Genomic DNA, 70,339 nt, shown 5'->3' with positions numbered 1-70,339 from the left:
TTGCGGAGCACAGGCTCTGGACGCGCAGGCTCAGCGGCCATGGCTCACGGGCCTAGCCGCTCCGCGGCATGTGGGATCTTCCCGGGCCGGGGCACGAACCCGTGTCCCCTGCATTGGCAGGCGGACTCTCAACCACTGCGCCACCAGGGAAGCCCGCCTACTTCTTAATTGGATTATCTGTTTTGGGAGGTTGGAGTTCTTCATTTATTCTGGGTATTAAAGTATCAGAAATGATCTGCAAATATTTTCTCTCAGCCCATGGGTCACCTCTTCACTCTTTATTGTGTCCTTTGAATTCTAAATTTTGATTTAATTCATTTTTGCTTTCATTATAGCCAAGAAATCATTAATAAATCCCACGTTACAAAATTTTTCCCTTACGTTTTCTTCTAAGAGTTTTGCAGTTTAAGCTCTTAGGATGTTTAGATCTTTGATCCATTTTGAGTTACTTGTTTATGGTGTAGTGTAAGGTAAGTTTCTAACTTCATTCATTTGCATGTGGATATCCAGTTTTCCCATCACCATGTGTTGAGACTGTTCTTTCTCCATTAAATGGTTCTGACACCCTTATCAAAAATTACTTGACGGGCTTCCCTGGTGGCGCAGTGGTTGAGAGTCCGCCTGACAATGCAGGGGACACGGGTTCGTGCCCCAGTCTGGGAAGATCCCACATGTTGTGGAGCGGCTGGGCCTGTGAGCCATGGCCGCTTAGCCTGTGCGTCCAGAGCTTGTGCTCCGCAACGGGAGAGGCTACAACAGTGAGAGGCCCGTGTACCGCAAAAAAAAAAAAAAAAAAAAATTACTTGACCATATATGTGAAGGTTTATTTCTGGGCTCTCTATTTCCTTGGTCTATAAGTCTATCTTTAGGCCAGTATCTCACTGTTTTCATTACTGTGGCTTTGTAATAAGCTTTGAAATCAGGAAATGTGAGACCTCCAACTTTGTTTTTCAAGATTGTTTTGGCTGTTCGGGGTCCCTCAAGATTCCATATGAATTTTATGATGGATTTTTTTCTACCTCTACAAAAAATAGCATTGAGATTTTGATAGGGATTGCATGAAATCTATACATTAATTTGGGTAATATTAATATTACAGTATTAAAGTCCAATCCATGAACATGGGATGTCTTTCTGCATATTGGTGTCCTTAATATCTTTTAGCAGCATCTTCTCAGTATATTGATTTATTCCTATATATTTTATTTTTGATGCTATTGTAAATGGAATTAACTTCCTTTTTCAGATCATTGTTTAGTGTATAGAAATACAACTGATTTGGGGGGTTTGTATCCTGAAACTTTACTAAACTCATTTGTTCTAATATGTTTGTGTGGAATCTTTAGGGTTTTCTACATATAAGATGATGTTTGCTAGTATAAATTTACTACTTCCAATCTGGATACCTTTTATTTATTTTTCTTCCCTAATTGCTCTAGGATTTCCAGCACACTGTTAAATGGAAGTGGCAAAAGAAAGCATCCTTGTGGTAGTCCTGATCTTAAAGGAAAAGCATTTAGTCTTTCACAATTATGATGCTAGTTGTAAACTTTCATATATGGCCTTTATTATTTTAAGTTTCCTTTTATTTCTGGTTTCTTAGTGTTTTATTCATGAAAGGGTATTGAATTTTGTCAAGTTCTGCATCAATTGAAAAGTTCATGTGATTTCCCATGCCCCTTTTCATTCTGTTAATGTACCATATTTTCATATACTGAACCATCTTTGAACTCCATGAATAAATCCCACTTGGTCATGGTGTGTACTCCTTTAATGTGCTGTTGAATTGTTTGCTAGTATTTTGTTAAGCATTTTTATATCAACATTTGTCATTAATATTGGTCTGTAGTTTTGTTTTCTTGTAGTGTCTTTATATGTTTTTGGTGTCAGGGTAATGCTGGCCTCATAGAATGAGTTTGAACATATTTCCTCCTCTTCAGTTTTTCGGAGAGTTTGAGAAGTATCGCTGTTAATACTTTAAGTGTCCATTAGAACTCACAAGTAAAGCTGTCTGATCCTGGGCTTTGCTTTGGGAGTTTTTTGATTACTGACTCAATCTGCTTACAAGTTGTAGGTCTGTTCAGATTTTCTATTCATGATTTGGTTTGGGTGGTTATTTCCAGGAATTTATCTGTTTCATTTATGTATCAAAAATGGAATAACCTAATTGTTCATAATCTTACAACTAATTTTACAGAATAAAAATTAGAATGTTTCCTCTTTCATTTATGATTTTAAGTCTTCTCCTTTGCTTAGTCAATCTAGTTAAACGTTCGTTGATCTTGATTGTTTTAAAGAACCAACTCTTAGTTTTGCTTGTTCTATTTCATTTATCTCTAATATTTCCTTCCTTGTGCTAACTTTAGGTTTAGTTTTTACTACTTTTTATAGTTTCTTAAGGTGAAAAAGTTAGGTTGTTTTAAAATCTTTTAAGTGTTTATAGCTATAAATTATCCTCATAGTATTCCTTTCACAGCACCTCATAAGTTTTGGAATTTTGTATTTTCATTTGCCTCAAGATATTTTCTAACTTCCCTTGTGATTTCTTCTTTGATCCATTAAGATCATGTTGTCTAATTTCCATGTATCTGTGGATTTTCAAGTTTTCCTTTTGCTGTTTTCTAGTTTCATTCCATTGGATAAGAAAAGATACTTTGATTTCAACCCTTTTTATTAATCATTGTTTTGTGGTCTTACAGTCTAACATGGATGTTTCATGTGAACTTGAGAAAAATGTGTGTTCTTTTGTTGGGTGGAGTGTTTTGTATATATGTCTGTTAGGAACAATTGGGCTATACTGTTCAAGTTCTATTTCCTTATTGGTTGTCTTTCCATAGTACTGAAAGTGAGATACTGAAGTCTTATATTATTTTAGAGCTGTATTTCTCCCTTCAGTTCTGTCAACATTTACTTCACATTTAAGAGCTGATGTTTGATGCATATATTTATAATTTTTAGTGAATTGACCTTTTATCATTATATAATATGTCCTTTGTTTCTTGTAACAGGCTTTCACTTAGTTTCTTTTGTCTAATATTGCTATAGCCATCTCTGCTCTTTTGTTCCTATGTGCATGGAATATCTTTTTTCATCCTTTCACTTTGAACCCACTCACCTTAAATAGTCTGCAAGTTATTTCTCCAGCAAAAAAATGGGTTTACTTGGGATCAGCAAAGAATTGCAGTTTAGGATCTGTGACCATGGCATGCTATGTGCAAGTCCAGCACAAGGAGAGAACGCTTTTATAGAGGGGGAAAAGGAAGTTTAGAAGGGCTATAGTAAACAGAGTCCATTGGAGGAATTGAGAGTTTAAAGTAGAGTGGCTTTTCATTGATGAAATTGTGATGGTCTCTCATTGGCTGAGATCTTGCCAGGCAAGAAGTCTTTCGTTTTCCTGTCAGGTTCAGTTGTCATAGAGCACAAGAGCTCCCCCTTTTGGCCTCAAAACTCTATTTTAATTGAGTTTTTTGTTTGTTAATTTTTACATTACACGTGTCCTTAGATCTGAAGTGAGCCTGAGGTTCCATATATCAGGAGCTTGGAAGTTACCACTCTGTCTTAACAAGTGAAAAACTGAGCAGAATGAAAAATCAACAGTCCTTCTAGAATCCATAAGAGAGGGTAAGACACAGGGCACACTGCTACCCCCAAGATTGGAGAGACAGAAAGGAGAAAACAGGTAGTCATGATTTACCAGGGCCAAGACTCTGAAGCAGAAACTGTGGGAAACCAGCGCTGGGTAGGAAAGCCTGAACTATGATTGACAAATTGCTAGAGGCTTAATGTGGATAACTCCATTAAAAACTTCAGGGTACACAGTATTGAGATTTACCTCTAGGTGTTCAACCAGGTTCCACAGTAAATATTGAATTCTCACAGAGGGAAGGAGGAGAACCATCATTTTGAAATATACCAGATCCCTCTATTCTTAACAAGGCCTGCCCCCAGGGAAAGCTAGTGTTTTTGTTGTTTTTTTTTTTAAATTTTTGTTGGAGTATAGTTGGTCTACAGTGTTGTTAGTTTCAGGTGTACAGCAAAGTGATTCAGTTATGCATATACATATATTCATTCTTTTTAAAATTATTTTCTCATAGGTTATCACAGAATATTGAGTAGAGTTCCCTGTGCTATACAGTAGGTCCTTGTTGATTATCTATCTTATATATAGTAGTGAGTGTGTACTTATCCCAAGCTTCTGAGTTATCCCTCCCCCACCCACCGCCTTTCTCCTTTGGTAACCATAAGTTTGTTTTCAATATCTGTAAGTCTGTTTCTGTTTTGTAAGGAAGTCCATTTGTTTTTTTTTAAATTAGATTCTACATATGAGTGATAGTATATTTCTCTTTCTCTGTCTTACTTCACTTAGTATGATAATCTCTAGGCCCATCCATGTTGCTGCAAATGGCATTATTTCATTCTTTTTTATGGCTGAGTCATATTCTATTGTCTATATGAACCACATCTTCTTTATCCATTCCTCTGTCAATGGACATTTAGGTTGCTTCCATGTTTTGTTATTGTAAATAGTGCTGCAGTGAACACTGGGGTTCATATATTCTTTCGGATTGGTTTTCTCTGGATACATGCCCAGGAGTGCGACTGCTGGTTCATATGGTAGTTCTATTTTTAGTTTTTTAAGGAACCTCTATACTGTTTTCCATAGTGGTTGTACCAGTTTACATTCCCGCCAACAGTGCTAGAGGGTTCTCTTTTCTCCACATCCTCTCCAGCATTTACTGTTTGTAGACATTTTGATGATAGGAGACTAGTTAACTAGAACCCAGCCTGCTGGTGTATTATCAGAGCCTAACTGACCTGAGGAAGGGAAATACCCAACTCCAGCCCACTCTAGCCAACCTTGTCCACCTCCAGGTGGAGAAAAACTCTGAAACATTTGGGAAATGCAGTCAAGAGGTTTGCTAAAATTGGAGACCTGATCATAGGATTACAGAATGTCACCACCCTCTGCCCCCACATCTCACCACCACATTACTAAAGACCTATGTACAGCAGTGCCTTTTACCTAGTACACTATCATATCTGGTTATCAAGAAAAAAGTGATTTCACAATACATATAAATATTGAACCATTACTTTGTACATGTGAAACTAACAATGTTATGTCAATTATAACTCAAAAAAAGGCATACCAAAGGCAAAAGAACATAATTTGAAGAGACAAAGTATTAGAACTAGACATGGCAGTGATGTTGGAAATATCAGACTGGAAATTTAAAACAACTATGATTAATATGTTAAGTGTTCCATTAGGATAAAGTAGACAGCATGTAAGAACAAATGGCAATGTAGTTAGAGATAGAAATCCTAAGAAAACAAAAATGCTATACATAAAAATCAAAACACTAATAGAAATGAAGAATGTCTTTGGGTTTAATAGACTAGATAGACATGGCAAAGGAAAGAATCTCTGAACTAGAGAATATCTCAGTAGAATTCTCAAGCCAAAAAAGTAAAAACAGACAAATACAAAAACTGTATTTGTATGTATAATGAGAGTATTAGAAGAAAAAGGAACAGATGAAATATTTGAAGCAGTAGTGACTGAGAACATACCCCAAGTTAATGTCAGACACCAAACCACAGATCCAGGAAGCTCAGAACAAGCAGGATGAATGCTCCCACTAAAAACCTACACCTAGGCATAGTATTTATAAATCACAGAAAATCAAACATAAAGAAGAAAATTCTGGGCTTCCCTGGTGGCGCAGTGGTTGAGAGTCTGCCTGCTGATGCAGTCATGACATTCTTTCATTCCAGAATTTTGTCCAGGAATATATAGGCTTCTGATACCCCTGGATGACCCTCAGTAATATTGATGGATTCCGAAAATAGGTGGATGGGACAGACTAGGAGACCAAATTTAAGAACTGGAGTCCAGGGGCTTCCCTGGTGGCACAGTGGTTGAGCGTCCGCCTGCCGATGTAGGGGACACGGGTTCGCGCCCCGGTCCGGGAAGATTCCCCATGCCGCGGAGTGGCTGGGCCCGTGAGCCATGGCCACTGAGCCTGCACGTCCGGAGCCTGTGCTCTGCAATGGGAGGGGCCACAACGGTGAGAGGCCCGCGTACCGCAAAAAAAAAAACTGGAGTCCAGGCCAGCTAGTTGATGAGTACTGGCTGGGCAGAGGTGAGGACTGTGTCCACATCCACCCAATGGCAAGTGACATAACCTCTGCCAGAGGCTGTATCACAGCTCTGAGGCTGACCTGGGCAAGGCCAGCTAGGAGGGTTGCTGAGCTGCTCCCTGTAGTTCACTCAGCTGTGGAAATGGCAGGGAGCGGGGAGGCTGACTCCTCTCCACAGACCTGTAACAAGACCTCCGTAGGAGAGGAATCAGCTCTGGCAGATTGGAAGCAGGGCCGTCATTAAATACTTTTCTCCTTAACTTCAAAAAGATAAGAGTTCCTACGTTTTTTCAGCTTTATGAAGGTATATCTCACATATAAAATTGTAACTAGAGAAGAAAAACATAGGTCAGAAATTTGCATCTGCATAGAAAGGGAAGAGCACCAAAGAAGGAGTAAGTGAAGGTAAAATTGTGTCTTTTGTAGACCACATATAGTTGCATCCTATGTTTTTATTCTTCCAATCTGTCTCTTGATCAAGTAGTTTAATCCATTACATTTAAATTACTGATAGGGAAGGACTTACTCTTGACATTCCTTTGTTTCCTGTATGTCTTATAGCTTTTTGTCGTCCATTTTCTTCTTACTCCCTGCCTTTGTGTTTAGTTGAATTTACTTCTGTAGTGACACGTTCTGATTCCCTTCTCATTTCTTTTCATGTATATTCTATAAATATTTTTTGTGGCTACTAGGGGAATTACATCAGATATCCTAAACTATAACAACTTATTTTAAACTGATAACTTCAATTAAATACAAACTACTCCTTTATAGTTTTACCTCCCACACTTCGTCTTTTTTGTTGTTTGTTGCATATTTTATTGAAGTATAGTTAATTTACAATATACTAGTGTCAGGTGTACAACGTAGTGATTCAGTATTTTTATAGATGATACTCCCTTTAAAATTGCTACAAAACAATGGCTGTATTCACCCATGCTGTACAATATATCCTTGTTGATCTATTTTTTACATAGCTGTTTGTATCTCCTAATCCCTTACTCCATCTTGTCCCTTCCCCCTTTTCTCTCCTCACTGGTAACCACTAGTTTGTTCTTTATATCTGAATCTATTTCTGTTTTATTATATATATATTCACTTGTTTTATTTTTTTAGATTCCACATGTAAGTGATAATACAGAGAATTTGTCTTTCTCTGACTTATTTCACTAAGCATAATACTCTAGGTCCATCTGCATTGTTGCAAATGGCAGAATTTCATTATTTATGGCTGAGATATTCCATTGTATGTGTGCGTATATATCTACCCAGATATAGATATATATCACATCTTCTGTATTCATTCATCTGTTGATGGGCACTTAGGTTGCTTCCATATCTTGGGTATTATAAATAATGCTGCTATGAACATTGAGTTGAATGTATCTTTTTGAATTAGTATTTTAGTTTTCTTTGGATATATACCCAGGAGTGGAATTGCTGGATCATATGGTGGTTCTATTTTTAGTTTTCTTTGAGGAACCGCCATACTGTTTTCCATAGAGACTACGTCAATTTATAGTCCCACCAGCAGTGCACTAGGGTTCCCTTTCCTCCACATCCTTACCAACATTTGTTATTTGTAGACTTTTTGATGATAGCCATTGTGACAGGTGTGAGGTGATATCTCATGGTTTTGATCTACATTTCTGATTAGTGATATTGAACATCTTTTTCATGTGCCTGTTGGCCATCTGTATATTTTCTTTGGAAAAATGTCTACTCAGGTCTTCTGCCCATTTATTTTTTATTTATTTATTTATGTATTTTTGCGGTACGCGGGCCTCTCACTGTTGTGGCCTCTCCCGTTGTGGAGCACAGGCTCAGGACGCGCAGGCTCAGCGGCCATGGCTCACGGGCCTAGCCACTCCGCGGCATGTGGGATCTTCCCAGACCGGGGCACCAACCCGTGTCCCCTGCATCGGCAGGCGGACTCTCAACCACCGCGCCACCAGGGAAGCCCTTCTGCCCATTTATTAATCAAGTTTTTGATATCGTATGAGCCATTTATATATTTGGATAGTAACCCCTTGTTCACATCATTTGCAAATATTTTCTCCCATACAGTAGGTTGTCTTTTTGTCAATGGTTTCCTTTGCTATGCAAAAGCTTTTAAGTTTAATTAGGTCCCATTTGTTTATTTTTGCTTTTATTCTTTTGTGTTAGGAGACAGATCCAAAAAAATATTGCTGTGATTTATGTCAGAGTGTCCTGTGTTCTGTTCTAGTTTTATGGTTTCAGGTCTTACATTTAGATCTTTAATCCATTTTGATTTATAAGGTGTGAGGAAACGTTCTAATATCATTCTTTTACATGTAGCTGTCCAGTTTTCCCAGCATCACTTATTGAAGGGACTGTCTTTTCTCCATGGTATATTCTTGCCTCCTTTGTCATAGATTAATTGACCATAGGTTCATGAGTATCCCATACTCGATCTTATATCACAATGACATCATTATATATTGTGTACCAAACATAAATTTAATTCTCATGCTTTTCTTTTAAATCTTAAGAGCTATGAAATTTGTAATACAGGCTTTTATATTTGTCCATATATTTACCTTTATCAGAGAACTCTATATTTTCATATGGCTTTGAGTTACTGTTTAGATACTTTCTTTTAAACCTAAGAGACTCCTTTTACTGTTTCTCTATAGGGCAAGTCTAGTGATCATGAACTCCCTCAGCTCTTTATCTGAAAAGATTTATTCCTTATTGTTGAGGACAGATTTGTCAGATACAGTATTCTCTGACAGTTTTTTCTTTCAGCGCTTTGATTATGTCATCCTGTTGCTTTCTGGTCTATAAAGTTTCTGCAGAAAAATTTGCTGATAGTCTTACAGGGGCTCTCTTTATGTGATGAGTCATTTCTCTCTTGCTGCTTTCAAGATTCTTGTCTTTAGGCAGTTTGATAACATCTCAGCGTGTGTCCCTTTATTCTACTGGGAGTTTGAACTTCCTGTTTTTGTACATCCATTTCTTTCCTCAAATTTGGCAAATTGTAGGCCATTAGTACTACACATAAGATCTCTGACCCTTTTCTCTTTTTCTTCTGGGACTTCCGTAATGTATATATTGGCCCATTTGATATTGTTCCATAAGACCCTCAAGCTCTGTTCACTTTTCTTTATTGACTCTGAGGAGCAGAAAGAATAACTTCAGATCACTCAAGTCCAGTGATTCTTCTGCCTGTTCAGTATGCTGTCGAATCGCTAGTAAAATTTTCACCTCAGTTATTATAATTCAGCTCCAGAACTTGTCTGCTTGTTCTATAATTTCTATCTCTGTTGCTATTCTAATTTTGTTCCTATATCATTTTCATGGTTTAGTTTAGCTGTGTATTACTTAGCTCATTAGCATACTTAAGATGCTTGTTTTGAAGTCTTCCTCCAGTCAGAGGACTGTATTTCTTTAGGGTCAAGTTTTAGAGATTTATTGTGTTCCTTTAAATGGGCCATGTTTCCCTGTTTTTCGTATGCATTATAATTGCTTCTTGAAAATTGGGCATTTGAAAACAGGCACATCTCCCAGTCTTTGCAGAATTTCATGTAGGGAAAACACCTTTGCTAAATCAGCCCAGCATAAAGGCTTAATGTTCTCCCAAACCTAATTAGGTGATGCATCTTCCCTGGTCCTCTGTGTGCTCTTACTCCAATTCTCTGTATGCCCAGTTGCCTTTAAATGTCTTAATGTCCCTGAGAGTCTCACCCCCTAAAGGGACTCCTAATGTTCTCTTGTATTCCTTTGCCCATAATCTCTTGCCCCCAGGAGCCCATGTGTCTGCAGCCACCCTGCAGCTCTCACACTGCGGTAACTGCCACTGCTTTCAGGGGCCTCTAACGTGACATTCAAACTATGCTGCTCTTTCCATCAGTGTTCCAAGGAGTGAGACAGAAGCCAGTCCTCCAAGCAGCCCTCAGATAAGCCAGAACATTGCAAGCAAGTTCCATTCTTTTCCTTCCCTCCTGAGGGATGGCCCAGGAATTGGCAGCTTCCTCCCAACTGACCCCCAAGGGGGTGGAATAATGGCAAACAGAAATGCCAGATAGTTTTCTACTGTTTCGAGTGCAGCTTTTTCTTGGTTAGGCTGGTTGTTACAGTTTGAATTGGTTCTAGAGTCTTTGCAAAGCTTCTTTAGCCTGTGTCTCGTTCAGCGTTTCCACAGGGAATGCAAACCTGGTACCTTCTATTCTGCCATATTGCTTGTGTCGCCCCAGCTCCTTTTTACCGTTTCTGTTCGTCTCTCCCTGGCTTTGAGCTTTTGCCTCCAATAGAGCGGTACCTACACTTCCTCTCTTTTGGAGGACTGCCTTCAAGCTTGGAACTACCGCATCTGCAGACAGAGAGCCGGAACAGTCTGGGAGTTTGTTTCCCTAGGGCAGTCCTTAGTCAGTGACTGTCCACACCTGGGGCGAAGGTGCTCCACACCCATCAAACTGGGAGGCACAGCCGTTGGAGTTCCCTATGGGGTCAGGTTGCTGCTCCCCTTTGTGGGACCTTGCCTGAATCATACATGTGCTTTGATTTCTTCTCTTTCCTGCTTCCCAGAGTCCCTTTAATGTTCCTTGCAACCCTACCTTAATGAATCACTTGCACATATCTTCATTTTACGGTCTGTTTCTAGGAAACATAACTGAGATCCAAAGTGTATATTTCATTTCTCACTCTACAAACAGCAGCTTGTAGCTTACTGAGATTAAGAAACTGGTTTCGGGGGACAAGACAGCTGGAAGGAGGACCTCTGTCCTTGTCTTCTTTGAAGAAAGAATTCAGCAAAGGGACCAAGATTGTGAAATAGATAAAGCATTTACTAGAAGCAAAGTACACGTGGAAGAGCACACGGGCCAACTTGGAGTGAGTTGTGCCCAATGCGGGTGGCTTAGATCGCTTATATGGGGGGGCGGGCAGTCTTCCAGGTTGTCTCTGGCCAATCTTCTTGCTTGTGGCCATATTTGGCCCGACTCAGGGTCCTTCCTGACAGGCACGCACATCTCTCAGCCAAGATGGATTCCAGCGCGAAGCTTTCTGGGAGGTTGGCTGGTGACTCTTTCTCCCTTTGACCCCTTCCCTAGACTGAGGACCTTCTCTGCACATGCGTAGGCTGGGAAATGCCCCTGACCACAAGAATGAGAAAAATGTGGTCGCTTTGTCTTTTACCCAATCAGGGTCCAATGCTCCTGCTAGTATCTTATCTCAAAGTGTCAGCAGGAGTCTGGTCGCAGCTGCTCAGCCTGAGACCCATGTGTCTCCTACCTCAAAACCAACTGTATCCTACTATACATTAAACTCCTCACCTTAGAGTCTTAACAAGCAGGTTTTCCCTAAACGCCTGTCTAATTTAAAGAGGCTCTTAGATGTTCAAAGGAATGTGGGACAAGAGAACCAGCATGGAGAGAATCCCTGGATTACTGGTCCAGTCAGATCCTGGCAGGAAAGAGATGGCATACTTCATGGATTTAACTAAGGAGTGGTTAATAAGGGGACTCTTAAAGAGGTAGAAGTATGGTTAAGGAAACTAACAAAGAACAGTGGAGCACCAGGGAGTATAGACAGGAGAACGGTTACCACCAGCAGCACCTGGAGGGGTATGGAGAGGAGGTTTACTGGAACCTAGTCCAGGTTGTAACCATGGAAGAGAGGTAGCCCAGTAAGTGTTGTGGCTTTTGGTAGAGGGACTCGAGTGCTGCCAGAGATGGCCTGTTAGGAAGCATGGGGAATAAACACTGCAACCTCATTCCTCCCACTCTCTGACCTTCTGTAGGTGCTTTCCATTGGCTGAATGCACTCAAAGTCTGAAGGAAAGTGTGGAAGATACAGATGTGCCCCCTTTCAAGGACCATCTTGCTGCCCAGGTGCATAGAGCCATTCATTCAAGGTCATGTCTGACCTGTAGCAGCTCCTAGCCCGTGACTGAGCAAGGTAGAGGTGTACAGGTCCTTTTCAGTGTCATATGTGGGGATGACATAGCTGAGTAGACTTCAGAAGTCCCCACCAGGCTGGCTAAAGTTCGTTGGGCCTGCATTACAGTTTGATTTCTCTCTGTTTCATCCAGCTTCCTTACCTCCCTCTCACAGGTGTTGATACCTAGTGAACACCTTGCATCCCAGACTCCATTTCATGTTTCTTTCTAGAGAAATCAACCTGTGACAGCAAGATAGTTGGGTGCTGCCATCCCCACAGGCCAGCCACCTACATGCAAAGCAAGACAGAGTAGCACTGAGGGGTAAACACAGGATAACCCATAAATGACCAATAATCAACACTTATCTCCCATTCCTGTGTTCTTAGTGCTCTATCCCTCCCCTTAAAGTGTAGAGTTAAAGGGCACTTGGGGCCCTTTGATCTGAGGGAGCCCAGGCAGCCTGGCGATGTGTGTAGCGATCTGAAGGCGGGCTTACCCACACATCTCATGCCTGTCATACGCTCCCCACCAGGTGCAGGAGAATCTGTCTGCGCACAGTCGACACTGTCTCCAGGGGCATGTGTGCATGTCAGCCTTGTGTGCAACCCCTCTGTGTGCTGTCAAGGAAACCTCCACAGTGATGCTAAATGATGCAGCTCTGGGTGAGGTGATTAAGCAGTTCAGTGACAGCATCCTCCCGGGGAGAGGAGGAAGCTTCTGAGGACATGTCTGAGGGAGTTGGAATGGGGTCCCAGTGAAGGGAGCTGGCTGACGGCCCACAGAGGCGGCAAATGTCCTTTGTCCTTGGGAGCACAGCAACCTGGCTTACTCTTGGCAGTGGGCAGGCTGCGCTCAGACCGGAGGGGTGGTGGGGATCCCCTGTGTACCTCAGGCTAGAGATGGGGAACTGTTAGATTAAAGGAAACTTAAGGCAGAGTCACAGTTTTCGCTGCTCCGCCATTGGTTCCAAGCCCCCTATGGCTCGTTTGAGTGATTCTGCATTTCATCTAGATTTTCTTACTTTTTGGGGGGTTTTTTTGCGGTACGCGGGCCTCTCACTGTTGTGGCCTCTCCCGCTGCGGAGCACAGGCTCTGGACGCGCAGGCTCAGTGGCCATGGCTCACGGACCCAGCTGCTCCGCGGCGTGTGGGATCCTCCCAGACCGGGGCACGAACCCGTGTCCCCTGCATCGGCAGGCGGACTCTCAACCACTGCGCCACCAGGGAAGCCCTAGATTCTCTTACATTTAAATAGCTTTTAAAACCCTCCTCTGATCCCATCTATCATACACAGAGCTTTTTTAAGGATGAACATTTTCCTCTGTATGTCAAGTTTCTCTGTCAGAGGTGCAAGCCGGTTAGGGAACAGCACCTACAAAAAGAAGCAGCAGCAGGATGGGGCAGAGGAAGAACCGTGAAGCCAACTTAACAAAGCCTGTAGCAACCCTGCAGGGAGTCCTGCAGCCACTGGAGCCCATCAGTTTGGGGCCAGAATGACCAGGCCTTTATACCCAGACCCCCTGTCACTGGGTACGAACTCCCCCCGAAAGGCATGGTATCAAGTCCCTCCTTGATGTGAAAATGTCCCACCCAGATTCCCCCCTCTAAGACTTTCCCCGCTGCATGAGGCTACTCCTTGCTGATTCTGTTCTGGCTCCAGGCTGTGGAAGCCAAGGATGACACCCCCTGAATCCCCGGGGAGGGTGCAGGTGGGGGTCCCTGCGGCTTGCACAAGAGACAGTGGGGTTTTGTCATGGGTCACTTTAGTTCCTCTAGACATAGGTCTGAGTCAAGGTGCTACTTGCACTGGCCTTGAGAGGATGGGCCGGAATCAAACTCACAGCCTCCTCTGTTGCCTTCTCTTCCTCTCTCCTTCCCGAAACAGCCAAACTCAGACTGAGACAGCAGGACAGAGGCCCTTGGGAATCCTCCTTGGACAGAGAGCTAGTGATTACAGAGCAGGAAATGCATTAAGGAACTAGACAATTAGATAAACACCAGTAATTAATTGAGAGTTAGCGGAACTGCAGCACTTCCCAGAGGGGAGGATGCTTCCCTTCTCATGGTTGCTTTTCTCCTTTATGATCACCTAGAACTGGAGCTGGAAGAGCCGGAGAAGTTTGTCTGTCCTTCACCCACGAGTGCTTATGACCGGTTCCCAGCTCCTGTGGATTCCTGCTTTTGTCTGAGTGTCGGGAGCAGAGGCGCTCGCCCTGCTGTCTGACCCAGAGGCCGAGGAATGGCCAAGCTGAGGTCAGGAGCAGGCGTGGTCAGGATTCCTGTAGACATGCCCTGCCTTCCTTCAGCTGTGGTGCTGGACTGGAGGCTGGCTGTGTGGCAGGACTAGACCCCAGGCCCATTTGCTTCCGTCCCCACCTGGCTCCTATGGTAGCCACTAAACTGTCCTACTCCTTGTCTCCTTGAGATGAAGCCTGGACAGGTGAGGCCGTATTGCCTGCGTTTGCCTCGCTCAGTCAGGAAGGCAACTAGGGGAGCGCGTGGGTGATGAGGAATCCCCAGATGACCCTCCGGACTGAGACAAGAGCATCCCCGACAGGGGGGCTCCCCAGAGTCTCAGGATCCTACGTGGCTGGGAATCCCAAGGCTCTGTGGCCTGGACATTGTCTGGGCTTTGCCCCGAGAGCCACTTTCCCAGGACATGCTGTGGGCTGCGCTATACACCGCCTCTCAGGGCACGTCCCACTGTCAGGGGCTTCTTGCATGGCTTAAAATATTGCTTATCAGAACGGGGTGGTGACATTCTGCTGACAAATATTAAGGCTGTTCCTGTTTCGCTCCCAGAAGCACCTGTTAGCAGAGTTTGGATCAACCCCCAGGTCCCCCTGCACTGTCACAGGGGAGCTGCCTGCCAGGTGATGCCACTGAGGCTGAGGTCGGAGCCCAGCAGCGGCTCACCCCTCTGGATCTGTCAGGGGGGGGTCCCAAAAGGGAACAGGTGTCTCACTCAAGTTTGGATCCTTCAGTGAGGACTTATTTCCAGAAGAGCTCTTTTCAGAGCTGGGGGTTGGGAGTAGGGGAACCCCAGGAGTGGTCAGTAACAAGCCACACTGCTGTTAGCACCCTTGGGCCCTGAGGTTGGGGTGGGGGAGGGAGGATGAGTCCCAAGAAAAAGTCACAGCTCTTCTTAACGGTGCCCTTCGGTCAAGAGCACAGCCAGGCAGAAGTGACCTACCTCCCCTACTCTGATATTCTGCCCAGGCTCCTTATGGACTAAACTCCTCCAGACAGCAGCGATGTAGCCTGTTTATGCGGCCCAGCCTCCCACGGCAGACGGGCTAGGGGATAATGAAGGTATCTCTAGGAACACATCTAGGACCAAGGTCTCCTAATTTTCTCTTCACTTTGTATGTACCCACATCAAATTGCACTCCCAAGAACTGGCAGAAAGGCTGGTTCTTTACTACGTGCATGTATTTGTTATGTATTGCTGTGCAAAAAATCACCCTAAAAGTTAGCTTAACATTATACCAGGTTCTGCAGGTCAGGAATCCGAGGCAGCTAAGCTGGGCGATTCTGGCTCAGGGCAGCTCAGGAGGCTGCGGTCACCTGAAAGCTTGACCGGTGCTGGGGGATCCGCTCCCAGGGTGGCTGGCACACCTTTCTGGTGAGGGTGACCCACTCATTCTGGTGTTCCCGGGACTCCTTATGTATCGGTTATGACTGCTATGGCTTTCTACGCTGGAAGAGTCGACTCGTTCAAACAGAACAGATGGCCCTCAAATCCTAAGATGTTCAGTGCTTTACAGAAAACTTGCCGACCCTTGACATAGGTCTATGGTGAGAACTAACTCCAGAGGAGACACGATGTTCAAGCCCCATGTTTGTAGCAGGCAATGTGCCTGGGTGACTCGACACCCCCAAGTGCCCCTCAGGACCGAGCTAAGCCCATTCGCACAGGTACTAAGGGCCGGGCTCTGAGTCTCAGGATATCACCTGGCTCGGGATTTCAAGGCTCTGCAGGCTGGTTCTGAAATACATGCTACAGTGCACTTTGAACAGATGTTACTGAACTTGGCATGATGCGTGAGAACCTATTTAGGTCAGATTGTGCTGGTGCCCTGCCCTCATCCCCTGGCTTTCACCACTTCAGCGTATTCAAGTTCGACTTCAGCCGCGCCTATGATTCCTCATCTGAGGGCTTCCACTGGCTGGCGAAATCTGGCAAAGGGCAGCCTTGAAGGGGCAGGGAATTAACACCACAGGGAGCAGCCCTCAGCCAGTGACTAATAGGAGGTGACGTATGCACCCCCGGCTGCCTGAGGTGTGTGCTCTCCGAATGCCCCGCAGGGGTGATGAGCTTGGTAACATTATCATTCACTGACCGCCTTCCCTTCTGTGTCTCACTTCTGCCCTCTCTTATCTGTGTTTTCCTGGGCTCACCTCCCAAATAACTTCCTCTCATCTTTATCTTGGGGCTTCTTCTGACAGAACCCAACCTGAGATGCTGGGCGTCAACTTGAGGTGGCCTGAAAAAGTCTTAGACTTGGCTCGGACAGCTGATTCCAATGTCCGATTTTGCCACTTAGTTGTGACTTTGGTTTGAAAGTAGAATGGTTTGCCCAGGTTTCATCTATGAAATAGGAATACCACATCCAGAAATCTCAATGGACAGACGAATCCGACTAGTCAGAATTCCCCAAGAGTTCTTCTGATGTGAATCCCTCAAGCCTGGACCCCTACATGGAGTCCTTTGCCTTTGTCCCTGCTCTGGACCCAATCCTACTACCACCACCTTGCCTTCTGCTCTCAGTGCTGTGGTCAAGAGTGCTGACCTGCAGGTACCAAGTAGGTCTGGCAAGAGAGGACAATGAAGAGAAAATAGCCCCTGAGTGTCTGCTCCTTCCAGAGAAGCCTAAGCCCTATGCTTTCCTACTTCTCCTGCGTCAGGTAGCTGGAACCAGCAGGCATATGGTGCTCCACTTGGATTCAAATACCAATAGGCTCGAGAAAGGTTCTTTGGGTGCCCAAGCCTCGGGGCAACCCCACCTGCCAAATCTACCACCACTATTCCATGTATGGTGATGCCAGATCTCCTGGTATTCTTCCTTAGTAGAAAGAACAGGGAAGGACACTCAGGGAATTTTAGAACACACTAGAGACTTCCTGTGCCACTGGCTTACAGGTGTCTGGTATGTCTAGAATCTAATATACCGTGACTGAATTATTGAATTGTAGGGACATTAATTTCAGTGTGTCAGCTAGTCCACAATACATACTAACTTTATACTAAATTATTACTAAATTATTATTATTACTAAATACTAAATAAATTACTAAATTTATACTAATTTTATTCTGCTGGGTGCTGATCTGGCGCTGCTCCGTGACTTGAAGTCTATTGGGTAGAACCATATAAGGTCGTCTTGGCACTAAGGTTAACATCCCGTCCCTGGGGCTAGGGTGGGGGCTACAGGGGAAAGGGGGTGGGAGATAATGGCCTTCCACAGTAGGAGATGTCAGAGCTAACTAAGGAGGCAGGATAGTACCTTCGAAGGTGGATGGATAAAGTAACAGTCCAGATGAGAATTCTGCACATAAGCCAAGAAGGGTTTCTGGAGGTGAAAAATGTCAAGGCTGAGAGAGAGGGATGTAACAGAGGAAGGCATGCTGGCAGAAATAGGAATATGGCCAAAGGGCTTGTGAAGAAGGGTTCAAGAACCTCAGAAAGACTTTGGAAGAGATGATTGGATGGTCAAGGAAGTCATGTGGCTTTCAAATCAGTCTTGGGTTTGAATCTGACCCAACCACTTACAAGCTGAGAGAGCTTGGGCAATTTTCATGATTTCCACTCTAGTCATCAGTTTTTAATGTATAAAGGAGGAATCCGTAACTACCTCCTAAGGGTGGTAGGAGGATTACAGCAGCCAGCATGGGTAGACTGTCCAGCATGGTGCCTGGTGCATAGCAAATGGTCAACAAGTGGCGGTCGCTGCCGTCATCATTCCACATGTGAAGGCTTGACCTGAGGAAGATGGGTGGGTTTTTCTGTGCAGCCCTGACAGCAGAAATTATAGGGAGGCAGACTTGTTTGGCGTTAGAAGAAATTCCCTGGCTTTCAGGGCTGTGTGAATAAAGAGTGGATCCCCTGGAAGTCAGGGGGTCCTCCTCCATTATTTGAGCAGCTGCAGGCTCGGTCCTTGGCCGGGTTGCTATAAAGGGTTTTGAGACCATCTTAGATGGGTGGTGGTCAAATAAGTAGATTCTGAGGTGGCTTCAAACTGAGCCCTGTGCACTAATCTTATTTTTCAGAGACACTGAGGGGACCCTGCTGTAACCAAGAGCTCTGAAAACAGTTTTGTTTCTAAATCTTTCCTGTTTAAGCCCTGTTGCCTGATCAAGGATTTTCATTAGAAAAAGTGAGGTAGATAATAGGTATGAAATGTTCTGACCTCCTTTAAATCTAAGATATTTGCTGGAATGTAATTTCATTTTATTACAAATTGAGATTCTGTGGGTAGTCATACCCACCTTAGACATGTCCTTGAACCTGTGCAAATTTAATCATTTAAATGAACCAGGAGAGAGTTTGCTGTTTAACTCACATTGGAGGTTGGTTCTCGTGGAAAAGGATTCACAACAAGATGGCTGGATTTGTATATACTGGATGTAAAGTGACTAGTGAAAACCATTTTCCAATTACTTATTGTAAAGTGAGATTGCGCTCTTGTGGGCAGGGGGGATTTCTGGGATTATTAGGAAAGGACGAACACCGGCCATGTAGATCCTGACGTTGACTTAGAAAGTCTTTCCTGTGCCTTCATTAGCTCTCCCTTTGGGTGTCGTCTGGTTGTGCATATTTGATACGTTATAGCTGAGGCAGAATCTGGGAACCCTCCTACTTGCCTTCGACCTTTAGAGTATCAGGACTTGACTTCCAACTGTCAGTATCTGCATCTCTGTGCCTGATAGCTTTTTCCGAAATTACAGGGCAACTGACATCAGGCCCAAAGCACTAGGCAATTAACATTCCCTAAGAGCTTCCCTCAGCCATTGACTGAGAGGTGTATAAATACCCCAAGTCTCTGTCTCTCTCTCTCTCTGTCTCTGTCTCTCTCTCTCTCTGTCTCTCTCTCTCTCTCTCTCTCACACACACACACACACACACACACTGGAGTGGGATAATTCTGTGGCATTTGTTTAGCGCTATTACCCAAGGTCTCCAAGTGGAATTAAGTTCTAGTTGCCCTCTGTGACTTTATTGGCTTCCTTCCTTTCCCTACATTACTTCCTCAATCCCTTACCAGTTCCTATGCACCCCTTAAACAATTTGCAGTGAATTCTTCCTTGTCTTAGGGCCAGTTTCTGGGGGAATATAAGACGAGCTTTGTAAATTCCTTACCAGCCATATATGGGGTTACTGAACATCAGTTCTGCATAAGTGTTCGCACTACCTGCACACACACATTTTCTCCAGCTCCGAAGTTCAGGAAGAGGAGCAGTGCAGCAGGGCTCTCTCACAGCCCAGGCGCAAACCACACACGGTAGAGGCGTGAGAGCTGCATCAGGCTGGAAGGTCTAGAGAGCTGCACTCTGGCTCTTTGCCGAAGGCTCACCTCTTTTTTTTTTTTTCCTGCGGTACGCGGTCCTCTCACTGTTGTGGCCTCTCCCGTTGCGGAGCACAGGCCCCGGACGCGCAGGCTGAGCGGCCATGGCTCATGGGCCCAGCCGCTCTGCGGCATGTGGGATCTTCCCGGACCGGGGCACGAACCCGTGTCCCCTGCATCGGCAGGCAGACTCTCAACCACTGCGCCACCAGGGAAGCCCTGAAGGCTCACCTCTTGGTGCAGGGGATAAGGTCTTAATTCTCTGTCCCCTTACCCTGAAAAATACCTGTTAATCAGTGCCAGAAAGGTATAAGGATTATTCTAGGTTCTTACGGTGAGACTTTAGCATCTGTGCCCTTGTGTAGTCCATTTGAGGGGAGCTGCTGTGTGGGTGTCTGCCAGTGCATCCTTCAGGAGAACTTCCTTCTGGTTTCCAGACAGTCCTGCCTCTCCCTAGGCCCACAAAATTGGGGGGTGGAGGGGACTTCTTTTTCTTGTTGATTGAAGGGTTGGCAAAGTTATGCCTAACCTTAAATGCACTGTTTCTCCCAAAGAAGGTCACAGACTATTGGGGAGAGTTGAGGGAAACTGAGGCAGCTGCACAGAACAAGGACATGGAAGTTCTTATCAAAATACTTTATTTCTACTGACCTTTTCACATGTAAGGCGTCCACTTCTTGAGCCTGCTTCCTTCTAACGTTAATAGTGAGTCTGCTTATCGTGGTCATTGCTGTCGACAAAGGGAATAATTAAGCCTCTTGGTACGAATCCCAGAAAGCACGTTCGCTGTCCCAACTCAACAGAAGTAAAACGCAGTCTGTAGCAAAGTCCGTTTCTGCTGGGTTGGGGTGAGGTGGGAGTGCAGGTAGAAGATCCTGGGATGCCTCACAGCACTCGGGCTGGGATTTCCAAGTGTCCATGGATTCTCTCTACTTCTCTTGTCTCTCCCACATCCATCCATGGATACGCTGCATGTCGCCTGGAGCATTTAGAATTTCTTTTTCGTTTTTTTTTTTTTTTTTTTTTTGAGGGGGAGAATGTGCTGATCTCCTAGACGGTGTAACAGATCTGTTTCTTGCAAGCTGCTTCTGTCCCTCTGTGTGGAACCACTGGCATAGGGTTCAGTGACGTAGTGATGCTGAACTGGGGAGAAGGAGCAGAGGAGAAGCAAGTGATCTTCACGGGAAACTCTGAATTGTCCACTTGGAAATGATGTCCAGTCCCTTACAGGTAAACATCGTTTGTAAATAACTTGCTACCAGTACATCAATTTATATCCAGTGGCACCAGATATATTGATCAATTCCTTGGTTTTGTTTTCTGCTTTCCCAGGTACTGGGAAGTGCCCCTCCCCCTTCCTTGCCTGGCATCTAGGGGACTCCTAATAGGTGGCACTTTGGGTGGCATTACAGAGAGGAAGGGGACAAAGTGGATGAGCACAGAGGATGCTGAGTGTGTACCAGGCTTCCATCAGTTTAGATTCTTTAAGTCCTCTGATTTCCCCACCTGGATAACCAGGCTCCTATGTCTTCTATTTTTTGGTTTGTGGGTGTTTTTTTTAAAATTCCTCCCCAATTTAAAAAACGCCAGAGCAAGACTTGTTGTGGGGATTGAAGGAGGGGAAAGATTAGCTTTGCTAAGGGTATGTACATCTCAGGACCTGAGAGTAAGTTGTGCAGAATGACAAGGGCTTTACCGTTTGTTCCCAGAAAGGTATATGGACCAGGTATATGTGACCAGGGTCACATGATGAGTCTTTAGCATCCATTCCCTCGTGTGGTCCATTTGAGGGGGCCTCTAGGAAAGCTCTGTGGAGTGTATCCAGAGGTGACCAAATCATCAAGCACCAGGAAGCTGGACCAAGTTGCAAACTTCAGTGTAAGCTTCCTCGAGGAAGGCAGGGCTGTCTATTCATCCTTATTCCCTGGTGACAAGCAAGATGTTTTGATAAATGTGATACATGTTTGTGCTCAGAAAATGCACGTTTGGACAAGTAAAGGCGCTCCTGGGGGCTCGCTGGGCTGTCAGAGGCAAGCTCAGAAAGCTGGGCTCTGTAAAGGTCAGGGTCCATGGAGGAGAGAAGTAATTACAGTCCTGATATTTGGAACATTAGGCAGGGCTCACGGAAAGGCCCGGCTCAGTGAACTACCTTGGAAGATGCCAGGTGGCGTGGGCAACCCAGTTTGATGGCAAAGAGGAATGGGTCTCTTTCATCTCCCTGTTCATGCTCCTTTCTCTCGCAGTCTTCCCATCCATAAGGTGTGCAACTCTTTTGGTTCTTATCCATCCAGAGCTGCCTCATTTGTGAAAGGAGCTTTCAGCTCACAGTGGCTTTGGGGTCGTCAGGGTCCCCTAGTTGGACAGATCAGGGTGCTGGCACGTCCCTGGCCCCTGTGTTCAGTTCTAAGTCAGTGCTTCCCATCCGTTTACGCATCAAAGAGCTCAGAGAAAAGGATCATTGTACTGAGGTCACTGAAGACCACTGGCCTGGGCGCTCTGGCTGCTGTCCCAAGCTCTGTTTAGCTCCCTGTAACTCATTCCCGGCCTCCATCTGAAAGCATCCGTCTAAGCAGTCTTCATCTCCAGTGGTTCCCACAATGCCTCCACTTCCATGAAAAAAACAGGGCGGGGCTTCCCTGGTGGCGCAGTGGTTGAGAGTCCACACGGGCTCGTGCCCCGGTCCGGGAAGATCCCATGTGCCGCGGAGCGACTGGGTCTGTGAGCCATGGCCGCTGAGCCTGCGCGTCCGGAGCCTGTGCTCTGCAACAGGAGAGGCCACAACACTGAGAGGCCCGCGTACCGCAAAAAAAAACAAACAAACAGGGCGAAGGCAACTACTTTCTCAGGCCGTACCTTGATGAGATGACGTCAGAGCTCAGTCATTCAACAAATGTATTGGGCGCCTTAATGAGCAAGGTGCTGTGAAGGGAGATGAACCGATGGAGCAGATGGAATCTTCTGGGCCCTCATAGCAAGTGAACCGGCAGTCACAGTATAATGGGAAAGACAGTGAAAAGGGAGCTACAGGGGGGCTACACTGGGTGGGGGTGGGGGGTTGAAGGGGAGGGTTTAGAGAGTTTCAAGAGAAACTCAAATGTATACAAAGAAGAAAAAACTCTCCCTTGAGTTTGTTCTAAACCAGAGGTCAACGAATTTTTTCTTAAAGGGCCAGACAGTTGGTCTCTGTCACAAATAGTCATCATGTCATTGTAGCCCAAATGCATCCATAGCAATACATAGAAGAATGGCTGTGGCCATGTGCTAATAAAACTTTCCATAAGCATGTGGCAGCAGTGACTGCGTTCAGACTGAGGATCAGGGTTTATTAACACCTGATCTAAAGAAAGGAAGAACAAACGCTCTATAAGTCCCCTCTGATTTAGAAACAACTAGGAAGAGGGTACTTTGCTGGAGAAGTTTATCTAATCTCAGTTTGGAAAAATGAATTTTAAAGCTTCTGTGAGTCATTAATCTGAGAGCGTGTTGTTGAACCCAAGTTCCTGTGCCCCAAGCACAGTGAGGCCAAACAAACACAAATGTTGACTTTGGAGCAGAGAAAGGTTTATTTCAGGGCCAATAAATGAGGACAACCAGTGGCTCACGCTCAAAAGACCCGAGGGGTTTCAGGAAAGAAGTGTTTATAGGCAAAACCTGGGGGGAGGGCTGCAGGGTGTGTAACCCTCCTCTGATTGGTTGGTGAGATAACAGGTGGCGTTCTGAGAATCTCAATCGTTAGCCTTCTGGTTTCAACCAGCCTGGGGTCCCTGTGCTCGTGCTCAGCCTGAAGTTGCCATCCTCCACGTGGGCGGGGGCCTTAGTTCCTGTAGAAGAACTCAAGATATGTATCAGATCGTTGTGCATATCCCCTGAGGAGAAACCGGACGGCCCCATCCTGCACTGTTGTTCTTGGTGCATTTCCTCACTCCCCTAATTAGTAACTGCTGGAATCTGCCCTTTGGAACACAGGGAAGGTCTAGGACCTAGGCAGAAAGCTTTTTCCCTACAAACAAGAAGTGGGGGACATGGAAGGGCTTTTGTACCCAGGTGGGACTGTGGCGGATGGCTCAGACCATCAGTACCTCCCTTCTTTGGAAAAGCAAAACAGGTACCACGTGGGGTGAGGGGTGAGCGTCCATTGAATTTCACTGGGAAGGAGAGGAGGATACTTAACAGGAGAGGCTAGCAGTTGGGTTCTAAGAGAAGTGAAGAAATTCCTGGGATGGGGCTGGCTGAGGATTTCAAGAAGGATTTTATCATTCGTTTTGTTTCCGGCTTTGCAGCGGTGTAATCCCACATCCTGTACCCCCAGCCTTTCAGCAAAGGGTGGATAATAGGTGAATTAGAGACAGTTGGTTTCCACCAAATACTTCATGTGCTCCTCATATTCCCAGCCTCCCTTGCAATTAGGTTGGGGCTATTTCTGGCCAATGGAATATGAGTGGGCATAACATGTATTCTGGTGTTTTCTCCTCTCTCATTCTCTTCTCCTGCCATGGTAATCTTGAAGACCAAGAGTTTCAGATGGCATAGCTGTAAGATTTAGAGTGCTGTCCCAACCTACACTGTACTTCATTGAGCAACAGTTAAAATGTTAATGTATTAAGTGACAGCTTTCAAATTTTGTAACGAATTCAATAGGCTTGCGGTGCTTTGGGAAATAAAAACATGAATGGGCAACTCAAGGTAGAGACAACAGCAGCCCCAGGAGTAAGACATTGAGTCATTGATACCTAACTAGAATATTTGGGGTCTAATACCGCGTAGTAGGCAGGATATGCTATGTTACGCTGTAGTAACAAACATCTCTAAAAGGGTCTCTAAACAACAAAAGTTTATCTTTCACTCATGTAAAATCTACTCTGGGGTGACCCTGCAGAGTAGCTGTCTCTCATGTGACGTTGTACTGCCATATCAACACTTGCTTCCACTCTTACTGAGGTTTCAGGGGAACCAGAGAGGTGGTGTGTCAGCCATAGGTACTTAAATGCTTCTACCCAGAAGTGACACATCACATTTCATTGGCCGAATCATGTCACATGGGCACACTTCAAGGGAGTGGGGAAGTAAACGTGCCATTAAGGATATCAGTGAATAGTGGTAATGTCTGCTGCATACTCTCTGCTACGGGAGGTACTAGACTATCCAGAAGTCTGGAAGACATAAGACTTAAAGAATGAGTAGCAATTAGCCAAGAAAAGAAGGATGGGAGAAAGAGGGGGAAAGTGTTCTGTTAAAAAAAGAATAATAATAATAAAGGTCTGCATGAATTCAAGAAATGAGACATTCAGGGTGGGTGGGGAAAGCAGCCTAGGATAGAGTAGGAATATTCACCATACATTTGAAAGCATGTGCAAGATATTTTAAGGAAAAACTCCCTTATGATGGAGCTTATTCCGAAGGTGAGGGTTTGGGGATGAAGGGCACTTATGGTCATTTGTTCCACACTTCTTGGGCCCAACCTGTCCTGTGTGTCCATGTTGGCACCTGCTACAGAAAAGGTGGAGAGCCTAGCTTGAGAAAGTTCAGGGCACTCAAACCCCTGATTTTTCTGTTGGTAAGGGTAAGAATTTCCCATTATTTTCCTCCAAAGTCCTCTTGGATAATTTAGTAGATCCCTGAGCTGAGTGGACCTCTCTAAGGACTTATTTAGAACCCTCAACACCCCCTCCATGAGAGACAGCTAGATAGAGGTCTCCACCATGACCTTATCGCCAGTGAGGTAGGTAGTGTCCATGGCTGCATTTTATTGCACCAGTCTTAGGAAGGAATGGGTTGAAGTTGTAGCAGCAGGAACCATATTACTTTAGACCCTAGTCTGATTTTGGTTCAGAAAATAGGGGCCGCTGTTAAAATGATTTAAAGTCTGACAACTAAAATTCCATAAGTACTTCCAATCGAATTATCAGCCCAATCTCCTGATACCTGATTGTACTTAGAGGAGCCCTGAAATAATTTGTAGATAGGGTTCCATCTGAAATTAAGGCAGTCGAATATTCTAGATTTTATAAGACCATCCTCCAGACTAAAGTGATAGTGACTCTTAACCAGAGTTCCCCTTGCTTCTGTATTCCCTCCTCTACCCCACAATGCTGGTAGAGCGGGTACACCATAGTACTTGTTAACATTCACAGGGCAACAACAGAGTGACACTTAGGATGTGTCCACTGTAGTAGGTTATTAACCAGAACATTCTAGATATAAATCTTTAGTTCACAGGAACAACTGTGAATGTGTGTCTGTGGGGACGGGAGGATGTTGGAAGTCTTCTTCCCTCTGGACTCCTAACTCCTAGAGGTAGAAAGAGTCATATTTATCTTCCTGTACCCAGTGCCTGGCATTCTAAGAACCCCAGTGATTGAGTGAACTCCTACAGCATAACTGATTTCCTGTTGGTTGCTTCTGATCATAAATAGAGTTGGTCAAAAATGAACGAGCCCACTGAAAGGGCTTTTCCTAACTGAACTTCACTCTCCTCCACCCTCACCGCTCTGGTCCACGTGGTGCCAATGACCTGAATGTCCGGGTCTAGCCTAGCTGACCTCATTAAGGAGAGGAGTTACAACTGTGACTAAGTCCGCCAAAATACCATAGTCTATTAAAGGCATCAGTTCATCGAAGTCCATGATGTTAATTTGCCGGGAAAGAGTCCCACCGGATTAAACTTTTAATTAGCTCAGAAAACGGGGGTTCTTGGGGAAATTTTATTCTGTGGCCTGGCAGTAATTAACCGACCTCCTCCAGAGTTACTGCCCCTGGGAGTATTGGAGTTGTTAAATTACCAGGCAGGGAGAAATTCTGCTATCCAGAAGCCCAGCCCTTACATCTTCCCACATCTCTCCTCCACTCCCTGTCTTTCTCTGAATGAAGTTGTAAATGAGCGATGTCTGTTCCAAAGGCTCTCAGAGACTCTATAGAACAGTGCCGAGAAAATCCCCAACCCCTTACAGTTTTTTCTATGAACTAAAGCTTTATATCTAGAATGTTCTGCATTAGATCATCTCCAACTCATTTTCGGGGGCAAAGATGTGGGAATCTTTTAGACGCTGACATTCTAGGACTGCACCATTTTTCTGTGCCCTCTCTGTAAAATCAGGATTATGGGACAGTGATACAGTCATCCCTCGGTATCTGTGGGGAGATTGATTCCAGGATCCCCACGGATACCAGCATCTGTGGATACTCAAGTCGCTTCTATAAAATGGTGTTGTATTTTCATATAACCTATGCACATCCTCCACTTTAAATCATCTCTAGGTTACTTATAATAAGTAACACAGTGTAAGTGCTATATATATAAGTAGTTGTAAATACAGGGTCAATGCTACGTAAATAGTTACCAGCACTCAGCAAATGCAAGTTTTGCGTTTGAGGACTTTCTGGGATTATTTTCCCCAAATATTTTCAATCCATAGTTGGTTGAATCTGTGGATACAAAACCCACATATTAATACATGGAGGACCAACTGTATATTCATACAGTACAAGAAAAATAACAATAATATTAAATCAACAGAAGCCAAATTATAGCATTTTTCCTACAATGAAATAAAACTTAAAATGTATAAATACAAAATATAAAAGTAAAACAAGAATGATCTGTGGATACATGTGACAGTGTGGGTGAATCTGAAAAATATTAGGTTCACTGAAAGAAACCAGACACAAAAGAGAGAAACCATATGATTCCATAGTTATGAGATTCAAGGACAGGCAAAATGAATCTAATGTGAAGGAAATCAGAATAGAGTTTGCCTGTAAAAAGTAGAGATGGGGTTGACTACTAAAAGGGCATGTGAGGGAACTTTCTTAGGTGGTGGAAATGATTTATATTTTGAGTAGGTGGATAACTTTTGTCAAATTCATTGGGTTGTACACTTGAGATCTCACCTGACCAATAAAAGAAAATTAGGCTTGAAGGAAAAAAATACACATAGCCTTTTAACTTAGCAAATTCTACTCTTGAGAATTTGTCATTAGACGAGTGTATAAAAGCAGTCATTGTAGTGCTTATAATAGGAGAAAATATACAAAAATACAATTTAAATACTTGGCAATGTGATTATATTCTGGTAGCTCTATACAATAGAATGTTCTACCACCATGAAAAAATGTTGATATACTTTGACACGTGAAAATACAAAATGTAATTAAAAACAGTGCAATCTCATTTTTGCAAGCATTAAATACAACAGCGGCTTTTTCAGGTTGGTTTTACTACAAGCAACATTTATGCTTTTCCAAGTTCTATATAGTATATAGCAGATGTATCTATAATCAGTGTTTATTACTTTAAAGATACCTAGCTGTTGTACATTTTTAATTAGACTTGGATATCACCCACCACAATGTCTAGTGCCTAGACAGCCAATGCTCAGAGCCTGTTGTTCATTTCCTTACATCCAGGCTCTCTTTGTACTTTTCTTTCTGGACCAAACTCAGGAGTCTTGTTGTTTCCATCTCATCAATACACGGCTGCAATTTAGTCCAGAAGAGAATGCCTTTGTACTTCCTTTAGGACATGAACTTTGAGTCTCTTACCAGATCTAGTCTGCTGCTATACTCCAGACCTGTGCATTCCATCTTCCATGAAGGTGCAAAGTTACCTGGATGAGATCTAGTTACCTTTGAAATATTTTTTAAGGTCCAGCTTGTTAGGGCCTGCTCCCGCTTGCAGAGCCTGGCCAGGTTCCATGCAAGGTGCTCACACACTGGTTACATCTGGCTTCTTCTCAGCCTTGCTTCTTGGCCACACCTGCACACTGCACCACCTGGCTCTACTCCCTCCAGCACTTTCTCTGGGCTCACACCTTCTCTTTGCCTGCCTTCTATTCTAGGATTTCATATCCTGAGATTCGCAGCTCAAGGTGCCTGTATATCTCCATATTTTCTGCAAAGGGGTTGTATAACAGGTTGAATAATGCTCCCCCCCCCCACCAAAATATGTCAAAGTCCCAACCCCCAGAACCTGAGAGTGTGACCTTATTTGAAAATAGGATCCTTGCAGATGTAATTGAGAATATTTAGATGAGATTATCCTGGATTTAGGGTGGGCCCTAACTCTAATGACAGGTGTCCTTATGAGAGAAACAAGAGGGAACTGTGACAGAGAAGGTCATGTAAAGACAGAGGCAGAGATTGGAGTGATGTAGCCACAAGCCAAGGAACACCTGGAGTCACCAGGAGCTGGAAGAAGCAAGAAAAGACTCTCCCCTAGAGCTTCAGAGGGAGTGCGGCCCGGCTGGCACCTTGATTTTGAATTCCTGGCCTCCAGAACTAATGAGAATAAATTTGTTTTGAGCCACCAAGTTTGGTAACTTGTTACAACAGTTAACTTGTTAATACAGATAGTAATTAGCAAACCATCTATATCAGTCCTGTTCCCACCCCTCCAACCTGCACTGATGGAAAAAGAAATCATGATGGTCTTAGCTTGAAAGACACAGATCGAAGTCTACAGGAGGGGCTTATGTGTAGGCAATTCAGTTTGAGAAGTGAGTCCAAGAAATCAAGTGAGGAAACAGATCTCTAAGTGCGACAGGAAAGGAAGGGATTCCAAAACAAGCACGTGTTATCCATCAAGCTGGTCACAGACGTGGACGAGGAAGGGTGCTCTCCCTGAGACTCTAGGTGCTGTATCAGGGCCCCCGGAAATGTCCATCCAAGGGGCACTTATTTACTGGCTCCTTTGTTCCATTGGTCGACAGTTGTCCCTTTGGACATCAGCTGCTCTGTGCCCATGCTTCCCGCTGTGTCAGCAGGGGTCAGGAGTGAGAGGAGCTTCTGGGCAGAACATGACAGCAGTGACTGGAGTAAGAGGTGGGTCTAGAGGATGTGAGGCACAGGGTCCCATATCACAGCCTGGAGAGAAGTGTCGTCAGAGTTGGGCTGGAGGGCCAACTCTGAGACTCTGGGGAAATTCTCCCCAAACTCTAAGCCCATTTGATTTATCACTGATAATCTGACCTCACAGGTCTGTTGAGAATTCAGTAAGAATGAATGTGAAAGTGTTCTGCGAACTTTAAAACACTAGTAAATGTCAGCTAGCATTTCCCCAATTGTATAGGATCATCCCAAACGCGAGAGCCTATTTTCCCACATCTCAGCCTTTGGCCTGCACCTGCAACACTCTTTCTCTTCCCATCCTCTCTAACACCTGGCCCTCCCCTTCTCCAGCCCCTTTCCAGCCCCATCAGGACTTACAGCATCTCCTGCAGCCAATCTCCCATCCGAAGCAAGCTGTCGGCCTAGCCTGAGGGGGATCAAAGGCTCCCTGATGATGCTGCCCTGAGGAAGGAAGTGGAAGGGAGAGTGCAGGGTCCCCAGATACAGAACGAGCTAGCTCTCAGAAGCGTCTTTTCCTGTAACATCTAATTGCATCTTACCTGCTGCTCCGGCAAATGAAATTTAAATATTTAACAAGGATATCAGCACCATTCTGGCAGCTGTGGGTCCCCCACTGATGAGACCTCAGAGGGAAGGAAACTGCCTGCAGCCAGCACAGTCTGTGACTGGGACAGAGCAGGCCTGTTCCTCACCCTCACACGCCCCAGGGGACCGTCTGGCCTGGCCTGGGCTGGCGCTCAGCAACCTTGCCACCCAGAGCCCGAGCGGGTCTTCCTGCCCTCAGCTGGCCAGGCACTGGGTGCCCAGCTCCTCTGTCAAACTGGAGACGCACACAGCTCATCCCTGTTTTTAGTGGGTTCTAGAGCAAGATGCTCACACTACTGCCCACCAACCACAAAGCAGGGCTGCCTGTGCAGCCTGCTAGCATCCCCCTAAAAGGCCACGCGGCTTCTCATCCTCTCTCACTACTTTCTCTGAGATGCCATCTATGATCGCAGGCCCCCTAATACGTTACTTTTCAGAAGAAATACTGTGTCAATGTAGTAACAAATGTTAAACTATAAAACCTAAGGACCATGTTTATAATGACACTGTATAAACTGTATTTATAAACATATTTTATAAAGTTATAAGTATCAGTCAAGATTCCAGCAGAAACAGACGGCTCCCATTAGAAGAACTCCTATTAGGAAGAAGGTTGATTTGAGAGGGGACTCTTCACCAGGCGAGGGTGGGGTAGAAAGGACTCACAAAAGATACTATGGTGGTCACAGTGGAGCTGTTGCCACCCCTCAGCCTGATGGAATGAGGCGAGAAACCCTGAAAAGAAGAGACATATCCTGTTGGCTGCCTGGGGAAATGTCCTATGAACAAATTTAAGAAATCCTACCGTGCTAAGTACCAGCGAGAGAGATAAAGGGATTCCTTGCTTCCAAGAAACTCTGCTTAGAAAGGGAGGCAGTTACCAAAGGCGGTACAGCACGATGGCCCTCCGCATCTGACACCTCGAAGATGTTTCTAGTAAATAGCAAGGAGGGTAGTCAAATCCCCCTCTTGGGAAGGCGGTCAGAAAGGAGAGGACTTTACTGGTAACTTCACAGATGACAGCTAGACTGAATTTACAGGGAGAAAGACATTACCTAGATCAGGTGGGGAAGGGGATTCAGGGAGAGGGAGAAGTGTCTGGATACACCCAGTGGTGGTTGGCTACATGGCGTATCTTGGGAATGGCTGGAGTTCTGACGTGGTTACAAAGGCTTTAGGAAAGCAGAAGATGACTCATTCAACGGTACACATCGAAAACTGATCTTCCCCTCCTCCCTACCCACTTCAGTGAGAAACAGGGTATTTGGTGAGGTGAGTTACTGGTAAAGCTATTGGGAGGTTGCACATCCATGTAGCTGATGGCAAAGCTAAAAAGTCTGAGTTAACAGCTCCAGGTTACCATTTAGACCTCTCCAGCCCTCCTCCCACTTCCTTCCTGGGGTCTCTCTAGCCAGAAGGATAGTCAGGTATGAAAAGACAGACGGTTAGTACGAGAGGAGAGTGAGCAGGCTTGGAGATCTAGAGATGGGATACCGCATCCTTTCTGTAGTTCTTGCCTGTGCTTAGATGCGTGAGTTCCCATCCCCAGTCCCTGCAGGGGTGATAAAGCCCCCAAATGCCCTTCCTATTGATCCCCATTCTTACGCTGTATCTCCCATGCCCGTAGTTTATAGCATCTAGGAATCAATCCTAGGGAAGAAAAAAATACCAATCCCTAATATATGCTTCTCCAAGGTACCTACTTACCTAATTACCTCTAAATATTTTCACCACTCTTATGGAATTACGAGCATTTTTAACAAGCTCTGATAAAATGCCTATGTTAGAGGGGAAGGTCATAAATCTACCAGCATCTATTATTCCTAACTGTACAGATGGTTCTTTAAATTATTAAGATGGAACAAGGGACTGGCAAGCTTTGAAAGGGGGGGAGGGAGAAGAAGGTGAAAAAGGTTTGGCTGTGGGATGCTGGTTAGGGATGGTTTTGCAGCTCGAGGGTTCTGGATAGACAGAAAGGATCATGCAGTGGAGACTGATAGGTGTGAAGTCATCTAATGGTTACTTTCCTCTTCATGTCTTGGATTCGTTCTTATCCGGGTGGGCCCAGTACATGTCCCCGTTGGAAATCTGCTTGGGGCAGAGCCCCATGATGGTTCTTCTGTATTCCGTTTAGCTTGATTGGGAAATTTAAGTAAAACTGCCTAAGAAGAGGCATGATCTTGACAGCCATGGGTTGGCAGTAGAGGAAGTTGATGGGAATATTGTTCCCTGACAAGCTGTGTGTTTCTTTATCTTGGGGGTGAGTGGGAAAGTAGGAGAAGGGAGATGCAGGTGGAAGGTCAGACGTACCGGCCCACACCTCGAATGAGACAGCTTGACTGTGGAGATCATTCTGGCCTTTGGGCTGATCACTGAATGCTGTGAGTCTTAATTTCCCATCTGGAGTTGGATGGGGAATACCTGACCTCCTCACACAAGGTTTGGTAGGTACAGAGAGCCTTTGCGGCCATACTGAAGGATGAGAAGCCACCAGAACTACCAAGGTGCTGAACTAGCCAATGTTAACCCCTTCCTCCAAGACTGATACTGGAAAAACTAATGCAGGAAGTACCAAAAGAGGACACTGAGGAAACCCTCACTTAATATTAGAAAACTCATAAGTATAACCTGCCACATCAACAGGTTAACAGAAAATATTGAGGGACAGTTCTCCATGGATCTTACATTTATGCACATTTTGTGAGCAGAAGCTCCCATGTCCTTTATTCCAGACTTCAAGATCATTGCCTAGAAGATAGCCTTGAAAGATATTGTCTTTCTGAAGCAAATGACAGGGTTTTTTGGGTTTTTTTTTACTGTCTTGTATAATAAAGATAATGTCTCACTTCAAGCTGAACGTTGGGCATATTTGCTTGTAGCCTATTTTAAAAGATTCAGATTTTCTCAGCTATAGCACAAATCCACTGCATGTGGCAGCCCTGTGCTGTTCTCATAGGGCTTGAGGGGCAAGGGGATCAGATATGGGCATGAAGATAATGCTTCCTGCTGCACCATGGGTAACAGTCCCTTATCTCTTACCCAAGAGCCTTGTATCTTTTGCCAGAGTCTATAAAGATATGGTAGTCTCATTTACTAGCTTGCATGGAGGGTAAAATCTCAGACCCTTCACAGTTCATGACAGTTATCTGAAAAGCTCATGATAAGACATGTAATGTTCTATAGTCATTTATGACAGAAATTTTAAACTAGGGAATCATTAAAAGCATTTATTTTAAAACTAGAAATGAAATAAGAATTTTCACTAATTTATTGACATTATATTGACAGTCTTAGCCAGTGTAATAAGACAAGAAAAATACAGGCATAAGGACTGGGAAGGAGGAAATAAAACTTCCGTTGGCTATAGAAGGTAACTTGTATATAGATTCTTTTAAACTTAATCAGAAACAACATGTATTAAGAAGCCTGGATGTAAGACTAGTATATATATTCAAATTTGGTTGTATGTCTAGATAGCAGCAGCAAACAATTGGAAAATGTAGTTGAAGAGAAGAAGACATCATTTATAACACTATCAGAATATAAAGGATTTAAGAATAAATCCAACAAAAAATATGTAACACCTGTATAGGGAAAATAAACCTTCAGACATATTTTTAAAGATTTAAACAAATGGAGAATTATAGCATGTTTGATTGAAAGTTTAAAGCTGGGTTTTATAGAATTCAATAAGATGATTGTAAACCTTATATGGAATGTCAAATGGCCAAGAGTAATCTACAAAAAAAGAAAAAGAGTATAAGGGAGTCTTTCTGTATCAGATACAATCACTAAATATGATGCTACATTAATTTAAACTGGGTGGTACTGAAAAAAATAGACAAATTGACAAAAAGAATATGGAGCCCCAGAAACATATCATGACAGTATGTCATGTTATAGTTAAAGGAACGATTTTTCAACAAATATCCCTGAAAAATTTTAACCATACGGAGTAAAATCAAATTGAACTTATACAACCCTCAAACACACACACGCCCAATAGCTTTATATGAATTAAAGAATTCACTTATCTCCTACTGAGAATTTGAAAGTTTCATTTTTTGCAACTTGGAGTTTGGAAATTTTTCTGAAGACAGGAAAAGCATCAACCATGACAGAAAACTGATAAACCCGATTATGTTAAAATTAAGAGTTTTTCATCCAGGAAGTGAAAAGACAAGTTCCCAAGTGAGAGATTTCTGTAATACATACTAATTATAAAATACTAGTATTCAGAATATAGAAAGAAGTCCTACAAGTATATAGCAAATAGGCAAAGACATAAGTGGGCATTTCGCAGAAGATGAAACATATATAAAAAACAAGACAGTCATCAGTGATCAAAAGAGTACAAACCAAGATCACAGTGAGATACCGTTTTATACCCATTCAATTGGAAAAAAGAAAATTCTTGAAATCTAGCAACAGGAAGAGTTGGAAAAGCTGTGCATCCACAAGATTTCTTATCATGCAAGTGGAAGTATAATTGGGTACAATCATTCTGGAAGATAGCATTAATAAATAGCAATGTGCAAAATTCTTTGCATATATACACAGGAGGGGAATGGCTGGGTTGTAAAGTATTTGGCATTATCTCCTAAAGCTGAATATTCAAACTGTTTTCTGAATATATCTGGTTCTCCCCTCTTCTGTGAAAATGAACCTCCTGGTCCCTTGTGACTGGGTGGGTCCATAGGTCTAGTTTTGGCCAGTGAATTCTAAGTGGAAGGGATGTGTCACTTCCATGCCCGATCACTGAAATGCTGATGTCAGATCCTTCGGGGCTCCCTTTTTTCCCCTCTGGCATACCTACTGTCAACATTTGAAGTGATGACTATTTTGTCAGCCTAAGTCTTCAAGTGATTATAATGAGCAGAGCCTTCCTTCTTGACTTTGAGGAGACATAGCATTAGTGAGAAATAAACCTTTGTAGTTTTAAGGCTTAGATTTTAAAAGTTGTTTGTTACTGTAGCATATAATAGCTTATTCTGACTAATATATATGCAACAGGAGACATGTAATAGACTGTTTGTAACACTATTATTTGCAGTGGCCTTGGAAACCATCCAAATGCCTGTCCCCTGAAGGAGAATGAATAAATTATGATGTATTTACTGTGAGCGATTATTCAGCAGAAAGAACAAAATAACTGCAGTGACATATAACAATACATGTGAACTTTAACCAAGTAAATAAAGTGAAAAAATAAATCCAAAGGATTATTTTTATGTGTAGTATATATAATTATATCCAGATGCCTTTTTTATAAAATTAAAAACACTAAAATGCAAATGAATACTCTTTATACCTATAGTTACAGTAAAAGGAAAGCCGATAAGTAATCAACACAGGATTCAGGATGGTAGTTACCTGAGGCAGGAAAAGCAGGGGCAGGGGATGGATGAAACTGCATTGTTAGAGGTAGGTGATTGTCAAGGTCTTAATCTGGGGCGAGGGAGGGGGGTGGAGAATATAAGTATTATTAAAAATAGCTAAATGTCAAGTTGTTCATGGGTTCATGACGAATGCTTTATAAAACAAGATTATAGCCAATCCATAATCCAATTCTTTGTGAGATTTTTTTAAAAACATGATGATGAGACTGGTTCTATAGTAATTATCTTTGAAAAAAGGTCTATATATGCGGAGGGATTCTCACACATCCAGAGGCTGAGTTAAAATATGGATGTGCACCGTCTGTCAGCATTAAGCCCTGAGAGCGGGGTGATCTGAAGCCAGAGAAACATTCTATTTTTGTTTTCTTTTTATAGGATCCCAATAGGCCTGAGAGTTCCTGTATTCCATCCCTTTTGCTATAAGGTTCTTAGTTGTATACCACAGTTGCAGGCTGAGCAGGAGATAATTTCTGCAGGAAAGAAAACCAGTGAAGGAGGTCATTTCTGCAGGAAACAAAACCAGTGAACAAATGTCATAGTTACTGAGCTGTTGACCATCCTGTTCCTTTCCCAGGCATTGTTCCTGAGACTGGAAATAGGATGAGAGAGCTCTGGAAGGCAGGGACATCATAGTTTGCTGGGACACGTGGGCAAATAAATGGGTGCTACGAAAACTGAAGTCCCTAATCCAGACTGGTGATGGGAGAAGAGGTGACATCGAAACTAAGACCTAACGTACAAGTAGAATCTATCCAGATCAAGGATTGAGATTGTAGGGCTCAGGGGTAGGAGATAAAGGAGGAAGAGGGCAGGTTTTAGGCAGAAAGCCAAGCAGTAGTCCCCATTTATCCACGGGAGATACATTCCAAGGCAGTGGATGCCTAAAACTAGAGTACCAAACCCCATATACACTATGTTTTTCCTATACGTATGTGCATATGTTCATTTAATTTATAAACTAGGTACAGTAGGAAATTAACAACAATAATAGAATAGTGACACCAATATACTGTAATAAAAGTTATGTGAATGTGACACTGTGACAGTCGGTCCCATAACCCCGATGGTTGCTAAGTGACTAATGGGTGGGTAATGTGTACAGCATGAATACACTGGCCAAGGGGATGATTCGCATGCCAATCAGGACAGAGCAGGCTGGCACGTGGTTTCATCACATGACTCAGAATGGCTGCAATTCCAAACTTATGCATTGTTTATCTCCGGAACTCTTCACTCATGTATTTTCAGACCACGGTTGACCACGGGTAACTGAAACTGTGGAAAGCAAAACTGTGGATGAGAGGGGTACAGCTGTATGTTGTAAACATTCAAGACAAGGAGGTTTTGAGCAACTAAAAATTTCGGTCTGGCTCTACTGAAAAGAACAAGGGGGAAGGTGACAAGAGGAAACATGAGAACAGATCAGGTGGGAACTTGTAGGAGTTTGGAAATTAACCTGAGGGCAGTTAATCACATGGGAGCATGCTAATCAGGGGAGCAGTAGCACATCTGCATTTTAGAAAAGTGGCTCTGTGCCGCTGTGTGCAGAATGGATTATAGGGGCATACTACAGGGGGATCATTTAGAGCAGTGGTCCCCAACCATTTTGGCACCAGGGACCAGTTTCGTGGAAGACAGTTTTTCCACAGTCGGGGGTGGGGGGATGGTTCAGGTGGTAATTTGAGGGATGGGGAACGATGGGGAGCGGCAGATGAAGCTTCGCTCACTCCGCGCGCCTCTCACCTCCTGCTGTGCAGCCCAGTTCCTAACAGAGGAGACCCTAATCAGGGTTGGGGACCCCTGATTTAGAGGGTACATCAGGCTTCCCACAGGAAACATATGACATACTTATAAGGTTTTATTGAAGAAACGTTAATGAAGGACATTTACAGAGGTGTGGACAGATTAAGCCCAGAAAGGATGGTGCAGCGCTTGGGGACTAGCATCAGTGAGAGCCTTTACCACACCACCTATTCTAAGCAGAAGACAGATGGCATGGAAACCTCAGTGATGCAGTCTGTGGGGGTCAGCCTCCTGGGCACAGAGAAGGACATGGAGGGGCAAATGGAGAAAAGTTTGCACGTGAGACTCTGTAGTGTTGACCCCAGCTTTTTGGTGGCCTGAGATAGGGGCATGACCCAGGAGACAAAGAGAAATGAGATGACGTGAAAGAGATTTAATAGGTCTACCTACATAGTAGACTTGTGCTCAGTGGAGGAATGGGCTTAATAGCACTACAGACATGGACCATGAAAGAAGGGACCTCCTTTCCCCTTCCATGAGGGAGCATGAAGACAGAGGAATGTCTACTACCTTTTAGGCATCACCTTGCTCCTCTGTGGGAGAGAAATGGCTAGTGCAATAGGTCAGAATCTGACGTTCATGGGCCATGCTTCACTAGTGGGGCAGGGTCACTGTCTCAATGCTCTTATGTAGTAGAGTTTTCCCTCTTTTTCCCATCCAGAAACCTCCTAAGACAGGCTGGCCAACCTCATCCATGGATGGAATCGGTCAGGCTGTGGAGTGGGGAAGTGAGAGGAAGGGGAGCATCAATAAAGGGTGTGTTACTTGCCACTGTGGGCTCTGAAGTTTAATCCCATTGAGGAATTCTGGGAACCACTGCAGGAAATATACCTCAGACTTACCCCACCCAAGAGGCAAGGAAGCTCACTCCAACTCCCATCAGTCATTAGTTGAGGGCTTCGTGTGTGTATTACTGTATTTGAGGATAAAACAAAAGGTCTTCAGGCAGAGAAGCAGGTGCTGGGAAATGGAAGTCAGACCAGCATGCACTGAAACAGAGGGGGTTGGAAGAGTCTGGACAGGGCCCCAACAGCTTCTGCTGCTACACCCAACCAGACACCTTTGCTCCTCTCCACCATTATTTAGAGAGTCCAGAAGAAATGGGCATCCTGGATGCCAGAGCAGGGCACTGGTGATTGTACGGGACCAGACCATCAGGAAAGTGCTGCGTGTCCTGATATGATGGACCCACCCAAAGGCTGTGACATCGGGCCGTAGCATTCACTGCACAATGTCACTGAGCACTTTGCTTATGTCCAAGGTTGTAAGGACTCAGAAGACATGGATGGGTCTTTATAAAGAAGAAAGAGGTTGGTTGAGCCCCAGACACTCTGGCCTCTGGTATGGTCTCCTGTGGCTCTGTCTAAACAGCTCAGATCTGGGTCTCTGTTTTCACAGGGGGTTTCACGTGGCTGGAGGGATTTTCCTGCTCTTGACAACATCCCAAACTTTTCCCAAGTAAATCTCAACCTATAATAATTGCACGGAATGACCACTTGCCCCAGTGTTCTTCACTGTCTCCCAGTTTCCCAAAGATAGAACCCAATTCGGAGGAGCTGTTCCTTAAGGCTGGTCCCATTTATCTAAACCATAAGTGAGCACCCAAGAATTAGTATCTAAAGCAGTGCCTCTCAGTCGTGGCTCTGAGAACCACTGCACCAACCACGGGACGAAGTTGTTTAAAGAGTAGCTTTTTAGGCTTCATCCTCTACCCACTGAATCTGAGCCTGAGAGCAGGGTACCTGCACCTTTAAGAAGCAACCTAGGTGATTCTAATACAGGACCTAGACCTGTGGTTCTCAAATTTTGCGACACATTAGAATCACCTGGGGAGCATCTAACTCCCTTGACCACTGTTCCCCACCCACCTCCCCTGCTCGCAATGCTCAGGCCACACCCAAGACCAATTTAGTCAATCCCAGAGCAGTGGCTGGGTTTGGGGATGGTTTCAAACTCCCCAGGTGATTGCAGTGTGCAGTCAAGTTTGAGAACCTGACCTGTAGCTAATAGAGATGATACTATTAAACAGTTGACTGAGAAACCGGAAGCTGTAGTCTTTAAAGTATTTTAAACTGGCCTTAGAAGTCTTATCTAAGACTCTCAATTTACAGATGAGGAAACTAAGTCCTAAAATATAAAACTTCAGCAGCCAAACAGCTGACTGAATTTAGCCTTCTTTCTCTTCATTCAATACAATGAACATTCTTGAATATTCAAATATTCAGTGTCTGTACCCAGGCAGTGTTTAATAAGCCATTGTCTGATGTGAAATCAGATGTGTGTGACCCAAATGTACCAGGCATCTCACTGCCTGACTTAAAAAAATTTTTTATGACCTTACTTTCTTTTTTCTTTAATTTCTAAAAGCATTTTGTTATTTCAGTGTCCTGACCAGCCTCCTTAAAAACAATAAAAGCTGGGCTTCCCTGGTGGCGCAGTGGTTGAGAGTCCACCTGCCGACACAGAGGATACGGGTTCGTGCCCCGATCCGGGAAGATCCCACATGCCGCAGAGCGGCTGGGCCTGTGAGCCATGGCCGCTGAGCCTGCGCGTCCGGAGCCTGTGCTCCGCAACGGGAGAGGCCACAACAGTGAGGGGTCCGCGTACCACAAAAAAAACAAAAACAAAAACAAAACTACAGGCTTTTAATGAGTAAAAGAATCATATACAAAACTTTGCTTATTTACAAAGAGTACAAGATTGAAGTACTTTTGACTTTTAACATTTGCAAGTGTATGAAAACATTACCAACTGCAATACTTGTGAGTAGGTATATATATATATATATATATATATATATATATATACCAGAGCTTTGTACATTTCCCCACATATGGAAATGAAAAAGTAACTCGTTTATTGGTGCATTTTATTTTTTGAGAAGCTCATATGCAGGGAAACAGCATAAGGCAAGTCTTCAAGAACTGTTTTGTTTGCTTCTAGGATATTTTGCTTTGCAGAAAACTGCTAAAGTAAGAGACATAACTTCAGTTCTTTCCCTTCACAGTGCACCCCACCTTATCTTTAAATGAAGACAGTCCCACTCCCAGGGAAGGATGAGACCAACTCCTTCCTCTAGTCTCCTATAGCCAATACAAACTTGGTTCCCTAGATGTGCAGTATGGCTGCACAGGAAACCCAAGGCCATCAGTTTCATCCAGTCAAATGTGCCAAGGAACCATCCGTGGGTTTTGGTATCAGTAACAGAGCTGTCAACTCAAGATTTTTAAAAATTAATAAGAAGGGGGAAAAAAATAAAACCACTTTTAAAAAGAAAATTATCGTTTTCCTATAGGAGTATTTGCTATATTATAAAGGTAATTTCATTGCCTTTATAATACTGAAATCAAAATATGCTTAGTCTGATTTTTCCTGGAGCCAAGGATCATTTTCTTCACATGTTGAACATTCTCATTTTTTCTTCATGATTCAAGACTCCCAGGGAAAAATAATATTCAATGTAATAGTCTGTGTTCTTTCCATACCTTAGGTTTGGCCTAGTGCAAAGGAAACTGTCACCTGGGACATTGCTTGAAGGAATCCCTGAGCAGGTAGTGCAAGGCATTTCTGAGAGTTCAGTTCTGCCTGAAGTGGCTCCTTGCTGAAAACATGTACCGTTTCACCGCTCCCATAGGATGAGTGATGACAGAGCTCACCTGTGGGACACACCCCTGCAACCTGGAGCAGCCCATTTTGGAGACTCGGGGCAGGGGCCCAGAGTCCCAGCACTACGGCCTCTGTGTACTCCTGGGGAGATTCAAAAATTGCCCCAACTTTGTCACTTTATTCTAAAGTCTCTTGCTGGGGTATAATAAAGAATATTTGATTTTTGTCCTGGGTTCCTGGCACAGAGCTCCTAAAACGCCTGGAATTTACTATCTTTTGTGTGCTAGGAAGATGACTCATGGGTTGGAGGAGAGATCACTAGATAGCTTCAGGGTGGGACTGGTTGTCACACAAACCAACCACATGATGAGAAGGTTGAAGGTTTCAGCCCCGCCCCTTAACCTCCAGGGAAGGAAGAAGGGCTGGAGATTGCGTTCAGTCACCAATGGCCAACGGTTTAATCCATCCTACCTACATAATGAAACAACCATAAACACCCCTAAATGATGAGGTTCAAGGAACTTCCCAGCTGGTGAGCACGCTGAGGTGCCGGCAGGGTGGCACACCTGGAGAAGGAAGGAGCTCTGGACGACCCCTGCATCCTGACCTTGCCCTATGCTTCTCTTCCATCAGCTGCTAGTGTCAGAATGGAATTTTTTTATTTATTAATCTTTAGAATGGAATTTTTAGACACCGAGTTGGTGTCAGGATAGGTCTGAGAAAAAAAAAAAAAGCCCATGTTTAGTCTCCCATCTTCCTCCTCTTCTGATTTCCTGGGTGATGGAGCTTGTATTAATAAAGGCCCAGTTAGGAAAACAGAAGCGACTCTAGGTATTTTTGAAGGAGGGCTGTAACCGCAGATTGGTGTCAGCCCTGCTTCTGGTGATTTAATCTAACTTGATCTTGTCTCTGAGGGACAGGGACCCACCACTGCCAAGGGCATGCATACTGGGTTATCCAACCTGGAGATGCCTGAGTTCCTGGGTTACAGCAGCAAAAGAGGGAGAAAAGCTTCCTGCCCAGATCCAGAGTGTTTCTCCTGGGCCCAGAGCCTTGCTCTGTGTATGAATCTCTCCTGAAGAGCAAGTTCAGCCTCTGTCACTGTGACTGTTGAGCTCAGACCCCTCACTACCTTTGTTTACACTTGCTTCCTAGACTTTCCAACCAAAACTGCTCCCCCAATTTCCAAAGCAAAACCTCTCATCCGGTATCTATGCACTTAGGTACACTTGGAAGAGAAGTAGAGGCATTGCCTGTACAATGAGAAAGGCCCAGCTCGGCCAACAGCAGACCATTACACAGGTAATAAAGAGAAGCATTAGTCTAGGTATGTGTAAAAGTGGAAATAAATCTCAAAGTGTCTCCTTTCTTCATTACAGATCTACTTGTATACCCATTCCTTTCCTATTCTCTTACCCGTCTGCTCCCAAAAGGATAGAGTTGATGCGTGGGTCGTTGAGGCATGGCACTCAACCCCAGAAGGCAGAACCAAGAGGCTGAATGTTGCTTCAAGTTCCAGTACACTGTTGGCCACCAGAGGTTTGGGAAGGTCCCATGGTTCAGAGAGCCATTGGCCTTTTATTATCTATTGTTACGTAAAAAAAAATACTGCAAAATTTAGCAGATTAAAAGAACATTATCTCACATAATCTCAAGGGCCAGGAATGGCTTAGTTTGGTAGTTCTAGCTCAGGAGGTTACAGTCAAGCTGTTGACTGGGGCACCAGGCATCTGGTGCTGGAGGATCTGCTCCCAAGCTCACTCAACGTGGGCATTGGCTGGCCTTGGTTCCTCCCAGGCTGTTGGAAGGAGGACCACACGGGCCTCTCCATAGGGCTCCCTCAATGTTCAAAACACATGGCAACTGGCTTCTTCCAGAGCAAGTGATCGAAAAGGGAGAGAGAACCCAAAACAAAGCTTCGATGTCTTTTATAACCTAATTTTAGAGGTGTCATGCCATTGCTACGGCTGCATGCGTTAATCACACAGACCAATCCTGATACAAGGTGGGAGTAGACTGCATAAGAGTGTGGATATTTCTAGATGTGGGGATCACTGCTGGAGATTGAGTCTGGATAGCACTAGATGGGACTCTTTGCAGGCCATACTGGAAGCTGTCTACCATGCTTCTTAGCCCTCCTACCTAGCTTTTGCAAAGAGTAAGTATCAATAAGAACCTGCTGTATAAAAATAAATAAATTAAATTAAATTTAAAAAAAAGAGTAAGTATCAGAAGGAGGAGACCCTAGTCTAGCTGGTAGTCAAGGAATAATTGCTTTTCAGTTCAGCTCCTGTTCCTTGTGCTTCTCTAAGGAACATTGTAAACTGGAGAAATGACTGACATTCTAGAGTCCCATGGAAATACCATCTAGTGCTATTAAACTCCTCCCCCTCTGCTTGTAACACTTGGAAAATCATGGCAGATCAAGTGGGTACATTCACAGAATCTGGGAACCAATCACTACATTATTAGAAGGTTGTGGTCTCTGGTGTATGGCTGGTTCAGGATCTTAAATGAGCTTGGGTGTTGTCGTGGCCTTCATTAGAAATGTCTTTCCTAGGGTCAGGGGAGACTCACTCTGGGACATTAAACTGTGGAAGTGACTGCACGTGTAATGAGTCTCTGCCAGCTAACCTCACCCCACATGGAGAGGGAAGGGCTGTCGGCTGGGCCAGAGCCAATGCAATTCAGAGCAAACTCTTTAATCTTTGTGGGTAGAATGGCTTCTGCTATCACAACTCCTCCTCCCTCATCTCAAGAAACTCATTCTCAAATGCTACTCAGGACATTTTTTGCTTCTCCAGAGGAACTGATGCTGCAGGGAAACTGGTGGAAAAGAGGGATTTTGGTGCTGCCTTTGGAGTAGTAAAATCAGCCATGGCCCGGGGGATCCAAAGGCTAAAGAAAGACATTACAGAGTGTGAGACAGAGGACAGGATGCGTTGCACTTGGTTTTTGGAGCGTAAGCAATGACAGGTTCTATAGCTCTTCAAGTGGGGCTTCGGCAAGGCTTGGAAAGAAGCAAGTGGTCAAGGTCATTGAGTTCGTTAGACTTCTACTACGTTAAAAAAATAATTTGAATCAGGGTAAGCTAGATGGTACTGTAGTAACACACAGTCCCTCCATTTTGGTGCTCAAAGGTGTATTTTTCTCTCAAACTTCATGTTCATAATGTATTAACTTGGGGGTTCTCATTATAGTCACTAAGGGAGCCAGGCTGGTGACGCATCCCAAATTTTGAAATTGGCGGAAAGAGCTCTCTGGAAAGTCTCACACCAGATAGTAAGTGCTCAGCCACAGACAGACACACATCACTTCCAGTCATTTCTACTCAAGATTCATTGGCTGAACTAGTCATAACACCCCACCCAACCACAAGGAACCTGGAAATCAGTCCTTTTCTGTGCTTGGAATGGGGAAGATGGGTGAATGTTTGGTGAACAGCATTATTGACAAATGCCCTGGCATCCAGTGAAGGTGAAATTCGGATTTTCTCTTCTCTTTTTGCTTTCTTGTCTACCTTAATTCCCCCAGACGGCACCTCGTCTGTGTTAGTGTCGACAGCTGGCAACAGCAATGTGGGCCCAGACACCGTAATAAGCACTGTGTTCTGGAAACATCACTCTTGTTTAGGGAATGCTATTGTAACTAAGTGGTATAGGTCTAGGCTTGGTGCTATGACATCCTTATGTCCTGTTACCCTTTGGAACTTTGGAAAAGTGGAACAGATGAGACTTCAAGTTGGAATTAATTCAGCAATGCAGGTGCTGAAATGATTCCATCCGCTTTCATGGAAGACATCCTGGAATCCTGCTCTTGGAGAAGGACCCAGACTGCCTGGTGCCGGGTATTTAAGTGTGAAGTCAAGGTCACATCAGGAAACAGGAGGCAACACCAGTGGGTCAAAGGAAGAGGATGTAATTAAAGGACAGTCAGAGGTATGGACAGAATTAAGGGAATCAACAGGGTGGTTGAGTCACCAAGGCTGGCAACAGCAGGAACCTGGTAATACCCTTAAATAAGAAAGGAGAGGAAAAAGTGTTATCTTAGCCCACTGAGAGCTAGATCTGGGTAGAAGGGGTTTCTAGACAGAATCTGTAGTCGTTCAAGTACACAGCCACTGCCAGAAATATGTCCCAAAGCAGGGAGGAAGCTGGAAGAAATATTCCAACCTCTCTTCCCACCCTCCAGTCTCCAATCAATGGCTCTCATTGGCCGAACCTGATGAGAAGCCAGCAAGCAAGGGAGCTCCAATGATGCAGTTCCCAGGGACCAGCCTCCCAGGGCAGAGAGAAGGGCAGGAAAGGATCTGAGAAAGGTGAGGGGTGGGAGGAGTGGGTGTGCGCAGGGAAGTAAACAGAATGAACACAGTGAGGCTGTGTCTAGCTGATTGTGATATATTAGAAAATTACAATGACACTCTGGCCTCTAATTTCTCTGGGACTTTCATTTCCCCCAGGGAAGAGAGATTCTGTTTTCTCCATGGCAACAAAAAAAAGGGAGAATACGTTGCTAGAACTTAAATGTCTCCAAGGGAATTTAATAAAGGGTGAAGGTATGGTTTCAATTTGGGACAGTTTTCATACTGCAGTCATTGTACTGTGATACTTAGGTGTTTACTGCTCTAGTGAACCAGAATTTTCTATAAGGCTAGTCATTATTTGGTTGGCAAATACAGTAGGGGGTCAACATTTGGTAAGTTTATGATTTGGGGCTAAATGTCTAATTCTGTTCATTTGACAATTTTCTAGAACCAACAGCAGAACTGCCCATTTCTCTGGTTCTAGGAGTTTATAAAAATTAGTGGTCAATGTCAGGGGGTAGCCTCAAAGGTTCCCCTTGCTGACCCCTGGTCTCCCCTACTGAAGGGGGTTGTCTCATTCCTGGTTGACCGTAGATGTGAGCGAGGACCGTAATCTTGAGCCCACTGGGCCAACAGAACACAAAGTGGGTAAATGCCGAGGCAACAGTTCCACCAATCAATCCACTCCTTCCTAATCCTACTCACCACCCAGGAGAATTTGTTATCTACCCAGATCACTGAGATGTTGACTGGGTCTCATTTACTAGTTGGGGCAGAGCTAGGCCTCCTAGGGGGTTCCTGACTCGGTGCACTGATTCCGTCAGTTGGAATGAGAGAGCCCTTCTGGAAGCTTTGTGATCTTTATTGTGTGGGTAACTTTGCCAAATTCCTTCCTCCTTGCAGTTTGAAGCTCTGCTCTCTTTTCCTAAGCGCGTTGATTACTGACCTATGACTTTTGAGTTGGCGGGGTAGGGAGCAAGTTCTACTTAAACCTCAAACCCAAGCCTTGGGCATAATTCAGGGCTCTGAGGGTTACACATCCTTGACCTAGCTAGAAGCACTTGAGTTTACATCTTCTACTTTTTGTGAATGTGTCCTTTGGGTACCTGGGGAGTCGAGACATAGAGATCCATTATTGCTTGCTCAGCATCCTTCCTCCCTCCCAAATACCATTTTCATTTAGTAAGAACACTTTTCTTTTGAAGAATTCTCCCCCTCTACTCCAGTTCTGCAGTTTGAGCCAGAAGTTGTCAATCATAGTTTGTGAGAGGGCACGTGACCCAAGATAGACCACTCAGGGCACCTGGTTCCCTGGCAGCAGCAATGACTGGTCCTGCTTCGATCACAGGCCCCTCTTCTGCAAGTGTCATTCCTTCTTCTTGTTTTAACTGAGTCTTGGTTGAGAAGAGCCTTTTCCTTTCTGGTAGTGAAGTTGGCAAGAGATGAGTAGAGAAAGTCAGTCTTCCATAGGAGAGAATGAATTTGACACTTAAAGCACCAGAGAAGAGCCATGAGAATGTTCTAGGAAGATCATGGAATCCCTGCTTCCAGTCTTCCCCCGCTGCACCTGCACCCTTCCTGAAGGCGAGAACATTTCCTTTTTGTCTAAGGTAGACTTACTTGGATTTCTGTCACAACCAAGAGAGTCCTTACTCATCTAGTAGGGGATTGTTAGAAATGCCCACACAGCTAATGTCCATTGAGACTGTGGGTTTCTTTTAAAGAGATGCTCCTAAGGGATTGTCTGCTTTTGAGACTTGGATTCCTTATAGGTGAAAGTGAATGTGTGTTACAGTGATGTTTGCTTTAATTCACCCACAGCTTTTAGAGTCCTGGACATGCGGCCTGAAACCCAGAAAATATACCTGGAATTGGGGAACCACACCATCGCTGAGGCACAAGCAGCGCCTAGTGAGATCACTTAAAGCCAGGAGAGAGCCTCCCATGAGGAAAGCTATTACTCCAAGCTTCTTCTTACTGTAAGTTACTTTGGAGCTGCAGAATTCTTAGCAATGCAAAGCGTGCACAGTGCCTCTCAGTTGCAGAGTATAAAGTGGGGAGAAGGTGGTTCTGGGCCAATCTGGAGTCTCTTGTTATAGGTTTATTTGGGGGGGATTTTCCATGCTTCAATAGTTGTGTCTGCTGTTGGTGGGAAAGTAAATTGGTACAGCCACTATGGAGAACGGTATGGAATTCCTCAAAAAACTAAAAATAGAGCTACCATATCATCCAGCAATCCCACTCCTGGGCTTATATCCAGAGAAAACCATACTTCGAAAAAATACACGTGCCCGAATGTTTATTGCAGCACTATTCACAATAGCCAAGACATGGAAGCAACCTAAATGTCCATCGACAGATGAATGGATGAAGAAGATGTGGTAGATATGTGCAATGGAATATTTCTCAGCCATAAAAAAGAATGAAATAATGCCATTTACAAAACAGAAATAGACTCACAGACATAAAAAACAAACTTATGGTTACCAAAGGTGAAAGGTAGGGAGGGATAAATTAGTAGGTTGGGATTAACATATACACACCACTGTATATAAAATAAATAATCAGCAAGGACCTACTGTATAGCACAGGGAACTCTACTCAGTACTCTGTAATAACCTATATGGGAAAAGAGTCTGAAAAAGAATAGATATATGGGGCTTCCCTGGTGGCGCAGTGGTTGAGAGTGCGCCTGTCAATGCAGGGGACACGGGTTTGTGCCCCGGTCCGGGAGGATCCCACATGCCGCAGAGCGGCTGGGCCCGTGAGCCATGGCCGCTGAGGCTGCACGTCCGGAGCCTGTACTCCGCAACGGGAGAGGCCACAACAGTGAGAGCCCCACGTACCGAAAAAAAAAAAAAAAGAATAGATACATGTATATGTGTAACTAAATCACCTTGCTGTACGCCTGAAACTAACACATTTTAAATCAAATATACCCCAATATGAAATTTTAAAAAATTGTTGTGTCTGCATTAAAAAGAAAGTTTCCTGCAATTAAGATTTAGAGCCTTGTGTGAGTAGCCAGAGGAGGTGGTGAAATTATCTCCTTGAATCTCTGCAACTGTTTAGTTTCTGGATGGAGGAAGGTGAAAGAATTAGGTCAGCTCTAGAAACCACCCAGCCTTAAGATATTGTGATGCTGTGAAGTTCAGATTTTATATCACAAGCTCTGAGCCTGCTTTCTCGTACGTCAAGAAAGAATAATATAAGTGCCTCTGTCGTCGTGTTGTTTACGTGCTCTGGGACTTACATAAGACAGTGTACATGACGGTAGAATGCCTGGTATGTACTAAGTGCTCACAGATGTTAACTGTTATTATTCTTATTTCTGAAGCTAAGGTCACCAGACTTAGAAACCAACGTAAGAAATATTTTTAAAATATAAGAAAAAAATTAAAAAAAGAAATGCCCACACATCCTCCTCTGGGTCCCCGGCCGTCGTACCCCCTCCAACCTACATCCTTAACAGTAGAGAGTAGATAAGTAATGGCACAAAGTCGGCGGTGATGAAATCTCCTAATGGGTCAGGGGATGCCTCCCAAAGAAGCAGTTCAGGGACTGTTAACTGCATAGGTTTCCGAACACCAAGCTCCTTAAACTCTGCATGGTGCTGTTTAAGTAACCTAGAGATGTCCTAAAAGGAAGGAAATCCTGCAACATAGGGAATATCTTACAAGCCAGGCTGTAGATTTGAACTTTATCCCACAGGCCATGGTGTAGCTGCCCTCTAAGACTCATGACCTCTCTATGAAAATCAAAGCAATTGATCTGCTCAGATTGGCCCTTGTTGTGGGAGATTAGATGTTAAAAATAACTTCTGCAGTTATGGAAGCAGAACCTGGGGTCATGGCATTGTCCCTAGAAGCCTGAGGGCTAGGGCTTCTAGCCCAATGACAGGGCTAGTCATTGGTGTTCTTGGACCAAGTCACCCTGCCTCCCCATCCCCCATCTTCTCATCTGTGAAATGACATTTTCCATTGAGCCCAGGCTGTTCTCCAGGAAACCTTTGCAGACTCATGTGCTGACCGACACTGCCATCTAGTGGGAATCTTTGGAAATCATCTTGCAGGATCAACCCCGGCTGCCTCTGTACCTCATCAACCTACCTAGGAGGCAGGGGCACCCCATCCTCTCTGCCTGGTCCCTCAGTGATTGTCTCTTCTTAATCCAGGCTCTTTTGCCCTAGTATTCCCAGTTCCGTGCACATGAACACAACTCCTCCCATGGGAATAGGGCTCTACAGCTCACAAGCTATCCTCCTTTACCAGCCTCCAGTCATCATCACTAACAGAGACATCGGATGGCCATGCTAGCAGAACATGGCATCTCTCTGGGTCCCTCCCTGGCTATTTTGAATGACCTCCAGCCCCCTCATATTCCTCCTCGATGGTTTTGGGAATTGTCAATGCCAGTCAATAACTCCAGGCATCTTGCTAACAGTAATGTCTGCCCTATTTGCTTTTAAAAACAAAACAAAACAAAAAACCCTACCTTAACTCACTGGGCTGATGTGTCCTTTTGCAGTTCATTCATGAATATCACCCCCTCCCCATGCTTGATGAGCTCCCAAAGCCCATGGGAGATATCAGGGGCCCTGTTATCTATGCTGAGAGGACCACCATCACCAGATATCCCATAATGTCTGATCTATGGGTGCCAATGTCAAGGACACTGGCTATGCCAGAGTTGCTATTACCAGGACAACACCCCTCCCCACGTCTCCTCCACATCAGCGGTTGTCACCAACGGCACTCACACACGTCCTATGAAGACATCAGAAAATAAGGTGTCTGCTCTACAGTCCAAATTTTGGCAGAATATTCCTAATGGGGGAAATTACCCCTTACTTCCAATTCTACTAGCTTGTTTCTATACCCCACCTTCTGTTGACTTCTCTTTTCAACCTGGGGCCAGAATAGCCACGCCGCTATTTGCAGCCTTGGGCACAGTTCCACCAAAGCCAGCTGTGATTCTTGCATTCCCCAGAACTTAAATCTGGAGCATGGCCAGCATGCGCTGGATAGAAGCGCAACTGGAGAGCCATGCCGTAGTGGTTTGTCTGTTCCTCATCTTGGGAAAAGGGCAGGCGATGTAGGATCCACTAATTGGGACTCCTGGCACCACTCTTGGTGGATTTCTAGAACCAGGAAATTCCTTGAACACCATCCACTTCAGCCTGGACCCCAGTTGGAGGGGGAGGGGAGAGAAGAGCTGGCAGGAGGGAGAAAGAGTAAGGACAAGTAGGATATAGTCAAAATTCCATGGAAAAAAATCTGTCCACATTTTCGGGTCACTTTTTGGTCCCTTAACAGGACTCCCTGCCTTCTTTCATGTAATGTGGAATTGAAGTCATTGAAATTGACTGACTTAGCGTCTGTTCAATCCTGCCAGCAGTGAAACAGATACACACACAAAACAACAAAAACACCCTTGCCTCTTATTTTTGGTAACGCATTTTGCAAGGTTGCTGCTGTCAGCATAAATCCCAAGGACTATGTTTATTCTCTCCTGTGGGTGCAAGACTCCACCCTGCTTTCCTGAGAAGCTGGGTCTGTTTTCTCCACCCATCACTTGCGATGGAACACGGAGGGAGGGGACGGAAGGGGAGGGGAAGGTTGAAAGGCTTTCCAGAGGTAGAAATGGGACTGGCCTGAGAGGAGGCAAATGGTCAGGTACGTAGAGCAGAAGGCCTGGCTTTTAGCTCACTGCCCCTGTGTTGAACACTGTTCAGTTCCATTCAGCAAGCTCTCACTGCATGCCTACTGTGTGCCAGGGACTGTGTTGGGTGCAAGAAACCTATACCTCAGCAGAGAGCGTCCTGGTTATGAGGAAGTACCTAGAAAATTAACCTGGATGCATTTTGCAAAACCGCAGGATCAACGAAGGAGGAAGCTATTCAGTAGTGAGGGGAGAAGTAGCCTGGAACGGTAGAAATGGGAAGGGCAAATTCAAAAGGAAATTTTGCAGAGGCATTTAGAACTAGTATGTGTCTGAAATCCTCCAGTGTCAGAAATTGAGGAGAATTTGGGGAACACCAGTGGAATCCACTCACTGTGCTAGTGAGCTAACTGAGTCTTGCTGCTGCCACCAGTCTCTGGGCAAGATATAGTCTTGCCCAGAAAGGCAAGTTTTTCTACCTCCAACTCAGAGGATCTGATTTGCATCGTCCCAGCTTCCTGTAAGAAGAAGGGAAGAGCCCAGGTGGCAATGAGTAGAAGGAATCATTGACTGTAAGACGTGAACGCGGCATGAGAATGTGGTGTTCTTGTTGTACCATTTGGAAAACACAAGGAACCAGGATAAAAATGTACACCTGCAGAGCCTGGAAATTGGGTCTCCTCGTTCACCAGTGGATTGAGTGTCTGGTATGTGTTAAACTCTTTACAGAGGTTAAAAAAAAAAAAAAAAAGTAGCTCCTGTTCTGAAAAAAATCATAATTACTCAATGTATTCACATTCTCTTTTCTCCAGATTATCTGACTCCAGCATTTGCGTTTTGACTAGAGCTCCTTTCTTCTGTTCCTCCCTCTGTACACACTTACTGATGCCCGATCACCCCCGCCACCCATCACCAAGTTTACCCAGGCTCCTGACCTCTCCCCTTCATATCTGCCTTGGAATCCATGGCCAACTGTGCCAGCTGTATCCTCACCAACTCCCTCAACTCCCCAATGCCCTTGACCCTTGATCTCTACCCTGCCAGTTTCCAGTTTGGGCCCAATCATACTTCCGTCTGTTATTCGAATAAGTACTCCTTACATACCTATCACGGGCCAGATACTTTTCTAGGTGCTGAGGCTACATTAGTGAGAAGCAAACTTCCTCCTGGGGCTATGTTCCTGTGGTGGTAGACAATTTTCATTGAAGGAATAAATATATAGTAAAAAGTAAACATGTAATATAATGTTGTATAGTGATTAGGACTACAAAAAAGTAATAAAACCGGGTAACAAGAGTGGTAAGGGGGGCTTCCCTGGTGGCGCAGTGGTTGAGGGTCCGCCTGCCGATGCAGGGGACACGGGTTCGTGTCCCGGTCCGGGAAGATCCCACATGCCGCGGAGCGGCTGGGCCCGTGAGCCATGGCCGCTGAGCCTGCGCGTCCGGAGCCTGTGCTCCGCAACGGGAGAGGCCACAACAGTGAGAGGCCCGCGTACCGCAAAACAAAAACAAACAAAGAAAAGAGTGGTAAGGGAAAGACTCTTTGACCTAAATGAAGTAAAAGAGTGATCCAGGAGAATATCTTGGATAAGAACATTCCAGGAAGAGACCCTGAGGTGAGAAATGTCGTTGGCATGTTTAAGGAACAGCAAAATGGGGGTGGCTGGATGAGCTAATGGAGAGGAAGAGAGGTAGGGAATGGAAGCTGGGGCAGCTCAAATGGGGCCTTGGGGGCCATATTGAGTTTCTACTCTAAATGTGATGGGAAGCCATCCCCAGAGGGAGTATTTGAGTAGGAGTGACATGATCACTGGAGAACAGATTCCTATTGCAGGAATCCTGGGGAGAGGTGTTGTATTGGCTTATTCTAGGAGGTGGCCGTCATTGGGAGTGGTAAGATGTGCTCAGGGGCAGGACAGAGATTCATAGGTAGAACTGACAGCATCTGCTGATGAATTGAATATGACTCAGAAGGGAAAAATGACCAGGTAGACCGGGATTGACTCCAAGATGAAGCGAATTGTTGTTTTATGAGATGGGGAATTATGGGGGAGGAGGGGTAGGTTGGTGGAGGATGAAGGGGGCATCAAAAATTGTTCCTTTTACTTGTTTGAGTTGCCTATTAGATATCCAAGTAGAGATATTAAGTAGGCAGTTTGATAGATAATATAAATAGGAGGACCTCAGGTTACCAATGACATTTAAAGCCAAGATGCTGGAGGAGGTCATCCAAGGGGTGGAAGTAAACAGAGAGTGGGTCCAGGGCCTGGGCCTCGGGGATACCCTGACATTTTGAGGTCTAGAAGAGTGGTACCACCTAACCAAAAAAAGAGACTGAAGCCAAGTAGCCAGAGGGGTAGAAGGAAAACCAGATGAACACAATGTCCTGGAAGGAAAGGAGAAGATGTCAGAAAGGAACCTTTGATTTTCTGCACACCTGCTTGGCGGCCACTAAGATCATTTGCAACCCACAGAGCTAGGAAACTTGCTTCTCCCACACGTTCATCTTTCCCTGCCCCAAGTGGGTTCTCTTCTTAGTCCTTCCCAGGTAGTTTTCTTGGCCAGGTCCTACAGCATTTCTTCCACTTTCTCCATCTTCTGTGCCTTCACATCTCACAAATGGCCTCTTCTTTCTCTCTGTCTGTTGGAGGAGCAGAACTGTCCTCTCCTAGTTTTCTTCTCTGGGCTTTCCTGCCGTTGCCTCCTTGATTCTCAGTTTCCCAGCTTCCCAGCTACCAAAATCCTGGACAGATCACTAACTGCTCACCCTGCCCTCAACTGGCTGCCCAGTCCCAGCCTTGAAAACAGAAATAATACTGGTTTGCCCTAATGTGGGCAGTCTCCTGTCTCCCGTCTCTAAATTTACCTTCCACCAGCAGCATCTTAATAAAACCCAAATATAGCAGTCATGGCGTTTCCCCTTTCAAAAACCTTCAGAGGGTTCCTTCAGGAGAACGTCCACATTGATTGCAGGGCATTCAGGTAAGGCCCCCCCGCAATCTGACTCCCCAGTTCTCTACCCCAGCCTTGTCTCCTGCTGTACGTGAATCCCCCCCTTACATAGGGGAACATAACCCTCTCCAAAACTACCCTGTACTTTCTTGACCACAGGCCAAGTTAACCCCTATGCCTGGGTTCTACAATAGAGCCTTCAAATGCCAGCTCAGACATCATCACCTTTGTTTTCCAGACCATCCCCTCCCACAAAGAGCTCAAGCTCACTGGGTCCTGAAAAGAGGGGAACATGAAGGCTTTCAAATACAGTGAATTTCCCCCATCACTCAGTTATGTATTCTCCATAAATTTAGAAAATATAGGGACTTCTCTGGTGGCGCAGTGGTTAGGAATCCACCTGCCAATGCAGGGGACATGGGTTTGAGCCCTGGTCCGGGAAGATCCCACATGCTGCAGAGCAACTAAGCCCGTGCGCCACAACTACTGAGCCTGCACTCTAGAGCCCGTGAGCCACAACTACTGAGCCTGTACGCCACAACTGCTGAAGCCACGCACCTATAGCCCATGTTCTGCAACAAAAGAAGTCACCGCAATGAGAAGCCCGCGCACCGCAACAAAGAGTAGCCCCCGCTCACTGCAACTAGAGGAAGTCTGCGCACAGCAATGAAGACCCAACGCAGCCAAAAAATAAATTTAATTAATTATTTATTTATTTATTTTAAAAGAGAGAGAAAATATAACTTGTACTGAAACAAATTCTCCCATAACCACAAAGGGCGTGTTTCCAAGCTCACGACTATACCAGGTGAGAATCCAAAGCTACACACACACACCTGGCCTGGAATCTGCTTTCCTGTGGTTCTCAGGGCTTCTCTCCCCGCAAATCCTGTTCTGGTTCTACAACTTGCCCTGGGCTTCTCATATTCCAGAACCAACTACCACAGAAAACAAACAAAACCCAGCTCTTTTGCCAAAACATGTAGTTCTCAGGAGTGTCAAACCAAGAAGTTCTAAGAGAAGTCTCAGAAGAACAGAACAGAGAAAATGAGGGTGGGACAGAGGAAAGGAAATTATTAAGAAAGTAACAGCTAAGAATATGTCTTTAAATTGAAAGAGCCCATCAATTATTAAGCAGAAAAAAAAGTCTAAAATACACACATCTAGGTATATACTAGTGAAATTTCTGTATCTCAAGAATGAGAAAATTTCAAAATATTTTTTTGCAAAGAAAGAAGAATAAAGACCTCATCAGCAGTTCTGGATACTAAAGGACAATGGAGCAATGCCCTCAAAAATCAGAAAATGGCTGGGTGTAGAATTCTAGATGCCAAAAAACAAATCAAATGTGAGGAGAAATAAAGATGTTATGCAAGTTCTGGTCCTGTAAGAAACATGCCAAGACAGAATTATGTGCGTAAGAAGTGTATGAGGGCAAACACCTAAAGAGACAAAGGAGCCCAAGAGGGTGGGCGAGCTCTCAGACCTCAATGCTGACCCTCCGACTCCAGGGAGAGGGGAGAGGGAAGGAAGAAAGGGTGGGTGGGAGTGTCTTAGACTGCAGTGCAATTTTAGAAGAGTTCAAAAAGACTTCCAGGGGAATTCCCTGGTGGTCCAGTGGTTAGGACTCCTCCGCACTTCCTCTGCAGGGGCCTGGGTTTGATCCCTGCTTAGTTCCCTTGCGGGAACTAAGATCCCGCAAGCCGCATGGCACGGCCGAAAAAAAAAAAAAGACTTCCAGGAAGTCCTTAAGCCCAAGTGGGGTCCCGGATTGCCCTACTCATCATTAGCTGGAGGCAGCCTATGGGAAGCCTCAGCCTGAACTCCCTGATGGATCTCTGGAGGCAGCAGTGGGGACCACGGATCCTTTATGCTCTCTGCAGCCAGAGATCCAAGGGGCATGCACTCATGGCAGCCACTGGTGATGTACAAGGATCCAGAAAGTTTGCCACCCACTAACCCTGTGTGTTAAAAATGAAAGATGTATTGTACTTTACGAAATGGAATCCAAAAAGATGGAGTGAAATATGAGACATGGTAGGAGCTGAGTACATCCCAGAACCAGCAAAAGAAGCTGAATAATGACGTAAAGAAAGTGTCTGTAACATCAGTGCCTGGTCCCGTCCCCTTCAAGGGGCACCGATTAAGTGCTGCACTTCCTTCTGTGAAGGGTTCAATCACATTCCTTGGGATTCGGCTACAAATAAAAGCTAAATAATCATAATTTTATAAAGAAGTTTATTTAGTTTCAGTTTTCAGAATCTGTAGAAAGAAAACAAGTAATTTTAAAAGAACAAAAATGTAAATCTTGTCAAAGTGAAAAGGATAATAAAGTCAAACGGGGGAAGGTGAGAAGGGACATGGAAAGAAGTATAAGCTCGCTAATTTTCTCATCTTTATAACACAGGTCTGTCTAAATGTGAGCAGTCAAGAATATTTTACTACTTAAAATGACATATAGGGACTTCCCTGGTGGTCCAGTGGTTAAGAATCCGCCTTCCAATGCAGGGGACACAGGTTCGATTCCTGGTCGGAGAACTAAGATCCCACATGCTGCAGGGCGACTGAGACTGAGTGCTGCAGCTACTGAGCCCACATGCTGCAACTGGAGAGCCTATGTGCTGCAACTACAGAGCCCATGTGCTCTGGAGCCCGTGCGCCACAACTAGAGAGAGGGCCACTCACTGCAACGAAAGATCCCGCGTGCCGCAACTGAGACCCGACGCAGCCAAAAATTAAAAAAATATTTTTTTAATGACATATAGATAAATACCAGAAGTAAAGTCAGAAATTTAAGTGGTGGTTCTGGGGAAAGAAGGCTGAGGAAGGAGATTCTAATTTGTTTTGTCTACAGATCTTCCTCAACTTATGATGGGCTTATGTCCTGATAAGCCCACTGTAAATTGAAAATATCTCAAATTGAAAACACATGTAATGCACCTAACCTACAGAACATCAGAGCTTAGCCTAACTTACCTTAAATGTGCTCAGAACACTTAGAGTAGCCCACAGTTGGGCAAAATCGTCTAACACAAAGCCTATTTTATAATAAAGTGTTGAGTATCTCATGCAACTTATTGAATAATGTACTGAAAGTGAAAAACAATGGTTGTTTGTTACGGAATGGTTGTCGATATCATGGCTGACTGGAAGCAGCGGCATCATGAGAGAGTATCATACCACGTGAGTTGAGCCCAAGAAAAGATCAAAATTCAAAATTTAAACTTTGGTTTCTATAGAATGCATATCACTTTCTCACAATTGTAAGTCAAACCATTGTAAGTCAGAGACTGTCTGTACTCTACATTACTTGGACTAGGTACATGGATTAATTTTTGTCATTTTAAGATGTTAACTATATAAAAGACCTTGTAGGAATAAAGAAATATATATATATATATATATGTGTGTTATTTTAGGAAAAGTATAGGGAATTCCCTGGCAGTCCAGTGGTTAGGACTTGGCGCTTTCACTGCCAGGTCCCGAGTTCGATCCCTGGTCAGGGAACTAAGATCCGACATGCCTCACGTTGCGGCCAAATTAAAAAAAAGAAAGAAAGAAAAAGTGTAAAAGTAGAATCTTTAATTACTCAAAGCTCAACCCATCTATCATTCTTAGAAAAAAAAATTGAAGTCAACCTTAACCTGAGTGGAGACATTTTAGACTGAGTAAGATAAGAGATGGTAAGTGGTCTGATTACTATTGCTAAGTATGGTATTGTTGGAACTTCTTTTTGTCTGCACCTGTTAGCAGTTTGGTTTCTGGAATACTCAGCTTCAAATCTGTTATTTATGAGGCAAAAAGAAAACCCAGGAAACTCACTACTTTGTGGTCCCTACCTGATCTGCCTTCTTTCAACCTTTCAGAGTCATCTTATGGGTTTTTTTGGTTTGTTTTTTGCGGTACGGGGGCCTCTCACTGTTGCAGCCTCTCTCGTTGCGGAGCACAGGCTCCGGACGCGCAGGCTCAGCGGCCATGGCTCACGGGCCCAGCCGCTCCGCGGCATGTGGGATCTTCCCGGACCGGGGCACGAACCCACGTCCCCTGCATCGGCAGGCAGACTCAACCACTGCGCCACCGGGGAAGCCCCTTATGTTTGTTTTATGTTCGATGTTCAGGGTTCTTAGTTGTACTTTGAATATAGAATAGGGAAAAGTATATTTATTCTATCATCTACTCCATCAGAAGTCTGAATTACTAGTTAATTTTTAAAATAGTTATACACTTATTCAGATTTTCTATTTTTTCTTTCAGTTGATTTCAATACATTGTTTCTCCAGGACATTGTCTACTTTGTCTACTTTGTTTTCAAATTTATTGGCATAAAATTATTCACAGCATTCTTTCATTTAGAGCTCACTCATATATTTGTAGCTATGTCTCCAGTTTTATTCATCATTTGGTCATTTGTTTCTCTTTCTCTCTCTCCCCTCCTTCTCCTCCTCTCTGTCCCTCCCTCCCTCCCACTCCTCCCCCCACCACTCTGGCCCCCCATCTTCCATTATGTGTGGCGAAGTTTTGTGATAGATATCTTTTCAGAAGATCGGATTTTACGTCTGGCAATGCTCTACTATATATTTTCTGTTTCATGAATGAATTAGCTATGGCTGCAATACTGCATATCAAACCACAACTCAGCATTTAAATAACAAGCATTTATTTCTTGCTAAAGGATATGTGAGTCATCTGCATCAGCTGGGCTAGGCTGCAATCCAGGCTTTAGACTCCAAGTTGCGGGTGATGTTCATGTCTCATCCTTCTTAGACCCGCAGCTGTCTGAGGCTTGCCCTTCTCATTGGGAATGGCAGGCATGTGAGAAATCAAACTAAATTGCACAAACCTATTTAAGTCCCCTGTTCCGATCAAATTTGCTAACGTTCCATTAGGTAAAGCAAGTCGATGATAAGGCCCCTTTTCAATGAGTCAAGGAAGCATATTCTGCCTGATAACTTTGCAGTATCCTCCCATTGTGGGTAAAGGGTGTGGATGTATAATCCTATTACAGGTGAATGAAGAACTGAGACCAATAATCCAATCTACAACAATTAATTGCAGATCCTATCTTTATTATCCTCTCATTACTTTGAACTCTGTTCTTTCTAATTTCTTGAGTTGGATGATTAACTCATAAATGTTCAGACTTCTTTGAGCATATGAGGACGTACATTTCTCTAAAGGTACTGCCTTAGCCGTACCCCATGAGTTTTGATATGTAGATTTTCCTTATTGTTCAGCTGAAATAATTTTAAATGTCCCTTGCAATATGGTCTTTCACCCCAAAACTCCTTAACAGTGTGGTTTTTAAATTTCCAAATATATTTGCATATGATCTTTGTAATTGCTTTCTAGCTTAATTGTACTATAGTCAGATAATGTAATCTGTATGATATTCTTTTAGTATTTGTAGAGATTTGATGTGCGGACTAATGTGTAGCTAATTTTCATAAATGTTCAATTTATGTCTGAGTAAAATTTATATTTCTCAATTTGAAGTATAAGGGTTCAATACATGCTCATTATATCACAATTGTTATGTCATTAATAGCTTCTAAATATTTATTAATTTTTCATTTGCTTGCTCCATCAAAACTAATATATGTAAAAAATTCCCTTCAATTGATTTGACATTTTTCCTTGTTGGCCTCTCAATTTTTTTGTGTTATATATTTTGAGGCTATGTTTCAGGTGTATAATATTTAGAAATATATCTCATGAATTGAAAATTTTTCATTATGGAGTGACCCTCCTTAAAGCTAAAAGCATTTCTAGAGATAAAGTCTGTCTCATTTTGAGTTAGCTGTACCAGCCTTCTTTGGTCAGTATTTGCCTGGTGTTATCTCTTTCAGTTCTTTTACATGTGGCCTTATATTTTATGTTTGAAGTATGTCTTTTATGTACAGTTTCAGCTAATCTTTTTTAAAAATAGAAACTAATTAGACAATCTGATCTTCTAAATGATTTTAGTCCCTTCATATTGTGATTACTGAATATTAACATTTATTTCTAAAATCTTACTTTGCACTGCCAGATTTCATCAACTGTAAGACACATATTTCCCCCCACATTTAAACATCTTTGAAATTAGAATACCTCTATAATTGAAGTCATCATTAGCAGCTTTTTTCTTCCTTAGTAGCATGCAAAATTTAGGAGTATTTTACAAGTGATGTCATCTTACATTCTATGAAATATGACATCTATCCTCTTAAGTTTCTCTCCCCCTCCATACCTTTTTTTTTAATTTCTCCTTTTCACCTATATTTGTTTGGAAGTTACACATTCTGTCTGCACCATTCTAGTGATTACTCTTAGAATTGTCACAAGCATATATGAATTAGATTCTAAAACTAATCAGTGTCTCAGGTTGGATTCTCCCAAAAGCTGCCCTTAGGACCAGACCTTGAGTACAGGCATTTGGGAAGTGACATCAGGAAGCACAAACAAGGGAAAGGGGAAGTGAGGCAGGGAAAAGAGAAAAGCAGGTCTGGGAAATGCTCATGAGCAGGTTATTGTGGGTAACGGGGGCTCAAATCCTCTGAACAACCAAGTGGAACTTGCTTCAGAGTTGTCCTATGAGGAGATAAGGAGGTAGAGGCATTTATCTACTGATCCCCCATTGGTTGAAATTTATCCCTGGAAGTGTTAATGCTCCTGCACTTCCAGGTTACACCTGCTTAAGTCAGAGAAAGTTCTATGATGCAGGAGAAAGACATCAGGCATAGAAGAGAGACACATGTGCTTGAGCAACACCTGGCAGCCTGTTACACTGTCTACCCCACTGATAAGTGAACTTAGGTGGACAGAGAATATGGGTCAGGTGTCAACAATGTCCACTACAATCAACATTCCTAAACTCCTCCTGCTCTTTGCCAAACATTGAACTTGCTCATTCCTATCACCTATCCTACTTTACATGTTCATCAGTATATACTTTATTTACATAGTTTTTGTATTCCTCTAAAAATAGTTTTTTTTTATTATTTTATTATTTTAATCACTTAAATTTACCTATATGCTTATCAGTTTCCTTGCTCATCATTCCTTCATGAGCCTCACTTCTTTCTTTGTGAATTAATTTCTTTCTTCCTTTAGTATAAGTTTTTTTCGTCATCTGAATTTTTTGGTTCCTAGATTTGGATAATGAGTTTGAATGCTGAGACTGAAAAGTACACCATCTATTTCATTCCTGGGTTACAGGTAGCAAATAGCAAGAGTTTTCATACAGAAGGATCTATGTATTTCAGCAGTTTTTTCAGTGTTTGTTAACGAATTTAGTCTTTGCCTTTCTGAAAATGACTTGTTTCCCCATTCCTGAATGATAGCTTGACTGGGTATAAAATTGTAGATTCATTGTTTCTCTTACTTCAAAGATATTATTCAAGTGTTGTTGATTAGAAGTCTGCTATCTATTTATCACTTCACTTTGGTGATATGTCATTTTTCTATTTTTTTTAACTTAATCTCAAAATTTTATTATCTTCATAACACCAAAAGATGAAGCTTAGAACTGAATTACTTGGCCCTTTCTCTTCTTAAATCCTCCCAGTTCAAAGTGTTTCCATCTCTTAATAGCCAGAATTCTTTGATCTGCAGCCTCAGGACAATCTTTGTCTTCTTAGCTTTTTCCCAGAAAATTGGCTCAGTCTGCCCACCGTAGCCACTCTGCTTCCTGTCATAATGCCACTTTCCCTGGGCATATGGTTGCTCCTTGCCCTTCTGGTACTGTGCCACCTTGTGGGGTTGGAGCTTGCCACACTTCCTACAGAAAGTCCCACCGGTTTAAGGCATTTTCACCATGTTTGCAGGAGCGCTATTGGCACAAAAAGCTGTGGTTGTTTCAAGATGTTCTCTGTTTTTGTTGTTCTTCTGCACTTCAGTGTGTCTTAGTGTGCATCTATTTTTATTTATGCCACTCATGATTGCTGTGATCATAAAGCCAGTCAAAGACTATAGATAAGGAAAGTCTGACTAGATTCTGCCAAAACCTTGTGGTCCAAAGACGGAGGGAAAAAAAGATGAAAATACAGTTCAGCCAGACAGTAATGAGATGAATGAACAAAATCAGTTGCAATCTGGTTGGAGGTTGAAAAATTCAGATGATAAAATCTCGTCATCAGAACGGAAAGAGGTTACAAAAAGTATTGGGTGGTTGTGTAGTTGGAACAGGAGGTATCAACCCCACCTGAAGGGTATAGATTTGGGGTCTTCTATAATTTCAAGATTACTAAAACTGGACTCAGTATGTCAATCTGTGATGCAGGAAAGACCACACTGGACATAGGCAGCTGCAGGTCTGGCATCCCTGTACCAAATGTGTCTGTTCAATATGCACCTCCAACTTGCCTCAGGTGACAAGCATACTGTCATCGTGAGTTATTGGCTCAGGAATTTAAAGTCACAGTAAACCTTACTGGGTTGTGTCTCTTAACCCCAGAAACATGAAATTATGAAGTATGTCAAACCCATGGCATTAATCATTTTGGGTTACAATCAAGATAATCACTGTGTTTGGCATTTAAAATACTTGTAAAATATAATTGAATTTGGTATATTAAAATATATGACAAATTGGCCTGCAATTCCAAATTAAATGCTTGATTCGAAGTTGAATGGTGTAAGTGATTTAGTTTATGAACAGTGGTAGAGTGGTTAAAAGAACTTGCATTAGAGAGTTGTTTGATAATGTGGGAAGGATTAGTTTATTGGGTCATAAGTTTGTTGAGTTTAGACATTCCAACGTCTTAAAGAAAATTGAATACATTAATGTATGCATATTATTTGAAGTAAAGGTATTTAGCCTGTCCTATTCAAGTTTATTTAACATTAATTAAAATCTAATTCCCTTAAGTAATCAGTCTGATTTATGTTAAAGTTTCCCTGAAAATTGTTTCTATTTTATATAAAATTTACTGGATTTAAAATCATATAATAAAACTTATAAGATGAATTTAGGAGTTTAAGAAAATCTAGACTTTTAAATTTATAATTTCAGTAAGTAAAGTTTTAAAAATCAAACCCAAATAAATGAAAATAATATTCTCTGTGTACAAAAGCTGCCCTTGGGCATCAAAAATATCACATAGAAACTGAATCTAAGGATACGTGCTCTTTATCAGTGTAACCTCTTATTCTCTAATCTCACCTTCTGAAATTCCTATTGGGTATAAATTGGACTTTTTACTCTTTCATGCCTTTTTTTTTTTTTTTTTTGCTTTTTTTCTTTATCCAGAATACAGCACATAGGTATAATTTAATTTATCTCTATATCCACAATTTTGTCTTCATCTGGATCCAATATACTATTTATCCCCTGGACAGTATTTCTCAATTTCAATGACTGCATATCTAATTTAACATCAGAAACTAAACTTGTTCCTTCTCAGAATCAAACTGCCTCCCTATTCTCAAAGTTCTTGCAACTGCCAGTAACTCACACAGTGTACAGGTACTCTGCTGAGCTCCCCAGGCTGGCTGGAGACCTGGGATTGCATTGCTTCACCTTCCATATGCCAGGGTGTCTGTGCCAAGTTGCTCCTCTACTTCTGAACAGAGGATCTGGTTTCCTGAGTGACATCAAAGGATGAACAGTGCAACACCTATGGGTTAGCTCTCCATGGAGTGGATTTGGGCAATAGGAAATGGATAACAGGAGGGAGCTGGGCAGATAAATTCTCCTTCCAATCAGAAGTGCTGTTTCTTTTTGAAAACCTTCCAGAGAAGTCCCGGGTGTTAGGCAAAGAGACAGTGGTTAGCTGTCTCTTCATAGCTTATCAAACAGAGACTATCACTGTAATGCATCGTATCACCTTGCTTCACACCTTTCCTTGCCCTACTTCCCCTTTTCTTCCTTGCCTTCATCTCAACAGGCTTCATCTCCTGAATAAAAGATCAGCATCCTAATCCTTGCCTCAGGCTCTGCTTTCTAGAGAACCTCAGATAAGGGAGTCTTTAAAACTTTTGTTTGGTTCTTTTTGAGAATCTCAATCTTTCGTTATGTTTTTTATTTTTTTATTTTATTTTATTTTTTTAAGCATCTTTATTGGAGCATAATTGCTTTACAATGGTGTGTTAGTGTCTGCTTTATAACAAAGTGAATCAGCTATACATATACATATATCCCCATATCTCCTCCCTCTTGTGTCTCCCTCCCACCCTCCCTATCCCACCCCTCTAGGTGGACACAAAGTACCAAGCTGATCTCCCTGTGCTATGTGACTGCTTCCCACTAGCTATTTTACCTTTGGTAGTATATATAAGTCCATGCCACTCTCTCACTTTGTCCCAGCTTACCCTTCCCCCTCCCCATGTCCTCAAGTCCATAATTCAAAAAGAGTCATGTACCACAATGTTCATTACAGCTCTATTTACAATAGCCAGGACACGGAAGCAACCTAAGTGTCCACTGACAGATGAATGAATAAAGAAGATGTGACGCATATATACAATGGAATATTACTCAGCCATAAAAAGAAATGAAATTGAGTTGTTTGTAGTGAGGTGGATGGACCTAGAGACTGTCATACAGAGTGAAGTAAGTCAGAAAGAGAAAAATAAATACCGTATGCTAACACATAGATATGGAATCTAAAAAAAAAAAAAAAAAGGTTCTGAAGAACCTAGGGGTGGGATAGGAATAAAGACACACTCGTTATGTTTTTTAAAATTCTGTTCTTTCATGTATTAGCTATATCAGCCAGATATTATAAAATATTTAAAATAACTATCTTAAGTTGTTAGACATCTAATCCTGCTCCTCATATTGCTAATGCTCACTCATGGTGGAGTATTTCCTTGTTTGTTCTGTAATTTTGGATTGTGAGTTCATCTTCAGCAGGACTATATTGAAGAGAATCCTGAGAATCCTTAGCTGAGGGTTTGTCCCTCCAGAGAGGACTTGTATTCCCTTTGTCACAGATATTCTCAGCTTGGGAGTTCTCAGCCACAAGAGTAGTATAAATGCCAAACTCTGCCTTCAGTCTTGAGGGATCTTTTCCCTTTATCCAGATACAAGTGAAGATAGACAAGCTTCCTTTATATCTCTCTTTGCTGATGGTTTGGCTTTTAGTCCCCACCTTTTTTCTAAAGCTCTTTGACAATTCTCAGCTTTATGTTCAAAGGCTCCATCAAATTCCCTGGGGACAACTGCAGTGTGAAATCAAGACTACTGCTCTGTTTTTTAGGTCTCTCTCCATTTTGCCCCTAGGATTTATATTTTTTATAAACTCAGCTATGCAGGTAGAAGAGTATTTTCTATATTTCATCATACTTTTATGGTATTTAATAATGGAAGGTTTTGGGGGTTATCTAATCTGCTATAATACTAGAAATGTAAGATCTGGTCTTGTCTTTAATAACTGAAATGGATTGAAGTATTACTATCTGTCAAGCACTATTGTAAGCACAATAAATGAATTAACTCATTTATCCTCTCAACAACTCAGTGAGAGGTAGGAACTAGTATTATCCCCACTGTGTTAGTCCAGGTCCTCCAAGAAGCAGATGCCAAGATCAGAATAAGTGTGCCAAGGTTTTATTAAGGAAAATGCCTGTGAAAAAGGAAATGAAGGGGAGCCAGTAATGGCTGAGAGAGTCACTAGACCACAGCCCAAGTCTAACACTGAGTGAAGAAGAAAGAGAAGGAAGGTTGGTAGAAGTGTCTTAGACTGCAGAGCAGTCTTAGTGAAGTTCATCAGAGCTCAGGGAGGGAGTTGTCTTCCAACCAAAGTTAGCTGATGGAGCCTAGTGCCTTCCAGAAATGGGTCTGCCTTGGTCTTCCTGCCATATTACATCATTGGTGGGGAGATGCCCATGGGAGAAGTGACTCTGTCACAAATGTCACAGTGGATTCCAAAGTGCAGCAGCAGGGGCCCTCAGACAATACACTCCCTGAACTAGAAGGTCTGCCAAATGCATCCTCATGGCCACCCCACCCACTTTATGGATGAGGAAACAAACACAGAGGCTAGGTAACTTGCTCAAGGACACACCACTGGTACATGTGGAACCAGGTTTCAAACTTAGGTAGTTTAGCTCCAGGATACAACTTCTTAACAACTATGCTACGCTTCAAAAAAAAAAAAAAAAAAGATTTTATTGCATTGGATCTTTGTGTAGAAAGAATATTGTTAAACGATTGTGTATATGGTTTACGTGTGTTTTTTCAGAGTTAAAAAAGTCTATTTTTAATCAGATTCTACAAGAGGCTCTTTAAGACGGGGGAGAAAAAGACTTTCAAAATTTGGGACTTTCAAGGGCAGTCACCTATGAATTTGACAGTGACCTTTAAAACGTGACTGTTACTGGAAATTCAATGACTGATGCATCATCCCTCTGTTCTCAGTCTGGTTGATTGCAAATCACAGGGCATCTTTATTTTTCCCTCTAGTCCCTCCTATGATAGAACCATCTAGCTGCCTACTCAGTATCCAACTTTCCTTCTTCATTACAAATGACCAGTCCCGAAAAAGCCACCACCAACAATAAGCCACCTGTATATCCCTCCCTCCCTTTGTAAGGATGGCCATCTAACTTCTAACTACAAGTAAAAATTGTTGGGTGAAACTTTTAGGGAATTTTCTTAAAAGAGGCTGACTCAACTAGCTTGTGACTTGCATCATTCAGAGTCCCAGCAAGGGAACAGCTGGCACACTATGTATAGACATCATGAAGGATAGAATACGAGTACAAGATTAGGGTCAGCCAAGCTGTTCTCTCTATTTCTGCACTGGTAAGGAGAGGGTCGGGTAGAGCAGACTGCCTTGAGAACAGTGGCCTTCAGGTAAAGAGAGGCAGCCAGCCAGATGTGACTTTGTAGAAAGGGAGTCAGAGGGAAAGAAATCCTGAGTTCATTCTCTTCTCACATTCTCATCTCCTTCCATGGATTGTATTGGCTGAACCCATCACAACGCCAAGGGCAAGAAAGCCACTGATGTAGCCCACACAAGCCAGCCTGCTGAAACAGAGAGCAGATAGAAAAGCAGAAGGGCAGAGAGTTGATCTGAATTAGGATAAATAGGAGAGAGCAAGCACATGCACTCTTGCCCTTCCTTCTGTCTTTGGTATATGGATATGATGGCTGGAGCAGCACTGGCCATTTTGCTACCTTGAGGCAACCTTCTAAAGATGGTAGAGCACAAATATAGAAGAGGCTTGAGTATTAATGACATAACGGAACAGCTACATCAGCCCTTAAATGCTTACCCAGACTTCTTATATGTGAGAAAAATATAAATCTTTGTCTTAAGTCACTATTATTCAGATTGCTTGTATGTGTAACTCAGCACAATTCTCAATGATACATCCCCACTATCTGAATTTATGTCTTCATTTCCTGCACCACCACCACCAGACTTTTGTCATTTCTTCTTGTTTTTGTTTTTTTGTGGTACGCGGGCCTCTCAGTGTCGTGGCCTCTCCCGTTGCGGAGCACAGGCTCCAGACGCGCAGGCTCAGCGGCCATGGCTCACAGGCCCAGCCGCTCCGCAACATGTGGGATCTTCCCGGACTGGGGCACGAACCCGTGTCCCCTGCATCGGCAGGAGGACTCTCAACCACTGCACCACCAGAGAAGCCCTTGTCATTTCTTCTTAGTTGACAAATGGCCTTTTGTTCCTACCGCTTCTTCAGTCTCTGCCTTGTTGCCAGAGTGATCCTCCTCAAGCAATTCAGACATAGGGGACCCCCAACAGTGGTTCTCTCTCAGGGAGGGAACTTGGTGTCTGAGGGTCAGCGGTTGGAGGGAGACTTATTTTTCACTGTATTCTCTGTTTCACAGTTTGGATTTTGTATTGTGTATACACATTACCTAAAATAATTGAAAACATAGTTCTCTGAAAAAAATTAACAGACTAATTTAAAATAGTCTGCCATGTCGCTGTCTTTGACAGGATTTTCGAAAGGGCCTTTGGAGTCCAGCTTCTCCACTTCTCCCAATAATAATATCTTATCAACTTGAAGGTGAGCATTCTCACATTTTAATACCCCTGAAGTTGACATTCTTGCCATTGCTGTTATCCATGTGGCAGCCACCATGTAGCTGTTGTTGTCTGCCTGTGCACAAACGTTCGATGTTAACCCACATTCAAATTGTCTTGAAACGGTCTTTGACTAAAATGTACAGGATTTGCAATTGACCAATATGCCACCGGAACTATGAGCCCTGATTGTTGTCTGCAGACCTTCTATTTGACAACTGTTAGTAAGATCAATAAAGACCCGGCATCAAAGCTTGTCAGCTGAGCGTCAGCAGCTTGAAAGAAAATCCCAGAGACAATAGTAGAGCCCTCCTAAGAATATTACCAAAGCTGCTAATTCCGCAGAGAATGACAGAGAGCGGAAAAACTCTGACATCAGCTCTCATTGCAAATAATTCTCTTTGTTGTGCAACAGAAACTAACACAGTATTGTGAAACAATTATACTCCAATAAAAATCTATTAAAAAAAAAAGAAAAGAAAAGAATTCAGAGGACTTGGATTCTATGGGGAAAAAAATAGGGATTCCTGGGCTTCCCTGGTGGCGCAGTGGTTGAGAGTCCGCCTGCCAATGCGGGGGACGCAGGCCGTGGAGCGGCTGGGTCCATGAGCCATGGCCGCTGAGCCTGCGCGTCCGGAGCCTGTGCTCCGCAACGGGAGAGGCCACAACAGTGAGAGGCCCGTGTACCGCAAAAAAAAAAAAAAAAAAAAGGGATTCCTTAACCAATTTTTAAAAATTTAAGTCAGATTTATTGAGGTATAATTTACATATCATAAAATGCACCCTTTTTAGGTATCCAGGTCTATGAATTGATAAAAATGCGTAATGTCATGTAACCACCACTGAAATCAAGAAGAGAATATTTTTAACATTTCCTCGTGCCCCTTCGTATCCAATCCCCAGCCCACACTCCCAGCTCTTGGCAACCACTGTTTTCTATCTCTGTCATTTTCTCTTTTCTGTAGCGTCATGCAGCATTTTGTGCCTGGCTTCCTTCACTTAGCATCGTGGTTTCGCATTTATCAGCAGTTCAGTTCTTTTTATTGTTGAGTAGTATTCAATTGTGTGATTATACCAGGCTTCATCCGTTCGCAATAGAAGAATATTTGGACTGTTTCTCATTTTGGGCAGTTATGAACAAAGCTATAAACGTTTAGGTGTAGGGTTTTGTATGGATATACAGTTTTATGACTCATGGGTAAATACTTAGGAGTAGGATTGCTGGGTTGTGTGAGGAGTCTGTGTTTAAGTTTATAACAAACGGCTGGACGGTTTTCCAAAGTGTCTACGCCATTTTACATTCCCACCAGCAATGAATGGAAGTTCTCGTTACTCTGCAACCTCTCCAGGGCTTGGTATGATCAGCTTTTTAAAAGTATAGTCGTTCTAGTTTGTAGTGGTATCTCACTGTGGTTTTAACTTACATTTTCCTAATGATGTTAGGCATCTTTTCATGGCCTTATTTGCTATCTATTTATCTCCTTTGAAGAAGTGTCTGTTCAAATCACTTTTAGTTGGATTATATTCTTACTGAGTTATGAGAGTTCTTTATATTCTGGGTATCCGTTATCAGATGTTTCATGAGTACTATCTTAGTTTGTGGCCTGTTTTTCATTTTCTTGACAGTGTCTTTCCAAGAGCAGAATATGTAATTTTCATGAAGTCCAATTTGTCAAGTTTTTTTGTTTTTTTTTTCTTTTATGACTCATGGCTTTTTGTGTCCTATCTAAGAAATCTTTGCCAAACTAGATGTAACAAAGATTTTCTCCTGTTTTTCTGTAGAAGTTTTATGAGTTTTAGGTTTTTACAATTAGGTCTATACTCCATTTCACGTTAACTTTTGTATATGGTACAAGGTATAGGTTAATGTCCAATTGTTTCATTACCATTTGCTGAAAAACGTTTTCTCCATTTAAATGCCCTTTCAACTTTATTGAAAATCAATTGAACATATAAGTGAGTCTATTTTCTGTTCTATTCCACGGATCTATTTGTCTATCCTTTGGCCAATTCCATACTATCTTGATGGCTTTAGCGTTACAGTAAATCTCAAAATAGTGTAAGTCCTCTGAACTCATTCTTGTTTTTCAAAATTATTTTGACTATTCTTGTCCCTTTGCTCTTCCTTATAAATTTTAGAATCAGCTTTTCCTTTTCTACAAAGAAAAAAGAAAACTAGAATTTTGGAATTTGGGGATTGTGTTAAACTTATAGATCAGTTTGAAGAGAACTGATATCTTGACAACATTGAGTCTTCCAATCCATGAACACAGTATTTCCATTTATTTAGGTTCTTTACTTCTCTCAGCAATGTTTATAGTTTTAAGCATAAACCTTTCATGTATTTGGTTTAGCTCTGAGTATTTCATGGGCTTTTCTGGGTGCTATTGCAAATGGCATTAATTTTTCACTTACAATAGTTCATTGGCAGTATAAGAAAATAAAATTGACTTTTCTGTATTCACCTAGTATCCTCCAACCAGGATAAACACACTAGGAACTTATTTTAGATTCTTTGGGATTTTCTGCATAAACAATCATGTTGTCTGCAAACAGAGACAGTTTTATTTCTTCCTTTCCAAATTTTATGCCTTTTCTTTCTTTC

At 43.3% G+C, this 70,339-nt stretch overlaps 1 long non-coding RNA gene and 1 pseudogene across 1 annotated transcript; both read right to left on the bottom strand.

Moving 5' to 3' along the window:
- Positions 1–23,136: 23,136 nt before the first annotated feature.
- Positions 23,137–40,982, bottom strand: LOC113630883 (uncharacterized). Its single transcript, XR_003437126.1, has 3 exons — positions 40,726–40,982; positions 26,948–27,032; positions 23,137–23,431 (listed from the first exon to the last, which is right to left on the bottom strand). It is a non-coding gene; the product is annotated as an uncharacterized LOC113630883 (long non-coding RNA).
- Positions 40,983–61,262: 20,280 nt separating this feature from the next.
- On the bottom strand, positions 61,263–61,558 carry LOC113630882 (60S ribosomal protein L36a-like; annotated as a pseudogene).
- Between the last annotated feature and the right edge of the window lie 8,781 nt (positions 61,559–70,339).

The sequence above is a fragment of the Aethalodelphis obliquidens genome, unplaced genomic scaffold (genome assembly GCF_003676395.1).
Source record: "Aethalodelphis obliquidens isolate GAN/ISIS:26980383/991018 unplaced genomic scaffold, ASM367639v1 scaffold31, whole genome shotgun sequence".
Lineage (NCBI taxonomy): Eukaryota > Metazoa > Chordata > Mammalia > Artiodactyla > Delphinidae > Aethalodelphis > Aethalodelphis obliquidens.
The sequence above is the reverse complement of the archived record's forward strand: the minus strand, read 5'-3'. Positions and strand labels throughout refer to the sequence as shown.